At 43.6% G+C, this 72089-nt stretch overlaps 1 protein-coding gene across 1 annotated transcript; it reads left to right on the top strand.

Annotated features, from left to right (window-relative positions):
• Nucleotides 1–28443: 28443 nt before the first annotated feature.
• SORD (sorbitol dehydrogenase) lies at nucleotides 28444–63881 on the top strand. The gene is made up of 9 exons (XM_032624364.1): nucleotides 28444–28672; nucleotides 38921–38954; nucleotides 42813–42977; nucleotides 50167–50326; nucleotides 54799–54917; nucleotides 57722–57787; nucleotides 58759–58934; nucleotides 62546–62667; nucleotides 63586–63881. The coding sequence occupies exons 1-9, from the start codon at nucleotides 28610–28612 to the stop codon at nucleotides 63749–63751; spliced, it is 1071 nt and encodes a 356-aa protein (XP_032480255.1). The 5' UTR covers nucleotides 28444–28609; the 3' UTR covers nucleotides 63752–63881.
• The last annotated feature ends 8208 nt before the right edge of the window (nucleotides 63882–72089 follow it).

The raw sequence follows: 72089 nt of genomic DNA, 5'->3' as shown, positions 1-72089 counted from the left end.
GTGGCCATGGCTCACAGGCTCAGCCGCGCCGCGGCATGTGGGATCTTCCCAGACCGGGGCACGAACCCGTGTCCCCTGCATCGGCAGGCAGACTCTCCACCACTGCGCCACCAGGGAAGCCCCCAGCTTTTAGTTTTATTGATCTTTGTTATCGTTTTCTTCATTTCTTTTTATTTCATTTCTGATCTGATCTTTATGATTTGTTTCCTTCTGCTAACTTTGGGGTTTTTTGTTCTTCTTTCTCTAATTGCTTTAGGTGTAAGGTGAGGTTGTTTATTTGAGATGTTTCTTGAGGTAGGATTGTATTGCTATAAACTTCCCTCTTTGAACTGCTTTTGCTGCATCCCATAGGCTTTGGGCCATCGTGTTTTCATTGTCATTTGTTTCTAGGTATTTTTTGATTTCCTCTTTGATTTCTTCAGTGATCTCTTGGTTATTTAGTAGTGTATTGTTTAGCCTCCATGTGTTTGTATTTTTTACAGATTTTTTCCCTGTAATTGATATCTAGTCTCATAGCATTGTGGTTGGAAAAGATACTTGATATAATTTCAGTTTTCTTAAATTTACCAAGGCTTGATTTGTGACCCAAGATATGATCTATCCTGGAGAATGTTCCATGAGCACTTGAGAAGAAAACATATTCTGTTGTTTTTGGATGGAATGTCTTATAAATATCAATTAAGTCCATCTTGTTTAATGTGTCATTTAAAGCTTGTGGTTCCTTCTTTATTTTCATTTTGGGTGATCTGTCCATTGGTGAAAGTGGGGTGTTAAAGTCCCCTACTATGTTTGTGTTACTGTTGATTTCCCCTTTTATGCTGTTAGTATTTGCCTTATATATTGAGGTGCTCCTATGTTGGGTGCGTAAATATTTACAATTGTTATATCTTCTTCTTGGATCGATCCCTTGATCATTATGTAGTGTCCTTCTTTGTCTCTTCTAATAGTCTTTATTTTAAAGTCTATTTTGTCTGATATGAGAATTGCTACTCCAGCTTTCTTTTGGTTTCCATTTGCATGGAATATCTTTTTCCATCCCCTCACTTTCAGTCTGTATGTGTCTGTAGGTCTGAAGTGGGTCTCTTGTAGACAGCATATATATAGGTCTTGTTTTTATATCCATTCAGCCAGTCTGTCTTTTGGTGGGAGCATTTAATCCATTTACATTTAAGGTAATTATCGATAGGTATGTTCCTATTTCCATTTTCTTAATTGTTTTGGGTTTGTTATTGTAGGTCTTTTCCTTCTCTTGTGTTTCCTGCCTAGAGAAGTTCCTTTGGCATTTGTTGTAAAGCTGGTTTGATGGTGCTGAATTCTCTTAGCTTTTGCTTGTCTGTAAAGCTTTTGATTTCTCCGTTGAATCTGAATGAGATCCGTGCTGGGTAGAGTAATCTTGGTTGTAGGTTTTTCCCTTTCATCACTTTAAATATGTCCTGCCACTCCCTTCTGGCTTGCAGAGTTTCTGCTGAAAGATCAGCTGTTAACCTTTTGGGGATTCCCTTGTATGTTATTTGGTGCTTTTCCCTTGCTGCTTTCAATATTTTTTCTTTGTACTTAATTTTTGATAGTTTGATTAATATGTGTCTTAGCATGTTTCTCCTTGGATTTATCCTGTATGGGACTTTCTGCGCTTCCTGGAGTTGATTGACTATTTCCTTTCCCATATTAGGGAAGTTTTCAACTATAATCTCTTCAAATATTTTCTCAGTCCCTTTCTTTTTCTCTTCTTCTTCTGGGACCCCTATAATTCGAATGTTGGTGCATTTAACATTGTCCCAGAGATCTCTGAGACTGTCCTCAGTTCTTTTCATTCTTTTTTCTTTTTTCTGCTCTGCAGTGGTTATTTGCACTATTTTATCTTTCAGGTCACTTATCCATTCTTCTGCCTCAGTTATTATTCTGCTATTGATTCCTTCTAGAGAATTTTTAATTTCATTTATTTTGTTGTTCATCATTGTTTGTTTGCTCTTTAGTTCTTCTAGGTCCTTGTTAAGGGTTTCTTGTATTTTCTCCATTCTCTTTCCAAGATTTTGGATCATCTTTACTATCATTACTCTGAAATCTTTTTCAGGTAGACTGCCTATTTCCTCTTCATTTGTTTGGTCTGGTGGGTTTTTACCTTGCTCCTTTATCTGCTGTGTATTTCTCTGTCTTCTTATTTTGCTTAACTTACTGTGTTTGGGGTCTCCTTTTCGCAGGCTGCAGGTTCGTAGTTCCCATTGTTTTTGGTGTCTGCTCCCAATGGGTAAGGCTTGGTTCAGTATGTTGTGTAGGCTTCCTGGGGGAGGAGCTGGTGCCTATGTTCTGGTGGATGAGGCTGGATCTTGTCTTCCTGGTGCACAGGACTGCGTCCGGTGGTGTGTTTTGGTGTGTCTGTGAACTTAGTATGATTTTAGGTAGCCTCTGTGGTAATGGGTGGTGTTGTGTTCCTGTCTTGCTAGCTGTTTGGCATGAGGTGTCCAGCACTGGAGCTTGCTGGTTGTTGAGTGGAGCTTGTTCCTAGTGTTGAGACGGAGACCTTTGGGAGAGCTCTCGCCGATTGATACTATGTGGGGACAGGAGGTCTCTGGTGGTCCAATGTCCTGAACTTAGCTCTCCCACCTCAGAGGCTCAGGCCTGACACCTGGCCAGAGCACCAATACCCTGTCAGCCACACGGCCAGACAAGCAAAGTTGAGAGTCAAAGAAAAATTTCACTCTGTCATTTCATGGCATAGCAACATTGCTATCCTTGATTTTCACAACAGATCCAGAGGTCTTATGGTATGTTTACCTCTTAGAATAAGCCAATTTGAATCTTGTTTCATAAGAAGTTCTTATAAGATCCCCAGAGATGATTTCCCATAGTGTTGTGATAATTTCATAGCCACCTCTTGTTGCTATGGCATTTAGCTCGACTGTTGTGAGCATCAGCTTCAAACGCCAGAAACTGGTTTTTCACTTTCTTGATGGCACTGTTTGCAGCCCACAAGTTTTTAATTTTGATGAAATCCACTTTTTCTATTTTTATTTTGTTGGTTTTGCTGTTAGTTTTGTATCTATGAAGTCTTTGCCTAAACCAAGATCATGAAGTTTAGTCCTATGTTCTCTTCTAAGACTATTATAGTTTTAATTCTTACATTTAGGTCTGTGATTCATTTCAAGTTAATTTTTGTTCATGGTGTGAGGAAGGAGTACAAATTCGTTCTTCTGCATGTGGATATTCAGTTGTTCTAGTACCATTTGTTGAAAAGACTATTCTTTCTCCCATTTAATTGTCATAGCAGGACTAACTCTTTTATTTTTCTCATTATGTGTGGTGTGTTCCTATAAAAAATTAAATGGCATGTAAATAAATAATATAAAACGTAAAAGGCCCTTAGAATTCTACCTCCAAAGATAATAACTGTTAATACTATAAATGAGTGGTCTGGAATAATTGATCTCTAAGGGACCTTCCACATCTATGTGTATATAAAATTTAACTGGGTACAAATTATTCCCAGAAATACTATTTAGCATAACTTCCTATTTAACATGGGTGATTCCCTGAAGGACTCAAATGAAGGACCTAGTGGCCCAGTGATGTATCTATCATCTTGTTACTAGTCTATACCAGGAGAACCCACTTTAAGCTATTAATACTTTTATTAAAATATACAGATCTTTCCTGGAATACCCATCTGTTCTTTTTTATTTCCTACTTTGCATTCTTCATTATGCCAAGCAAACATGCTCCTAAATGATACTTGCAGTCATCTCTCTGCACTGGAGAGGGCATCACATCTCAATATCAATAAAAAGGAGTAGCTAAGAGCACAGAGTCAGACTGCCCTGTTTATTTTTTTATTTTTAAAAATTATTTATTTATTTATGGCTGCATTGGGTCTTTGTTGCTTCACGCGGGCTCTAGTTGTGGTGAGCAGGGTCTACTCTTCGTTGTGGTACACGGGCTTCTCATTGTGGTGGCTTTTCTTGTTGCAGAGCATGGGCTCTAGGCGCGTGGACTTCAGTAAGAATGATAAAAGATTGTGTTCACCAGGAAGATATACAACTCTAAATTTATACTAACCTAATAACTTAGCCTCAAATAAAACAAAGATTTATAGAACTAAAAGGAGAAATAGGCAAATACAGAATCATATTGAGAGTTTTTCAAAATACCTCTCTCAGTAATTTATGGAATGCAAACTGAATCATTAAGGATATATATTTGGATATACAAACCAGTGAACTTGGCTTAATTGACACATAGAACATCACACCTTGAAATTACAGTTCTTAATTCTTCTTAAATATGCACAGAACATTTAAACAAATTGACCATGTTCTGGATAACTATTGCTGCATTACAAATTATCATTAAATGTAGAACTCAAAATAACAATTTATTATTATTATTATTTTTGGCTACACTGCACAGCTTGTGGGATCTTAGTTCCCCGACCAGGGATCGAACCCAGGGCCCTCGGCAGTGAAAGTGCAGAGCCCTAACCGCTGAACCACCAGGGAATGCCCAGCAATTTATTATTATTATTATCTTTATTATTATTATCTTTCAAGGTTCTGTGGGTTGACTGGGCTCAGATGGGTGGTTTTCACTTGGCATCTCCTATGTGACTGCAGACAGATATCCAAGATGGCTCCTTTAGTCACATGTCCTGGCATCTTGGTGTTCCTTGCCTTCTCTTTCTCTTCTCAGTGTATCTCATCCTCCAGGTCTTTCCACATGGCTTGAGTCTTTCACAGCTTGGTGGTCTCAGGGTAGTCAACCTTCTTAACATGGTGCCCATCTTCCATGCTGGAAGCAAAATTTACCAGGACAGCTATTTTATCCTGGTTAGTTACAGGCCTTCCTAGATTAAAGGGGATGAAAACAGACTCGCCCCTTGATGAGCCAGTGGCAAAGTCACATAGCAAAAGGGTATGTGGCATTGGGATATTGTTGTGGCCATCTCTGGAAAATATAATCTTCTACAGACCATATGCTGGGCCATAAAGCTAGTCTCAACAAATTTCTTTTTTTTTTTTTTTTTGGCGGTATGCTGGCCTTTCACTGTTGTGGCCTCTCCCATTGCGGAGCACAGGCTCCGGACGCACAGGCCCAGCGGCCATGGCTCACAGGCCCAGTCGCTCCGCGTCATGTGGGATCTTCCCGTACCGGGGCACGAACCCGTGTCCCCAGCATCAGCAGGCGGACTCTCAACCACTGCGCCACCAGGGAAGCCCTCAACAAATTTCAAATAATTGAAATAGTCAAAGTATGTTCTCTAACCACAGTGCAATTAAGCAAGAAATCAATGAAAATAATAACTGGAAAACCCTCATATTTGAATAATAAGAGATATAAATACGTCTAAATGACCCATGCATCAAAAAAGAAATCACAGTGGAAATTAGAAAATATTTTAAACTAAATGATAATAAAATACAAAAGTCGTGGGATGCAGCAAGCAAAACATGTGGGATGTGTGCTTTAGGAAGTTGTATAGTCTTAAATACACACTTTAGACAAGAACAAAGGCTAAAAATTGATCTAATAAACATCCATCTCAAGAAACTAGAAAAAAAATCACCAAAAACCCCCAAGGAAAATAGAAGGAAGGGAATAATATGGTTAAGAGGAGAAATTAATGAAATAAGAAACAAACCTATAATAGAAGGAACCAGCAAATCAAGAAAATATTTCTTTGAAAAGACTAATTAAATTGATACATTTCTGGCAAGACTAGTTAAGAAAAAGAGAAAGAAGCATATAAAGCCAATAGCAGAAATGAAGAGGAATACATCTCAGGCCCAATAGACCTTAAAAAAATTTTGAGATAAATTTGACCAAATTTATGCCAGTAAGTTTGAAGATTTAAAAGAACTGTCTAGGGCTTCCCTGGTGGCGCAGTGGTTGAGAGTCCACCTGCCGATGCAGGGGACATGGGTTCGTGCCCCGGTCCAGGAAGATCCCACATGCTGCGGAGCGGCTGGGCCCGTGAGCCATGGCCACTGAGCCTGGGCGTCCGGAGCCTTGCTCCGCAACGGGAGAGGCCACAACAGTGAGAGGCCCACGTACCACAAAAAAAAAAGAACTGTCTAAATTCCTAGGAAATATATTTTACTAAAACTGACACACAGAAAAGAGGAAATCTGGTTAGTCTTTTTTTTTTTTCCTTTTTTTTTTTTTTTTTTGCGGTACGCGGGCCTCTCACTGTTGTGGCCTCTCCCATTGCGGAGCACAGACTCCGGACGTGCAGGCTCAACGGCCATGGCTCACGGGCCCAGCCGCTCTGCGGCATGTGGGATCTTCCCGGACCGGGGCACGAACCCGTGTCCCCTGCATCGGCAGGCAGACTCTCAACCACTGCGCCACCAGGGAAGCCCTGATTAGTCTTATAACTATAAAAAATATGAATTTATAAGATAAAAAACTTCCTACAGCCCCATGAGTTACTAGTGTTGTGATCTTGCCAAGCTATGTACCTGTTTCCCCATATGAGAAATGAAGATAATAACATAATGTCATAGGTAACACTGTGAGGATTAAATGAGATAATGCCTGTAAAAACACTTTGCCCATGGCGTAGTAGTTGCCACCTGCTCAGTGTAAGCTAGCCATTGAGTCTCCTTTACAGCTCTGGGTGTGTATCACTGAATGCAAAAACGTGCTCTGAAGGTGCCCTAGTATGCGTGTTCTGAAAGGTAAAAGGGCCTGGTCTCTCTTTTTCTGAAGTAAAAGTGGTTGGGGGCACTAGATGCATTTGAAATTTTAAAATAAAATTGAAAGTAAATCAGTTTTGTCCTTAAATCAGATTCTTTCTGCTTTCCTTTTGTACACCTGCCTCAGTGTACAATTTTTCCTGCCACTGTGGGTGCAACTTTTATCTGTGTGCAGAACTGCCTACACACCTCCAGGCATGAATCTCGACTTTAGTGGCTTGGAAAAGGCTGTCAGAACTTGTAATTTATACTCCAACCCAGTCAATGGCTGTTTCCATTCTTCTTCTGTCTCCCAGGCTGTTGTCTGATTCTTGTTCTTACTGCTCCTTGATCTCCGGGCATTCAGTACTTTCTAGCCGGAATATCACCCACGTCACATAAAGTTCTTTTTGCCTTATCTGATCTCTACTCATACTTTGTCACTCTGGGGCTTTGCTCAGATCTGGTTGTGTAACATTCTTTAGGAGATTTCCCTTTCCTTGGTCGGAGGGCTCTTCATACCTCTAGTCCCTGCCTCTGCCGCTCTGAGTTTGTGACACAGACTTACCTCACCACCTGGAATTCCCAGCTTTGCTCCCTCTCCAGGTGAGTTCTTCTTCGTAGCATTGCCTTCTTAAACAAGAGTTTAAGAAGGAGCTGTGTATATGTCAATCCCAATGTCGCAATTTATTCCTCCCTCTCACCGCACCGCCCCCCCCACCCGTAACCATAGGTTTGTTTTCTACATCTGTGACTCTATTTCTGTCTTGTAAATAACAGGATTGTAAATCAACTATATTCCAATAAAAATTTTTTTTAAAAAAAGAAGAAGGACCTATGGAGCCCTAACCCCTCTAATGGGTTTTTTTTCTCTGCCACCCTGTGATTTCTTCCACCCTGCTCTTTGGAGTCCATTTCATTTCCTTGTCTTAATTAGTCTCTTCATCATACCTCCTCTGCATTGTGCTTTTTCTCATCTGTCAAATTTTTAAAGCTGTTTCTTTCCCTCCCTCCATTCCAACTGTTCAAATCCTGTCCTACCTTCAAGTATCATCTCAAAGGATAAGTCTGAATGAAGCTTCTTTTGCAAGTGCCTCTTCTTACCCGCTCTCCCAACAGGACTGTTTATTCTACTTATAGCACTTAGTTTACTCAATCTAAAATTATAATTATTTGTGTATAATTATTGTATATAATTATTTGTGCCCTCTACTAGATACTTAGGGACTTGAGGGCAAGGATATTTTTTACTCATCTTTGCAGCTCCCAAAGCACCCAGCATGGTGCCTGGAACATGGGAGCTGTTCAGGGACTATTTGTTAAATTGAATTCATGAATATGAGACCCCAGAGGATAAAGGCAAGTGTTTCCCTCAGTTTTCAGGCTGAGACCAACAGTGCCCTGAGTGGCTTCATTGTTTAATCAGGAAATGGGTTGTATGAATCTGGAGGTCCCAGATGAAACAAAGGCTTCCATAAAGCATGTTCATCAATCTTGTAAGAATTGTCTCATTCATTCATCAACAAACACCTATTGAGACTAAGTGCTAAACCTAGTGAAGAGAGATTACAGGGAATAGGAAAAATGCCATTAAGGCATTAGTAATCTTGTTTAGGAGTTTGAAACATAAACATCTGACTGTAAGGCAAAGTGAAATAGGTACTATAATAAAGTATAGACCAAATTCTCTGAGAACATTAGTCCTTGATGTCAGGAGGGGGAAGGTAGGGGGACACTGGAATAGATGATGATGGCTCAGAAGACGAGCAGCGTTGTTTTTCCTACTGGACTCATAGCATCAGCGTGACAACAAGGCCCCTGAACTTTTCTGGCTCACCCCTCAAATCCCTGCACCGATGGGAATAGGAGGTAAGAATGGGAAGGAGGAAGCAAGTCAGGTTACTCTAGACCTGAGCTGTCTAATACAGTAGCCACCAGCCAGATGTTGCTACTACTGGATGCTTGAAATGTGGCTCGTCTGAATTGAGATGTACCTAAGTATAAAATATTCAGTGGACTTTGAAAATTTAGTACAAAGAATTAATTTTACATTGATTACATGTTGAAAATAATATTTTGAATATATTGGGTCAAATACAATATATTCTTAAAATTAATTTCACCTGTTTCTTTTTACCTCTTTTTTTTTTTTTTTTTTTGCTGTACATGGGCCTCTCGCTGTTGTGGTCTCTCCCGTCTTCCCGGACCGGGGCACGAACCCGTGTCCCCTGCATCGGCAGGTGGACTCTCAACCACTGCACCACCAGGGAAGCCCTCTTTTTACCTTTTTAATGTGACTACTTGACAATTTAAAATTAGATACAGCAGGACTTCCCTGGTGGCGCAGTGGTTAAGAATCCGCTTGCCAATGCAGGGGACACAGGTTTGAGCCCTGGTCTGGGAAGATCCCATATGCCGCGCAACTAAGCCCGTGGGCCACAGCTACTGAGCCTGCGCTCTAGAGCCTGTGAGCCACAACTACTGAGCCCATGAGCCACAACTACTGAAACCCGCGCGCCTAGAGCCAGTGCTCCGCAACAAAGAGAAGCCACCGCATTGAGAAGCCTGTGCACCACAATGAAGAGTTGCCCCTGCTTGCTGCAACTAGAGAAAGCCCGCGCACAGCAATGAAGACCCAATGCAGCCAAAAATAAAATTAATTAATTAATTAAAAAAAATAGATACAGGGTTTGCATTATACTTCTGTTGGGCAGCACTGTTCTGAAGTCTGTTCCCCAGGTTCAGGGAACCTAGAAAATTTGGAAAACACATAGACAGATTTTGATACTGAACCAGGACCCAGGCCCAGTGGTATTTACCATTCCTGACCTGGATCCAAACCCTCAGGGACTTCAGTCATCACTTGGGTCTGGGCTGGGGCAGAGTTAGGCCACAGATGGGAAAGTTGGTTCTCTCCCTACTGCATTTCCTTGTGACTAAGGTCACAGGGACAAACATGACAGGGAGTTGGTTTGTCTTCTGTGTTTCTTTCAAGCAGCTTCCTTGAAGTTTCTGAAAGGCAAAGTTAAGGGGCTGGTCTGATGGAGTCTTCCATAATAACAACAAGGCCTTTGATCATTAATCAGTTAGGTTGGTATACTGCTTGCCCAAGGTGGGGGTGGCACTTATATCAAATTGCTCACTGTTCTTTAAAGGTCTTTAAGATGATATACATTACTAAAATAAAACCCTGAGGGTGTGAGAACAACAAAGTCTTAGTGGAGGAGCTTCAGCCCTTGATAACACAGTAAAGCTACCCATCATGGGCGTCTAGGTTCCCAAGTGCCCTACCCTACCCTACTGCTTTTACCCTTTGGTTCTGATCTCCCGTAGCCCTCTGACTAATGCTTTCAGATTCTGCCCACCACCCTTAATATTCTCTCCAAGGTATTCCCTGTGCCAGGAATAGTTTCCTGTTTCCCTTAGGCCCCACTGTTTCATGCTCCATTTTTAAAAATGAGATGAAACTACCACATGGATTCTTTTTGTTTTAATTAAGCTCTTTTGTAAGAAATAAAGATTAATAGTCCAGCTCAAGTAATAGGAGTTTTTTTTTTTTTTTTTTGCGGTATGCGGGCCTCTCACTGTTGTGGCCTCCCGTTGCGGAGCACAGGCTCCGGACGCGCAGGCTCAGCAGCCATGGCTCACGGGCCCTGCGTCCGTTGCATCGGCAGGCGGACTCTCAACCACTGTGCCACCAGGGAAGCCCAGGAGTTTATTTTAAGATGGCATGTAGCAATAAGGAAGATAGGCAAACCATGGAAATCCAAGAACAGGGAATCTTCTGGATGCAAGATGGCTCTAGGAATCTCAGTGACAGGAGTTAATAGATCTTCACTGTACTGTTCTTCTGTTTGTGACTCATCTACTAAGACTTTGCTTATTAGGGGAGTTACCACCTCTCCTGACTTCATCAGCATCCATTCGATATCTCCTCTTGACCTCACTACTCTTGTATACTCATAGTTTCTGTTTCGTCATAACTTAGCCCTACTCAAGAACCACAACTTGCTTCTGGCCCCACAACTTCCTCCCTCCTTATGTCTTTTTAGCTTCAGTTCCTGCCCCTAATTTCTTGATTCTCTTCTTACTTCCCATTTCAGATTATAGAGAGCAGCCTGCTGCCACCTTACTTTTTAGGCAGAACTTTCTCCACTAAGCTACATCATTAGTATCTGATCAGCCTGTGGATCTAGCTGACTTTGGGGAATTGGGTGCCCACACATGGTCCAATCAACTGTGGACCAACAAGGCTGCCCAAGTTCTTTCTCAACAAGGGCTGTGAGTATACCAGTCACCATGATTGCCGTGTCCAAGATATTTTCACTTATGTCATCTCATTTTAATCCTTATAATAATCCTGACAATAGATACCATCCTATTTTCTATAGATGAAGAATCTAGGGAACAGAGAGATTAACTAAGGCAAAGTCAGCATGCAATCTCAAATCTGCCATCAGAAATCACCATACAGAAGCCTCAAGGAAGCATGTTAAGTGAATTCTCTTGAAACAAAATTACAAGGCAGAGAGATGTTAGAGGTTGGACAGCACTACTGCTGCCCTCTGTTCCTCCCACAACTGCATAAAGGACAGGTTTTCCTAGGAGAACTAACCCATGGTTAGTGTGTGTGTGGGAGGGGGTGCATCCTGTGCATTCAAACCCGGGATATTACTTAGAATAAAGCCTGATGGATAAAGTCTAAGACAGATCCGTCTTATACCATAATCCACCTTAAGGTAAATAGTAAATACAGATGTAATGTAAAAATCCAGATTTACAAAACAAGTCAATGAAAATATAATTTTTTTTTCCTGTTTCAAATTCTTTCCACCTTATTCTGGACCCTGGGTTATGGGATTTGTGTAGGAGTGGTTTGAGGGAAGCCCAAGGCCCTTCAGATTTCTCCCTGTCCCAGAATAAAAGTCAGGAAGATTCTGCACATGTGGGTACAGGGTGAGTGTAGTGGGACAAACTGAGGGTGGTAAATCAGTAAGTATCTACTTACTAATACACTTCTCCCTGACAGATGAGGAGATGGGAAAAGGTGAGAGTTGGGTGAAATAATATAAGGGAAGCCTTTAGAATAATGCCTGGCTGTATTAGTTTACTATGGCTGCTGTAATAAATTACCAGAAACTTACTCACTTAAAACAACACAGATTTGGGAGTGACATCACCAAGATGGAGTAGGAGATTCCTGCCTCCATTCCCCAACAAAGATCAACAATTAGACAGCTATCCATGAATAAACACAGCTCTGGAGAGCTCTGGAGTCCACTTAAGTCTACTGAACAAAACACTTGAGAATAACCACACGAAAAGGGAAGGAAGACAGCTTCATTTGTCTGCATGAACCCATCCCCCAAGCTAGCATTGCTCAGCACCAAGACAGAACTCTCCAGCTAGGACTCACCAGGAAAGGAAGAACAGGGTGAGCAACTAGCTTCTGCAGCCTTTTGGGGCATCACATGAAGGACCTGCTTCAGTTTCACCCCACTCAGAGACTGGCAAAGCTGAGGTGTATAAAGATGGCTAGGAATAGGGAAGAAAATTGGGGATTCCAGTAGCAGTCATGCAGTCAGAGCAGCCACAGTTCCCAGGTCACCCCTGCTCCACAGGTGACCCCAACAGCTTTCAACACTGAAGAAACCAACAGCCCCAACATCTGCTGGGGATCCCCTGCAGATTTCACTGGCTTTTGTTCACAGGTAGTTGCATTTGCTAATGCCAGCTTCCTGAGTCCCTCCCCTTGCCCGCTGGAGCCCGGGAAGTACCCTGGCAGCTGGTCCAGGCCTCTGCAGCGCATGAATGCAAGACGCCAAGCTAGACCTCTGCAGCTGACCCCTGCCACTGTGCATGCACTTGGGGATAGCCCCTCCATCTGTGTACTTGCATGCCACTGGCCTGACGCCTGTCACCAGACTCCACTATTTTATGGATGTCCATGAGGAGACTATGCAGCCAATGGACAGCACACCAATGACTTGGGACCATGCAGCTGCTTGTGGGCCTGGATCAGGCCCTGTCTTCTGTCACTGGCCTTCACCACAACACTCACCTGCAGCTAGCCCCTCCAACTGCGTACCTGTGTGCCCTTGGTCCAATCCCAGGTGGGCTCCACTGCCATGTGCCCATGGTGAGACCCAGCAGCCATGGTAGTGCACACAGACAGCCAGAGCCCCTGCAGGTGTCAGTGTGTACACAGTTGGCCCTGGCCCTTGCTGCCTGCCCTGGTCACAACAACTACATGTGTGTTCAATTACCCCCTGCCACTACAGGCACCAGCAGCTGGCCCCCACAGCTGACTGTGTGCATACTATCAGCTCCAGCCATCACTGCTGCTTGCCCTGGTCCATAGCTGCTGGATCTGGAGGCACTGCTGAGGACCCCAACAGCCCTTGCAGTCTCTGCAGACTCCCGACAGCCCTTGTCAAGGGCCATGCAGTTGTAGATGATGTGGACCCCAATGGCCTGAGTCAGTGAGTCACCATGACGCCCAGACCAGGTGCCACCAAAGGGAGTTCATCACCACTAGGCCTGCCTTATAAGAAATGCTGGAAGAAGTTCTTCAAGCTGAAATGAAAGGATGCTAACTAGTGTCAGGAAAATATATGAAAATAAACATCATACTGGTAAAGGCAAGCATATAGTCAGATTCAGAGTACTCTAATACTATAATATGGTGGTATGTTGACCACTTAACTCTAATATAAAGGTTGAAGGACAAAAGTATTAAAAATAGCTATAAGTACAATAATTTGTTAGTGGATACATGATATAAAAGATGTATAGGGCTTCCCTGGTGGCGCAGTGGCTGAGAATCTGCCTGCCAATGCAGGGGACACGGGTTCGAGCCCTGGTCTGGGAGGATCCCACATGCCGTGGAGCAACTGGGCCTGTGAGCCACAACTACTGAGCCTGCACATCTGGAGCCTGTGTTCCGCAACAAGAGAGGCCGCAATAGTGAGAGGCCTGCGCACTGCGATGAAGAGTGGCCCCCACTTGCCGCAACTAGAGAAAGCCCTCGCACAGAAACGAAGACCCAACACAGCCAAAAATAATTAATTAATTAAAAAAAAGAAAGATGTATAGTGTGACATCAAAAACCATAAAACATAAAATGGGAATAAAAGGGTATAGTTTTTGCATATGATTGAAGTTTAGTTATCATCAGCTTAAAATGGACTGTAATATTTATGTTTCAAGGAAGCCTCAGGGTAACCACAAAACAAAAACCTATAATAGTTACACACAAGATAAGGAGAAGGGAACCAAGTATACCACTATGGAAAATCATCAATTCACAAGGGAAGACAGCAAGAGAGGAAGAAAGGAACTTCATAACAGCCAGAAAACAATGAATAACATGGCAATAGTAAGTCCTTTCTTATCAATAATTACTTTAAATGGATTAAGTGCTGCAATAAAAAGGCATAGAGTGCATGGATGAAAAAACAAGATCTACCTATATGCTCCCTATAAGAGACTTGCTTCAGCTTCAAGGACACACATAGGCTCAAAGTGAAGGGATGGAAAAAGATATTCCATGCAAGTGGAAATGAGAACAGGGGTAGCTATACTTATATCAGACAAAAGAGAATTTAAGTCAAAAACTATAACAAGTGACAAAGAAGGTCATTATATAATATAAAGAGGTCAATTCATCAAGAGGATATAACAGTTGTAAATATATACATGCCCAATATTGGAGCACCTAAATATATTAAGCAAATACTAACACATCTGCAGGGAAGAATGGACAACAATACAGTAACAGTAAAGGACTTATATACCTCACTTTCAACAATGGATAGATCATTCAGGGGCTTCCCTGGTGGCACAGTGGTTAAGAATCTGCCTGCCAATGCAGGGGACACGGGTTCGCTCCCTGGTCCAGGAAGATCCCACATGCCGCAGAGCAACTAAGCCTGTGCGCCACAACTACTGAGCCTGCGCTCTAGAGCCCGTGAGCCACAAATACTGAGCCCACGTGCCGCAACTACTGAAGCCCGTGCACGCTGGGGCCTGCGTGCTGCAACTACTGAGACTGTGTGCTGCAACTACTGAAGCACATGCACCTAGAGCCCGTGCTCCACAACAAGAGAAGCCACCGCAATTAGAAGCCTGCGCACTGCAACAAAGAGTAGCCGCCACTTGCCGCAACTAGAGAAAGCCCGTGCACAGCAACGAAGACCCAACACAGCCAAAAATACATTAAAAAAGTTTTTTAAATAGATCATTCAGACAGGAAATCAATAAGGAAACATTGGACTTGAACTATATTTTAGACCAAGTGAACATAGAGGACAATCCATCCAATAGCAACAGAATGCACATTCATTTCAAGCACACTTGGAACATTCTCCAAGATCATACATTAGGTCACAGAACAAGTCTCATCAAACTAAAAAAGATTGAAACTATACCAACTATCTTTTCCAACCGCAATGGTATGAAACTAGAAATAATAGGAGGAAACTGGAAAATTCACAAATACATGGAAATTAAATAAGAGTCCTGAACAACCAGTGGGTCAAAGATAAAATCAAAAGGGAAATCAAAAGATAAATTGAAACAAACACAGAATGCCAAAACTTATGAGATGCAGCAAAAGCAGTGCAAAGAGGAAAGTTTATAGGCATAAATGCCTACATTAAGAAAAAAGATCTCAAATAAACAATCTAACTTTATACCTCAAGGAACTAGAAAAAGAAAAACAAACTAAACCCACAGTTAGCAAAAGGAAGGAGATAACAAAGATCAGAGCAGAAATAAGTGAAATAGAGAATAGAAAAACAATAGAAAAGATCAACAAAAATGAGTTGTTTTTTATTTTAAAAGATAAACATAACTGGGAATTCCCTGGCGGTCAACTGGTTAGGACTATGCACTTTCACTGCTGAGGGCACAGGTTTAACCCCTGGTCAGGGAATTAAGATCCCACAAGCCATGCAGTGCAGCAAAAAAAAAAAAAAAGGATAAACAAAACTGAGAAACCTTTAGCTAGATTTACCGAGAAAAAAGAGAGAGGACTCAAATAAATTGAATTATAAAAGGAAAATGAGACACTGCAACTGATACCACAGAAATACAAAGGATCATAAGAGACTACTATGAAAAATTATACACCAACAAATTGGATAACTTAGGAGAAATGGATAAATTCCTAGGAACATGCAATCTACCGAGTCTGAATCATGAAGAAATAGAAAATCTGAATAGACCAATAACAAGTAAGGGAACTGAATCAGTAGTCGAAACCTCCCAACAAAGAAAAGCCTAGGACCAGATGGCTTCACAGGTGAATTCTTCCAAACATTCAAAAAAGAATTAATAATCTTCTCAAAATCTTCCAAAAACTTGAAGAAGGGGGTACACTTCCAAACTCATTTTACAAGGCTTACATTACTGTGATGTCAAAACCAGATAAAGACATTACAGGAGGGAATTCCCTGGCGGTCCAGTGGTTAGGACTCTGGGCTTTCACTCCCAGGGCCCAGGTTCGATCCCTGGTTGGGGAACTAAGATCCCGCAAGCTGCACAGACAAATTAAAAAAAAAAAAAAAAAAAAGACATTACAGGATATGAAACCTATAGACCAATATCCCTACAGACCAGATGAATATAGATGCAAAACTTCTCAACAAGATACTAGCAAACCGAATTCAACAGCGTATTAAACATAATGCAAATCAAAATGAATAAGTTTTGGAGACCTTAATATACAGCTTGGTGACTACAGCAAGTAACTTGAAGTATACTTGAAAGTTGCTATGACAGTAGAGCTTTAATGTTCTCACTATAACAACAAAATGGTAATTATATGAGCTAAAGGATGAGCTAAAGCTGAATTAACCCTATTGTGGTAAACATCTCATAATATAAACATGTATCAAATCATCACATTGTACACCTTAAACTTACACAGTGTTATATGCCAATTACATCTCAATAAAGCTGGAAAAAAACACCAACACCAACACACATTTATTCTCTTACAGTTCTGAAGGTCAGTAGTATGAAATCAGTTTCTCTGGGCCAAAATCAAGGTATCTGCAATGCCATACTTCCTCCCGAGGCTCTATGGAAGAATCTATGCACTCATCTTTTCCAGGATCTAGAGCTGTATCTTTGGTGGCACCTTCCTCCATTCTGAAAGCCAGCAGTGTAGCATATTGCTTCAGTCCTCACACTGATGGTAAAATCTCCCTCGACTTCCCTCTCTTAAGGACACCTACAATTACATTTACTGTCTACCAGTTTAATCAGGATAATTTCCCCCATCTCAAAATCCTCAGTTTAATCACATCTGCAAAGTCTGTTTGCCATATGAAGTAACATCCACAGGTTCCAGGGATTAGCACCTGGATATATTTGGGGGCCATTATTCAGCCTGCCACATTGGCATAAAGTAAATGCTTAAGAAACATTAGCTATTATTATTACTGTGCTAAGCACTTCATAATGTATTATCTCATTTAATCCTCAGTACAACCCTATGAGGTAGAAACTATATTTATCCCTATCTTACAGAGAAGAGGTTTGAGAGCTTATATAGTTCCTAAAATCAAATGGTAAGTGGAATTCCAATGCAAGAGACTAACTCCAGAGCCCATGCTCTTGGCTTCTATCACAGGCTGGCTTTGAGGAGCATTTCTATTACTCCTCTTGCAAAAACAGTGAAGCTCCAGCCTACTTTTCTATTTGAGTCATTTGAGTTGATGCATATTTTCTTGGGGAAGGGAGATCCTTCCCCATGGACTGTCATCTTTTTCAGAACAAGGGAGTCTGTCATGCACCTTGTCTTGTGGTTGGTGCTCTGCATGTACTGAAAACAAATCAATGTTGATGTAACTGCTAAAGCTGGAGACCATGAAGATAATTAAGTGCAAACAATACTGATCAAACAGAACAAAATCTACATCCTTATTGTGCCACCCTTAGAAGCTGACATAGTGATGGAGGGAGTTGAAACTGAGAAGTTTATTTTCATCTTCTAAAGGTCAGCAGGTATATTGGTGTCTGGGACATGTAGAAATTAGAACAACCACTCTTCAGGAAAACATCTTCTCATTTTGTTCTATGAAGAATACATAGTGGTTTTGTAAAAAAATAAATTTATTTATTTATTTTTGGCTGCGTTGGGTCTTCATTGTTGCGACAGGCTTTCTGTACTTGCAGTGAGCGGGGGCTACTCTTCGTTGTGGTGTGCGGGCTTCTCATTGCAGTGGCTTCTCGTTGCAGAGCATGGGCTCTAGGCGCGTGGGCTTCAGTAGTTGTGGCGCATGGGCTTAGTTGTTCTGTGGCATGTGGGATCTTCCCGGACCAGGACCCGAACCCGTGTCCCCTTCATTGGCAGGCAGATTCTTAACCACTACACCACCAGGGAAGTCCTACATAGTGTTTTGTTAATGCAGCATGTTCTGGTCTCTCTGGCATGTTGGGACTGTGGTTAAACTCAGTATAGCATGGGGATGGGTAGGAGATGGACATCGTTCAACAGAAGACGGTCAAACCAGGAAATGAACTATGAAGAAAGAGGTATCCACAAGATGAACGTGATAAGTATTCTGAGTGACAGTGGGGAAAAGCACTGTGTGAAGGAGAAGAAAGGTAATGGAAGTATGTGATGTTGGAACTGCATTCCCAGGAGATAATGAAACATGAAGAAAGAGAAGAAAAGAGAGGCTTAGAACTAGGCAATGAGAAGGAAAAAGAGCTTGGTTAATACAAGATTTTTTTCTAAAACATTAAAGAAGGAACCAGCAGTGACCATATAAAAATTAATAATCCTGTTTTCCTTCAGAAGGGGTAAGGGCTAGTTAGTATTTGGTAACTGAAAAATCATCATCACAACCTTGTCTTTGATGAATCATGTAGCAGCCACCCCAGAAACCTGAATCACCAAAGCCTCCTCTTCCCTCCTTATTTTCACGTAACTTGAGTAGATTGGGGTGGGAGGAAAAGATGGAAACTACAAACAGTAACCAAGTATCCTCACCAGCAACTCCAAGGCACTAGGGGAAGTGAGGTGGACAAGGTCCTGGTCTAGGATGTTTAGATTTCCACCCATACAGCTCTAAGGGAGTTGATTGGATACACTGTTGGCTCACCAGTACCTCCCCTTCCTGTGGGCAAATCTGTGTGGAAGTCAAAACGTCACCAGAATATGGTTTCAGAAGCAGGAAACCAGGGAGTGGGGGAGGGAATGGTTCCAGTGGCTGATGCCAGCCTGCTTTGTGGCCTGGTGCCTCTACATCTGTCATGGGGATGTCCCATCTATAGAGACTGGCTCCTCATACTTTCAGGTCAGGAAACTATCTTTCTAGGGTGTTTTTGGAAACAAAGTACCCCTTCTGCTAGCACATTGTTTTTTCCTCTCACATTACTACGCAACTGATTTAGGTTTAAATTTAACCTAATCCAGTCCCATCCTATTTTTCTGAAATGACAATATACCCATGTCACTTTAATTTGATCTGGGTGAGACTCATCTATTACACATTCACAAATAATCCCTTTGTCTGTGTCGTTTCTCCTGGTGTCTGATCTCATCCCTTTTATCTGGATCTTATTGATTTTATCCTAAGTTCGAGGATACACTGGGGTGTCAACCCAACATACTGTCCATATAAGTACTGTCTCATTGATTCCACAAATGATCATTATGGAGTAGTGTTATTCTCATTTTAAAGCTGAAAAAACTGACTCTAAGACTTGTCCAAACGTGTCCAAAATAACATAACTGGTAAATTATAGAATTGTGGCTCCATTCCAGATAAGTCTGATTTCAAAGTTCAGCCTCTTCCTACATAATACTGAAGTGACTATGAAAAATGACTGAAAAGTCAAGCTTCCAAACTGACATTTCAATTGGAAATTTACTATTATGTTGCCTGGTGACAACATCTTATACCATGTAAACAGTGGTTCAAACCTGACTGCATGTCAACTCATGTTGAGCTTTTAAGAACCACACATGCTTTTAATGTATTATTGCAATTAAATTTGCTAATATTTTGTTCAGTATTTTTGCATCTATATTTATGAGAGAGATTGGCCTGTAATTTTCCTTTCTTGTAATGTCCTTGTCTGATTTGGGTATTAAGGTTATGCTGGCCTCATAAAACAAATTAGAAAGGGTTCCTTCTTTTTTTATTGCCTGTGTTTGGAAAATGTTATCTATACTATTTGTACCATTTGTACTTTACACAGATTTTCTTTTTGGTCTAATATATGGTCAGTTTTTGTGAATTATTCATAGATACTTAAAGGAAAGTGTATTTTCTTTTAGAAAATGTTATCTATGTTATTAATTATGCATTTTAGACCAAAGTCTTTAAGGCTCCTACTACTGTGTTTCTATTTTTCCTTGTATATCCTGTGGTTTTTTGATTTAATTAATATTCATGTTGATGCTATATTTTTTGGTACATATATTCATAACTTTGTAAACTTAATATGAATTGCATTCTTTATCATTATAAATGACTATTATTTGTCACCTTTAACACCTGTTGGTCCTGATGTTAACCTTGCCTGATGTTAAAATTACAACCTCTGCTTTCTTCTTGTTTGCAATTGCAAAGATTTCTAAATTATTTTGTTTTGGATCCCTTGTATACGGAATAAAATTGGATTTTGCTTTGATTCAGTAAATTTCTTTTATTTTAGTAAATTATTTTGGTCCATTTATATTTATCAAATTGACATATAGTTAGTCTTAGTTCTGTCACATTATTTGATATGACGCCTTCTATTCATAGATTCTTTAAAAACTCTGAAAATGTGGTATGTGTTTTTATTTTTTCTGAAAATTTGGAAGGCTTATATTTTTGTTTCAGTGGGTGTCTTTATAAATTATACACCTAATCTTCATTTCTTAGTCATTATTTTATCAATTCCCTAATTTGAACAAATAATAAAATTAGTATATTTTCTTTTTTTTAAATTAATTTTATTATTTATTTGGCTGCATCAGGTCTTAGTTGCAGCACATGCGATCTTCAGTGCAGCATGCAGGATCTTTTTTTGTTGTGGCATGTGGGCTGTTTGTTGTGGCACGTGGGCTTTGCTCTTGTTGTGGCATGTGGGGTCCAGAGAGCACAGGCTCAATAGTTGTGGCGCGCAGACTCTCTATTTGTGGCGTGTGGGCTTAGTTGCCCTGTGGCATGTGGGATCTTAGTTCCCTGACCAGGGATCAAACCCATGTCCCCTGCATTATAAGGCAGATTCTTAACCACTGGACCACCAGGGAAGTCCCTGAAATTAGTATATTTTCTTTTCTTCTCCTTCTCCTGCCCTCTATAGCCCTTTTCTTTTTGCCATAGTTTTCTCATTCATCACTCGGTTGGCTTAAGTTCATCTTCTAGTAGTTACTTCAAGAAAGGCTCATGGAAACAATATTTCTTGAGTTCTTGCATGTTCAAAAGTGTCTCACTATGGGGCTTCCCTGGTGGCGCAGTGGTTGAGAGTCTGCCTGCCAATGCAGGGGACATGGGTTCAAGCCCTGGTCTGGGAAGATCCCACGTGCCACGGAGCAGCTGGGCCCGTGAGCTACAAATACTGAGCTCTGCGCGTATGGAGCCTGTGCTCTGCAGCAAGAGAGGCCGCGACAGTGAGAGGCCCGCGCACCGCGATGAAGAGTGGCCCCCGCTTGCCACAACTAGAGAAAGCCCTCGCACAGAAACGAAGACCCAACACAGCCAAAAATAAATAAATGAATAAATAAATTTAAAAAAAAAAAAAAAAAAGTGTCTCACTATGCCTTTTTGGGTAAACCACAGTTGGCTGGGTATAAAATATATGGGCAACTCTTACTTTCCTTAAGGACTTCCTAGGCATTGCTTCTAGCAATGAATATTTCTATGGAAATGTCTAAGCTAAGCCTGAATTTTTCCCCCTTTTAAATGACTTGATTATTTGCCTAGGTGCAAAAGGATTCTTTATTTATCTGTGAGACCAAGTAACTGCTTCTCAGAGTTGACCTTTCCATGTTAACTTTAACTTGGATATGGTGTGATCTTTGTAGATTCAAATGTTCTTTTATTTTTGGAACATATTCTTGAATTATACATTGAAATGATTTTCTGTTCTGTTATTTTGGTTTTCTTTATCAGGGAATCCATTACGCAACTATTGGATCTCTTTTGCCTATCTTTCATATCATTTAAGCTTTAATCCCTTTAAACTTCTCATTTCCATTTCATTTTGCTTACTGTCCTCAATCCTGTCCTCTATGTCCTTTGCTGTGTTTTTGGCAGGGTCTTTCTCCTTTGTGATACTTCCAATTTTGCTTTCTTTCTTTTTTTTTTTTTAATTTATGTTCTTGTTTTATTCTACTTTCCTTCCTGAGGTCTTCCAGCTCACATTTCATTTCTTTCTAATATTTCAGGATTGCTTCCCTGAGCTTTTCATCTCTGCTTTATGCTGTTTTCTTATAAAGGCAAGTGCATTATTAAATTTCCCTTCATCTTTATTTTTAAATTTTTATTTCTGGAAAAGTTACAAGTACAATACAAAGTACTTTATTTCCTAACCCATGGAGTATAAATTGCCAACATGATGCCCCTCAAAATTAGGATATTAACATTGATATATAGTATTACTATCAGCTAACCCTCAGACCTCATTCAGATTTTACCAATTGTCCCAATAATGTCCTTTATAGCAAAAGGATCCAATTCAGAATCCTGTGTTGCATTTAAGTGTCATATCTTTTTAGTTTCCCTCAGTCTGAAACATTTCCTCAGGCTTTCTTTGACTTCCATGACATTGACATGTTTAAAGATTAAAGACCAGTTATTGTAGGATGTTGCTTAGTTTGGTCTTGTCTAATGCTTTCTCATTATTAGATTCATTTTATGCATTTTGGGTATAATATCTCAGTAGTAATGCTACTACTAATGTTTTCTTCTCATTGTGTCCTATCAAGTGGTACAGAATTGCAATTTGCCCCATTCCTTATGGTACCAACTTTGATCACATGATTAAGGTGATATATGCCAGTCTTCTCCATTATAAAGTTACTCTTTTCCCTGTATAATTAATTAACACTTTGTGGGTAAGTGCTTTGGATTATGTAACTACCCATTCTTTGTCAAACTTTCAAAGTGTTAATTAATTTTTATCATTATGGAGTTGTGGTTTCCTATTTTATTCAATGGGTTATGATCTGTTACTATTATTATTTATTTTTATGCTCAATTTTTCTCTAATTTGACCAGTAGAAGTGTCTTCAGGCTGGCTTCTGTGACCTTTAATATATTTCATCATTCTTGGAATACTTCCTTACTTTCTGCCACAACAAGTTCACAGGTTCATCCTGTATGTTCCTTTCTCAGCATACTTTTCCTTTCTCAGCCCTAGATTAAGTCATTTCTTCAAGGAGACCTAGTTTCTGTTAGTGGAGAATGGTATTTAGAAGCCAAGATTTGGTGTTACATGTGCTTTTTGCTGTTGAGTATCACTGTTCCCAAGCTCTTTCAGTAGACAGAACTATGGAGTGTGTGTGTACACATACATATATTTATTTATTTGTCTGTCTGTATTGAAAATCATAAGTTCACACTGATCTCTTCAATTTTATCCAACACCACACAGGGTTCATTCTGTTTTTCTCTCTTTCTGTATTTGTTTTTTTTGTTGTTTTTTTGGCCACGCCACGCGGCTTGCGGGATCTTAGCTCCACAACCATGGACTGAACCTGTGCCCTCAGCAGTGAAAGCCCAGAGTCCTAACCACTGGACCTCCAGGGAATTCCCTCTCTTTCCATACTTGTAACTTCCTTCTCTAACAGTGAAACCTTGCTCCCATCATCCTTGATATATTTACTTATTTGCCCCCTCACCAAAGCACATGCTGTCCCCAACTTACCCAGGCTCCCACACCCCACACTGGCTCCTCCTCATGGTCATCCTCTTCATCATACTCAGTCTCCCTCACCTCACCCTGAGCTGTGCTCCCCCCAGATGGACTCCTCCTCACCTTTCTAGGGCTTTGACACTCCATGTTACTACCACTCCCCTGTGAGGATGCCCTTCTCATCCCACTCAAGCTGCCACCCCCTCATTTACTCCCTCCTTACCTCCAGTGTGTAGTATGTCCACATTAGATGCCCTCAGTTTTATGACAAACTCTTCTATCACAAGTTTCATTTGCCCCCCAACAATATTTTTCTGGTGAATGTTCTTTTCATTTTTTCCCTTTCCTTTTTTCCTGTATGATGTTTGTATAGTTCCTATTATAATCCTTTATGGATAACTAATTTCTGAATGAAGTAAATTATTCCTGACCAGCTATTTGTAGACATGACATGAAGGAAGAGGACAAGGCTAACTAAGTTCTAGGCTAACAGGAATTTCCCCTATGACCCAGATTGTCTGTAAGAGCTCTTTTAGCTCCTACTTCTCCCAGCCACAAAGATAGGCAGCTGTTGAGATGTTTATAACAGAACCTACCAGTTCTTTCCCATTGCCTCCTTGTCAACAGGATTCCTTATTCAACCCGTCTTCTCTGATTCTCAGAACCAAACCAGTTCTGGAGCTTCCACCACTAAGCTATGCTCCCTGTTCTTGCTGCAAAATGGACTTTGTACCTTAAAGTGAACTCCTCACCTTAGAGAAGTATAATTTTCCAGCTTTTTCCCTGAGGTCTTCAGCCACAGACATTCTCACATTTCTTCTTGTACTTCTGCATTTTTAACAATGTGAAACACTGGAAGACCTATATATACCCCTGGGTTGGGTCCCCTTGCTCAGTGTGGCCCTCCCCCACTGCTGACATTTAATGATGGTCTCCTCCCCCTTGAGGATTCCATGTGTGTGGTTCCTTCAGCAGGGAATATACACTCTCTCCTTTGTCTCACTGCTGTGACTACCTAATTCTTTCAAGTACAGCTTATACATCACTGTCTTGGAGCAAAATTTCCTTGCTTTCAAGCTAGACAGAGTTTCCCTGTTACACACTTTTGTGGTATCCTTACCTTTTTCTTCATAGCTTTTACCATTATTATGGATGAGTCATTACTTTTGTGATTATCTATTTAATAGCTTCCCCTCCCTGAAGTGGGGATTGTGTTTGTCTTGTTCATTGTCTCCCGAACACCTTGTACCTGGCATGTCGTAGATATTTATTACATATTTGCTGAATGAATGGATGAATGATCCCAACCTATTATGGCTCCTATTCCCATCTTTGCACTAAAACCATTTTCCATGATCACCAATAACTTCCTTGTTGCTAAATCCATGAGATACTTTTTGGTTTCTACCTTGACTTCTCGTAAGTATTCAACAGTTGGCCACTTCCTTCTTAAAACACTGCCTTTTCCTATTAGGGCTTCACTAATTCTCAGGATCCTTTGCTGGTCCCTCTTTCTTTTCTTCATCCCTCAGTGTTGGATGCTCAGAGCTTAGACCTGAGCTGTCTCTTTTTTCATGCTACACCCTCTCACTATGTTATCTCGTTTCTCTTATTGCTTTAAATATAGTCTATATATCAGTGATTCCAAATTTAGACTTTTCAAGCCTAGACTTTCCCAGACCCTTATATTAAACATGCCCTTATATCACGTGGTCATTTCACCTGGATGTCTCATAGGCATCTCAGACTTGGCCTGTCCAAAATTACCTGCCTGATCTTTCTCCCAAACCTTCTCCTCCCTCAGTGCTGTCTGTATCAGATAATTATATCTCATCCCTCCAGTTAATCATGTCAGAAATCTGAGAGTAGACCTTTCCACTACATTCTCCTCAACTTCTATAAGCCAATCCCCTACCAAGTCCCATGGAACCTACCTCAAAAATAAATCTATCCTCTTCACTCCATCTCTACTTCTACCATTTGTCTAAGTCCAAGTTATCATCCTCAGCTGACATGTGGGAGTAACCTTTAACTCCATGTCCGCTTACTTGCACTCTTCTGTGCCAGCAGCACGGCCACCACTACCACCAAGCGCCTCTCTCCCCTGGATAGTTCTAGATTAAAATTCCTGCCCTCTTAGTTCTTTTTTCTAACCCTTCTTAATCCTTTCTTGAGATCTGCTAATGGCAGGTATATTACTAGTTCCTTGGGGAAGCCCTTTAATCTCATCCATTACATATGGATTTTACTAGTTTAACTCTCATTGGTAACCTTATTTCCAAGGTCTGCAGGAAACCTCATGGTTTCTTTTTGGGTTTTTTTTGTTGTTGTTGTTGTTTCTTTCTTTCTTTTGTTATAAATAGCCAGGTTTGAGTAATTGAATAGTTGATGACCAAATGGAGAAATCCGGAAATCAGAGTTTTATAACTGTTCTGATCTTTGGAACACTAAGGTGCCTCAGCACACTGATTTTTCTTGTTGGTATACTGTGTAAAATTCCAGATCTGAAGTAACCCTGTATCAGTGATAGGATGTTCCGTGGGCTAATGTGTCCCTTTTTCTGGATATGTGCCCCCAGAAGATGTGCATCCTGTGATTTAATTTTTAAATTCCAAATACGTTTTCACAGCAGAATTTTACTGACAAGTTGTTGAAGTTATATTCAGTGGAGAGAGTGCCTAAAAGTGCTGTACTGTTTGGGAAGGTTAGGCAGAAGCCCAGAGAAGCTGTGCTAAGCAGGCCACCAGCAAAGGCAAAGCCAGCATTTTATCCCTTATTCAGTAAAATGCCTAAAAAACCTGTTGCTCACCATTGTGGATGCTGGTCTCTGTTAGGAAATTATGTAGAAATATCACAACAAGTTTAAATACTATAATAACAACTTGCTTTTTTGTTTTAAAAATGTCAGTTTCTTAAGAATCCTTATCAAGTCACCATGTTAATTTTTCTATAAAGGGCCCTAGTCATAGAATATATTTTTAAAGGTATCTCCTGCCCTTCCAAATCTCTTGGTCCTCAGCCAACAACCTTCAAGAGAGTTTCAAGGAGCAAGTCCTATTGCTCAGGAGAAAACAAATACCACTCCAAGTGTGGCAGTTGTGTCATTATTTTAGTGACTCTTGCTTTGGTTCTGGTGTTCCGTTTTCTTAATTTAAAACTCAAGAAGTGTCTATTTCAAGTAGCCCTCAGCTCTTAAGCCATTCCTGGGGCTTTCTCCATCTTCAGCTTTCATTGGAAACACATTCTGGGAGACTGTGATGAAACTCCTCAAGACAAGGAGGGGAGGCTGAATTTTAAATTCAGGTGCATGAGCGAAGGCAGGCAACTCCTAGTCAGTCATCTCTCCGAGGCCTGCTCAGGAGCTGAGTGCAGGGACAACCTGGGGAACAAGCCAAGCACAGCCAAACCTTGTGGGAGGCGTCTCAAAGCAAAAACAGGACTGACTCTGCAAGTCCCCTGCAAAATCCATCCCACTGCCTGTTATACCTTGTAATACGCCCCCCGCTCCCCCCGCCACTTCCCTTTTTGTCGTTATTGGCATTCCAGAGCTTGATCCATGTTCATCATCCAAAAAACAATTTTGTTTTTGAGATCCTACACTGTACAGAACACTTTACCAGGTTCTGTTTAAGAAATGAGGCCTGGGACTTCCCTGGTGGTCCAGTGGCTAAGACTCTGTGCTTCCAGTGCAGGGGTCCCGGTTTTGATACCTGGTCAGGAAACTAGATCCCATATGCTGCAACTAAGAGTTCATATACCGTGACTAAAGATCCCACATGCTGAAACTAAGACCTGGGGCAGCCAAATAAATAAATAAATAAAATATTAAAAAAAAAGAAAAGAAAGAAAGAAATGAGGCCTTAGCCTCAGTGGTCTTCCAGTGCATCTTCGGAAGGGATGATTACTGGTGAAAATACAGGCTGTGTCCCATATGTGAGGCCTGCAGTAGGTGCCACACTGAGACATCTTCAAGGAATGAGGTGCTGGGGAAAGTGTCCAGGAGGAGGTCAGAGGATTTGGTAGAGTGTCTGGAGGAGGAGGAAAGGCTGTAGGGAATGAAATCCCTACACTGTCTTCAAAGTCTGAAAAGGAGGGTGGGGCCTTTGCAGACTTAGACCTTTCCAGAGGGCAGCTCACTCCCCTTAGAGTAAAACTTCACTATTTGTTGAAGGGGAGAGAGGCTTCAAGGAAAAATTTGGGCAGAAATCCTGCTTCTAATATAAGAAGCAGAGCTGGTTAAGAGAAAGTGGCTCACAGATTTCATTTCACAGCTCCTTTACACTGATGTGTCAGGCCTGTGGGATGACGCATCAACTCGTTCATTCACTTCTGGTGCCAGGCACTTTGTGGATGCTGGGGACATGGAGCCAACATGGACACTGCATCAGTGCAGGGCCTGTTCCCACTTGTAGACTGTGCCCCACCTGCAGCCTCAGCATTATCAATGCTAATAATACTGACCCTCAGGCCTCAGCTGCGACTAGACTTTACTGCATCAAAATCTCAGTGCTGGTCCTGAGAAACTGCCCCACATTGCCAATCTCCCTTATTCTGCAGCTAAAGTTTCAGAACTCTGGTCTGGGGAGGGTTGCCTCTGCAGACTACTTTCAGGGCAGATTGGTCCCCTTGGATGTGAGACAGACAAACAGTGCAGGTGGATCTGGGTTGGCCTTTGCCACCCCTCCCTACCCCTCCCCACCCACTCCCTACTCCCTCCCTACACTCTCTACCCCTCCTTACCCCCTCCTCCCCAGCCCCCGGGCCCCCTCTCCCAATCCCCTACCCCCAATCCCCCACCCCACGCCCTTCCCTGGCTTGCCATGGGGAGGGAGTAGGGCAGTCCCGGCCGCCCCGCCCCTCCACGCCCCGCCCCGCCCCTCCACGCCCCGCCCCGCCCCTCCACGCTAGCCCCGCCCCGGCTGTCAGGGACTAGGAAACCCCGCCCCGGGCCGGGCACGCGCTCCCAGGCAAAGCCCAGCCTACCGCCCCTTATCCCCAGCTCTGCACGGGGCCGCCAACCGAACCACCTCAAGAGCTGCGGATTGCAGCCTCGGCGGACCCAAGAGGTAGAGAGCGACATGGCGGCGGCCAAGCCCGAGAACCTCTCCCTGGTGGTACACGGACCCGGAGACCTGCGCTTGGTAAAACTGGAATGGGAGTGGGAAGTCTTGCCCGTTCCTGCCCTATTCACTTCCAAGCGCAGCCGCGGTCTGAGCTGGCCAATTCCAGCGCGGTGCGGGCCCCACGCTGCGCGCCCAGGCCGCCCAGATAGGAGCTGGTTACCATGTTGGGGGGAGGGGCACGGTAGGCGGTTAGTTTTAAGGTGCTAAGAGCAGGGTTCTTGTCGTGTGCCTTCTGGAACCGAGCCCAGTGGCCGGCACGTGGCCAGAACCCAGGAAGGTTGCAAAATGATTGAAGCCTTCTCCCTCCTTTGCCAGCTGCAGATTCATAGTCCAGCCTCTTGTCATTGCACTTTGCAGAAGAGATACCAGAGAGGCTGCCTGGTTTAGAGGACGCGTGCTGAACTTCTTCTCTGAGTAGACAGTGCAGGGCAGAATGGGGGGCCATAGGGACATTTAAAAGCTGTGGAACTCGTATTTAATCTTTCATGCTTGGGGCTGATAAAACCTCCTTTGCAGGATTATTATGATCAGCGGAGTACCTAGCACTTAATAGATACTCAGAAAGTGCGAGCTCCTTCCACTTTCCTGCCAGCACAGGCCTCCATCTCCAAGACTCTTGGTGTTCGCCATGCTTGTTCCAGATTTCTGGATCTTGATAGTCTTCATGTTCTAAAGCTCCTTTCCTCCTTACCTCCCGTAGTCCACATCTGATTCATGTTCCAGCCATTTTCCTTCCTGATGCTGCTCCCCTGTCCCTTTAAGAGCATTACGTGTGTGTCTTCTCCACTCCAGATCCTGCCTCTGCTCAGTGGCTCATGGGGCCAAACTTCTGGGAGCTGCAGAGTCAGCCCTGTGGTTGTGCCAGGGCTCCCTTGACAGAGCCCTTCGCAGGCGGGCCTGGGCAGTGGGTATGTGGGACCAGTGCCGGCCATCTCTGCTGTTCCCTAGTACTTCCTTCCCCCTCACAGAGAACATGCGCCAGGGTCTAGATTGGAGAGACTCAGAAAAGTATCCAGATTAGCAGTTCTTGACTGTTTGAGAATCTGTGGTCTCTCTCCCCACAGAATGCAAACAGATGGAGTTTGGCAGCAGTTTCAGAGAGTTCATGGACTTCCTTTAAGCCTCTCCTTCATAGACCCTCTAGAGGTCTGTGAACCCCAGACTAAGAACTCCTGCCCAGAGCCAACTCATCATTTCCTCAGCTGAGGAAAGTGCCATCTCCAAGGTGACAGGCTTCATTAGTTAACAGAGCCCAGAAAAGAACCCAGAAGTTCAGACTCCCATTCCAGTGTTCTTTCTACTCCCCTTGGAGCTTCCACCCAAGGTCCTGAATTAAAGTGACACTATTAGTTTTTATTGCTGCAAATGCCAGATGGTATTATGAAGAAAGGAAAGTGGTACAGCTCTACACAGCTTACAGAGTGATTTCAAGCTCAGTCCTGCATTCTACAAACATTTACTAGATGAGCGGGTGCCTGCCATGTGCCAAGCACTGGGCTGGGGGTCCAGAGAGGAGGAGGAGGACACAGCCCCTACCCGCAAGCTGCTCTAGGGAGTCAGACAGATGCTGTAAACAATAAAACTGTGTGAGGGCTTTGATGGAGCATAGAGAGTAAAGGCCTCACAGGGTGCCCTTGGCCCAGGGTAGAGGCTCTGGAAGAGATGGATGATACTTAGCTGTTTCTTGGACGGAAACTGGGGGTCATTCATGTAAGTGGAAGAGCAAGTGCAAACTAAGTGAAGTACAAAATCGCAAGTCTTGTTTACCGGTCCTGTAAATAGTGTGATGCACTGAATGCACCGGTGGTGAAGCTGGAGAGGTAGATAGGCCCTGCCTCTCCATCTGCTCAGGGGCTGCCTGAAAGTCATGTACCTAATAATAAGCAGAACTGTAATTACAACCCCAGTATCTGCTTTACCTTAATTCCTAAGCTCAGGCTCTCCCACTGCTCAGCCACTGTTTATGTGGCTCAGTAGAACAAAGCCTCGAATAAAGAAGAGGGAGGGTGGGGAGGCTCACCTACAGTTGGTCTTATCAGTTGTGCCTTAGAATCCCCTCCTGACTGAATTAGGGGCTGGGTTGGGGTGAGTGTATCCTAGAGAGATGAGAATGTGATAGGCTGGAGAATGTAGCTTATGGTTGTGGGATGTGTACGCTAACTGGGTGAAAGGGTTCATTCAGGGTGGATTCAGGAGGACCCCAGCTCTGTTGGAGGTGATGGGGTTCATTTACTAGACAAAGGAGAGTAGATTAAAATGATGAGATCAGGCTTGAATTTAAGATGTCTCTGGGACAGGACATTTTGGGGTCTCTGAGAAATTACCTTGGTTCTAGGGATCTGGAGACACTTGCAACCCAACACAGACTCTTCTGGCCCTCACCACTCCTTCCTGAGCATGGTCGTCCCCCAGCGCCTCCATAGGGAACCCCCTGGTAGGGTATCTCTGCCCTTGTACCCCCTTCCTTAAAGCAAATAGGCTAAGTGGTTTGGGGTTGAAATGGGGTTAGACCTGGGCCACTTGAAACTTGTCCCCTACCTACCAGGAAGGAAACCTGACACCCAGCCTTCCTCCTACCTGCCTGTGGAGAAGGCAGAATTCCCTTTTCTTTCTCCAAGCTGTGGCTGCAGGGAAGGAAAAATTAAACTCCTTCACTACTAGGTAGCTAGTGATCACCACAGTCCCAGCAAGGGCGGAGGCAGTGCCCCGTGGCCTGGGGACTTGGGCCAGCACAGTGGTTTGGGCTTTGGGGCATTTATAAGTTGGGTGGTAAATCAGAGAGGGTGGGAGTGTATATACACATGTATATACTGAGAGACTGTCGGTTTCTTTATATCATTCCGTATCATGAGGACTTAGGACTCCTATATCCCCTCTTCCCCCCACACACACCATTTTAAATAGAGAACGTGTGGACTTTTAAGAAGCAGTGGAAGAGGTGACCAAGCTGATGCATAGAGACGAACAGCCTATCAGCAAACAGTGTCAGCTGGCTGAGATCTCTTCAAATGGAAACAGTAACGAGGTCACAAGCCAGGTTGGGGCCAGAGTGGAGTTTAGCCCCAGCTCTACTGCTTCTGGTTGTATGACTTGCCAAATTACTTTCTGCTTCAGTTTTCTGTCTGTATAATGGGGATGATAGTAGTACTCACCTCTGGGTTGTGTGAGGATTAGATAGTATCGGGGAGTAAGAAATTTTCCTCTACCCTTCTAGGTTCTTCTGGCAGGTCTAAGAATTAAATTGACATGAGACAGGGGAAAAACAAAATTTTATTAACATGTATACATGGGAGAGGCCCAGGAAAACTGAGAAAGTTGCCAAAATGTCCAAAGCCCTCACCCTAAATACCATCCTCAGCTAAAGAGAAAAGAGGATGTTGAGGGCAGGGAGAGTCACTTATGGGAGGTTGCCAGGAAAAGCACAGAAAACAAGGGTAAGGTTGTTATACAGTTTTAAGTCATTGCCTTCTCCACTGATGAGTTTCTAGAGATTAGGTCATACTCCTCTTTTTGGTACTTTGAGGGAGACACCCTTATAAGTGGTGATTTCAGTTACAAATGTGTCACTTGGGTTTTCCGAGCTTTTCCCAAATCTGCTGTTTCTTAAAAAAAATAGCCAGCTTAAAATAATTAATATGCCCTAGAGACATATTTTGGGATGGCAAATTCTGCTCCCCTACAGAATTCTCTCTCTGAATTACTAGTTCATAGAGTTGGGATATCAAATAGTCAAATTAGTTTTTCTTTGAAGAAGCTGTTTGATGGGATAGTTTGTGCTTCACAAAGTATCAGAGATGAAGGACCAATTTTATTTTTATTTCCAGTTGGCCATGGACCAATATGTTTGTACCAACATTTGGATGTTGCAGCAATGTCAGAATGCTGTAAACATTTCTAAATGCTCCTATCAATTTCTGTGCATATTGCATCACCTATCAGGGCCAGTCCATGGAGCATACTGAGTACACGTTATCTCCCTTATTCTTGATGGCCAACTCTCTCCGATTCCAGGCATCTGGACAGGGAGAACAGGAGCAGCGAGGTGGACACCATGCAGGGGATGTAGTCACATTTTTGTTTTATGATTAGCTGCATGAGAAGAGAACAAGTTAAAGGGAAAAGAATCATTTCAGAATGATGGTTAATGTTGTTTAATTACAAAGGGCAGAGAAAATAGTGTGTCAGCATCAAGTTTAAACATTAATCAGAGTACCATGAAGATATTTCTTAGAGGTTTTGCTCTGTGAGGAAATGTATTATGCCAGATGTCAAAAGAATTGCTTTGAATCTGTAATGATATTTCAAAAAGTAAGATAATTCTGTATCTGTAATACAGCACATTCAAGGCATCCCCTCCTTGCATATACACATTGCTGTTAAGATTTGGAGTGAGGAGGAGGGGATTGTAGAAAGAGGAATGGTCCTAAATGTCAGGTCTCTCCCTGGTTTTGCTACTAGTAGACAGAGCTGCTTGCTTCTATAGAATCAAATTAAAGGGCCCTGAAAGGCTTCAAGGAAAAGCTGGGTTAAACTGGGAGATTACTGTGAGTGAGGAAATGCAGGCCACTTAACCCTTTAATACCTGAGCTAGACTTATAAGTCAGAGGCAGTTGAGGCTGAAAACAGAATCTAAAACTCCTTCAGAAAAAGAGAAAACTAGGTAGTAGCAAATAGCCTAAAGAAATGCCTCCTTTCACTTTCATCTTAATTATGTTTTAACAATAAAACAAAACTCAACCAGATAAACAATAGGCAGTTAAATCCAGCAAATACTGCCATCTCTGCCAACTCTTATGGAAGGGTAGTGCCTTTGTCTGCAAAAGGCCAAGAAGTAGAAAGCTAACATTTTCCCCTAAAAGCAGGAGGAACAGTAAACAATACCACAAATAGGATTTTAACATTTTATGTAATAAGTCCTAGCACTACTAAGAGACCTGGTAAAAGTAACCCTGTTCTGTGGGGAAAACTAGAATTATGGATGGATGTGGGGAAAATTTCTTTTAAAATTGCATGATAGAGAAATTACGGAGGGAAAATACGTACTCTTGTATACCGTATTGGCGTCCACTTGTTAAGTCTTTTGGTGTGGCTGTTAAAGCTGGCAGTTTTCCCCAAACCAGATTTACAAGAAGAACATTAATTGTTGGAGAAAATATGGTTGGATTTTGTGAAGTGATATTCAGCTCAATAATGTTTTAGAAATGTAAATGTTCAGTTACATAGACCTGAACACAATGAGCACTTAATCAGTGATACTAATAGGCTAGAGCATCCAACCAAGCTCAGAGTCTTCATATTTTTGCTTTAAATAAAGAAGCATCTAATAGGTTCATGTATAGTTATGTTCATACATTTTGAATTAGGAGGAATTTTTTTATAGTTTATTTATCACAGCTGAGAAATAATCCTTTAACCATCCCATATGGATTCAATTGTAGGTGCTGGGGAAACTCAGGAGAGGAAGGATGGTGAGGATAGGGAAGGCTTTTTTCAGGAAGTCATTGTTTCTCTCCATGTTCATGATTCATGTTCATGAGTCTCTGTCCCTGACCCATGCCTGATCCCCAGTCCCAGGAGTACAACGACCTATTGGACAACCCCACCTGGATGTCCCCCGACACCACAGTCCCAACACACCCAAACCTAAAATCTCCCTGAGTTCCCACAGGAATTAGAAAGTCATTCTAGATGTCTCCCTTCCCCTCACTTCCCACCTCCTGTGGGATCTCAGTGAAGAAGGAGGGGAATTGGCCAGTGGAGAAATGGCCCCCTTGAGGTGAGGGAGTGAGTGTGCGGTGGTTTCGGAATTGCAGGAGGTTTGCAAGGAGGCAGGTAGCCCGCAAAATGAGGGGTTTAGGATTTTGCAGGGCCACTGGGCACTTTAAATGAATTTGCATTTTAGAAAGATTGTTATCAGCAGGAGGCTGGTTGGAGCCCAGAGAGCCTGGGCTGGAGGCTGGAGACTGGCTCAGTGAACTTTGGGAGAGTGTCTGACCCTTCTACTTTGACCCCGAGTTTGCCAGGACAGGACCAATGCGGCTAGAACAAAGCCTTTTAGGATAAAGTGGCCAAATGGGAAACCTTTGGATTTTCCTCCCACCCTCAAAACACCCTTCAAGCCCTGAAGGGAGGGGGAAAGTTGAGGAGGGAGGGAAGCAAAAGTAAGATTGTCTGCTCTGCTCTCCTTAAGGGTGTAGGGCAGCCAGCCAACAGGTTGACAGGAGACCTGGCAGGCAGAGCAGGTGGCAAAGGTGGGCTACAAGGACCTAGGGCAAAACTGGCCGCTTTCTCATAGCCATGCCTGTTGTCCCTTACTCTAAGGCAGGGAGTACGGCTTTTACACTCAACTGATAGAATCAAGCCTAAAAACACTGCTGGAATCCTACTTGACTTTCTTCTGAATTCCAGCCTTTTAAGGAGCAGTCAAGTTCTCTTAATATTGACGTGAAAACAAGAGAAATACAGCTTTTCCCCAAAACAATTTTTAAAAACTACCCTTTTCAAGAGGAAACGGACAGGGTTGTCCAGAGCTGGTTCAACCGTATTGTGAGCTGATTATACAGAAAGGATTTTGATTTTATTTCTTTTGTAATAAGAGCTAATTTATTTACTGTGAGTCTGGCACTGTTTTTGTTTTGTTTTGGCCGTGCTGCATGGCTTGTGGGATCTTAGTTCCCCGACCAGGTATTGAACCCTGGCCCTTGGCAGTGAGAGCGAGGAATCCTAACCAGTGGACTGGTGGGGAATTCCCAAGGGCACTCTATTTTATGATTATCTTCATTATACAGGGGAGGAAATTGAAGGCACAAAGAGGTTATGTAACTGCCCCGAGGTCACACAGCTCCTGGAGGGGAGCCTGGGTTTCAGCACAGACAGCGATTCCAGAGTCTGAGTTCTTCACCACTGTACCAGCTATGTTGTCTGGAGGAGGGAAAGGGCATCTTCTAATTTCTCCTCATGTTGAGGTCATTGCTGCAATCCAGGCAAGATGTACCGAGGGTGTGAACTCAGATGTGCAGCTGGAAGTTGAGGAAAGGGGGCCAATAGTGTATATTCAGGAAATATATATTTAAGCTAATTTGAGAAAATATATTTAGGAAAGGCAAGATAACATTTAGGATGTGAGAGGCACTTGAGATGATTCTGTGTTCCCACAGAGAGTTCTTCCTGAAGTATTTCCGTGATTTATTTGTGGTGGTGGTGCCAGTGGTGGGGAGACCTGAAGGTCATGGAAAGGAGAATATGTAAGTTAAGTATTTCAGTGAAAAATGCTGTAAAACTTACATAACTCAGTAAAGAACGGTTACTCAACTCCTCTTTATCCCCTTGTCACTATCACTCACAGAAAGATAAGAAATCCTGTTCAGGAAACTATGAATATGCCTGATTTCAAAACCTTTGGGAATGAAGAAAGGGGGCAGGGGGTTAAAAGTGAAAGTTCCCGATCTCAGAGGAGCTAAGAAATTTTGACACATGAAAAATAGGATAAATGAAAGAATATCACCACCGTAATCTGCGACAGAAAAGGAGATTAAGTAAACAGGATTTAGCCAACATCATACCAAGGAACCATAAATGAAAAGCAGGGTTTTTTTAGTAACCATGCTGTAATAACTTTTGAAGACCTTGTGAGCCCTGCAGCCACGCTTAGGATAATATTTACAAACTTAGAGACTGGTCTTAACATGGTCTAGTGCTTAGGTGGCATGTCTCCTGCAGAGAAGGGAGACAGGAGCCAAGCTGAGCTGTAAGGGTGATTAGAATCAACAAGAAAGAGAAAAAAAAGAAAGTTGGTTTTCAGGGAGAGGTATTTAAGTTCTCCATAATGTGTGTTCTGCTACTAAGGAAAATCCAGGTTATCGGCACAGCACCCTCTGGTGTCCAGGAGAGATGCTGCAGCTTTGCCCAGGTGGTAAGGGCAAAGTTGGTCAGCTCCGTTAATTCCAACAGACATTTACAGTAGTAATCTCTAGTGACCCAAGGGCAACTTGGTGTCCCCAACTGTGGCTTTGAGTTTGGCTCTTACCACCTTTCCACCCCAAATGGGGTGTTTGGGCCTGGCCTGGTTGGAGCCAAGGATGTGAAGAGTATGCTGTGGAATTCCCAGTGCCCGGGAAGCTGCCTACTAGTGTCTTTAGGGGACTATGAGGGTGGGAGAGTACAGTTCCATGTTTGAAACAAAAGGCCTTACTTACTCTTTAGTTTCAATTTAACCTGCAATTTAAAATTTTACTCTGTGTAACAGAAGCAGAACTTTACACAGCAGTCCCTGATACTGTGTAATGCCAGATGTGGAACCAGCAATTTTGAGAAAGGTTTTGGTGACAGCCAGCTATCCAGAGTTGCCGGTCCTAGATGGATTCCCTCCTTCCCTCCCTCCTTTCCTTCCTTCCTTCTTTCCTCTCTGCCTTCCAGATTTATTAAGAGATGAAAAAGCTGCCTCTTGACCCCACGTGATGCTGCTTTGGATGCAGCTCCATCATTTACTACCTTAGTGTTACTATAGACAAATTGCTAAATCTCCCCATTCCTCAGCCTCATCATACAAAAAATGGGGTAATAATAAAGGCACTACATAGGATTGTCCTAGGGATGAGCTGAGGTGATGCATACACAGCACTTAGCACAGGACCTGACAAAAGGAAGTTGGTCAGTGTTAGCTAATCAGCATTGGCATTATCCCTTTGACCTTTGTTTCACTGGAGACAGGGAGTTCAGATAAGCATTGAGCTGTCACAACAGAAAGGGCTGGTAATCTCCAATGAGCAAGAACCTCAGACTTCTGTGGAAATACTGTTATGGAGGGTGATTATTTAACCAGTGCAAGCCCCCCAGGTTTGGAGCAGGGCACTGTACCTGGTGCCAGAGATGGAAGGCATAGTCTTTGGCAACTAGGTACTTATCTTGCTAGCAAAATAGCCCTAGGATTATTATTATTTTTTTATATTGGAGTATAGCCGATTGACATGTTGTGATAGTTTCAGGTGCACAGCAGAGCGACTCAGCCATACCTATAGATGTATCCATTCTCCCCCAGACTCCCCTCCCATCCAGGCTGCCACATAACACGGAGCAGAGTTCCCTGTGCTATACAGTTGGTTAACCATTTTAGTGTACATGTCGATCTCAAACTCCCTAACTATCCCTTCCCAGCCCTAGGATTATTTATTGCTACCCATAAAAGTATCTGGGGGAGGCCTTCTGAAGGAGGCAAGGTTTGAGCAGTGCTTCCTCCCAGAGCACTGTGCATTATGCCCAGTTCCAAAATACTCATCCCCTGATTGACTTTCCTTACATCACCACTGAAGGAGAAAAGGCAGATTCTACCTTGGAGGTGCAGTGGGATGCAGTGAGGCAGACTTGGGAGTCATACACATCTGGGATTAGACCTGGTTTATCCACTCTGGCCATATGACCTTGACCAAGTTATTTAACTTCCTAGCCTCAGGTTTCTCATCTACAAATGGTGGCCATGTGCCATGATGTATGTAAAGCCCAGTAGACTGTCTGGCACAGTATGTACAGTGAACACTTTTTTACATCCCTTCTCCCTCTTCTTGCTTGGCTGCCTTCAAAGAATTAATAAAATGAACACTTGGATTTGGCTACTCACTGCCCCTCCTCCCTGTCACCAGGAATTTCCTAGCCAGTTGGCAGTGGGAAAAAAGCTTGGTAAATTATCATCATCCTCATCATAAATAGCTGTGAACACCAGATTGCTTTTTAACTCGGTGAGAGTGGGCAAAATGCAGGTCCTATGTGTTCCCAAGGGGCCTCTAAAACACCACATGGGAGGTTTTGGAAGAGAGTAACAACTATTGGTCTGTGCACTGACGTGAATGAGCGGAGCACACGCACTTTCTCCAACCTGTCTAGAGACAAAAACCCTCCTATGCAACTGCCAGAAACACCTCATCCTTGCCCTGTATGAGTTTGCCAGACCAAACAAATCTGTATCTAAGGATGTATTTTCCACATTCCATATTAGAGACCCAGAAGCATCCTTTCTCCCAAGGTGTGCAAGTAGTATACTTTTTCTTGGTCCACAGCAAATTGCACCAGTGGGTGGGATGAGGTCAGAAGTTAGAGTCAGCAGTATTCAGGGTAGCCCCTCAGGCATCTACCCAGCAGCAGTATGGTCTGAGTCTGTGTTAATTATAAGAAGAATTATTTGAAGGAAACTTTAATTTAAAAAAAAGATTGAAAATGTTCATAAGGTAAAGTTATTATGCATACTAAATGGTTTTTCTATTTTGTTTCCTTTAGGAGAACTATCCTATCCCTGAACCAGGCCCAAATGGTAGGTCCTGGGAATACTTGCCTTATATTTTATTGTTTCTTATTGTTTACCCTGGAGACACATGTGCATTGCTCATTTAGCCCTCTTTTCCTACTGTTTATTACTTAAAAGCCTCCATTTAAAACTATGCTTTTGGGCTTCCCTGGTGATGCAGTGGTTGAGAGTCCGTCTGCCGATGCAGGGGACACAGGTTCGTGCCCCGGTTGGGGAAGATCCCACATGCCGCGGAGCGGCTGGGCCCATGAACCATGGCTGCTGAGCCTGCGTGTCTGGAGCCTGTGCTCCGCAACAGGAGAGGCCACAACAGTGAGAGGCCCGTGTACTGCAAAAAACAAAAACAAAAAAAAAACTATGCTTTTGTTAGGCATTCAACGTAGTCCATTGTCCCCAGCATGACTGGATAGATTCAATCTGGCTGCTACATGAAATAAAAGAAACAGTGGTAGAACCAAGAGAGTTACCATATCAAACTGCTGACTTCTCCCAAAGAGTTTTTGACATAAAATTCTTCAATTTATGGACCAAAGGCAGAATTGTTCCTGTTTTGAACTAATGACAGAGTTACTCGGTCCTCTTTAAGCCAGAGGTTGGCTTATATTTGTGTGGCTTATATTTGGGTGGCTGAATCATGTCCTAACCCTAATCCAAACTTTGAAATGGAGTGAGTCTATAGATCTTAATCTTTTAATTACAAAAGGGAACACCCAGGAAGGTCCAGGAAGACCAGGACCTTCTGTCCGGTGGGGATGGGAGGGGCTCCATGCAGCCCTACCCTACTACCCTAATCAACCAGGAGCAGAAATCGGGTGAGCACACTGGGGCAGGGTTCCCTTCACCTTTGCTCCACTCCTTCTGGCCGAACCTGCTGAGCTGAGCTGACATGCACGTTTCCTGTACTTTTGGAGGTCATGCCACCCTCTTAGCTATGGCAGATCACAACTGACAGTTCTCTAATTCCTTCCATCTCTGGAGTCCCACAGCAGGAAGTGAGGCTGGTGGTAAGGGGCAAAGTGTCTATAGATAGCTCATCCCACACCCAGCCACTCGGTTCTCTTTCTGTCCTTGATGAGTTGGGGGTGTGCTTCCCCACCTTGTCCCACCTTACCCCAGAACTGTGGCTTCTGTGTGAACATCAGATTGAAGACAGCTTTCGTAGAGCCTCTAGAGCTTTGCTACTCAAAGGCCAGTTCGGTTACTGATCTATAGCAATAAGAATACAGACAATAGCTGTTTCTATCAGTGTTTACCAAGTAATGTATATTTAAGGCTCAGTGTTTTTACTGAGATATTACGTTCAGAGAAGTGAAAGAGACACTTCATTGTGTTCTGAAAAGTTAGTGTGGATTCCAGAGGTGGCTGTTTTGGATCCAAAGGATCCTTTACTGTTTCTCTCTCTGGAGCAGCATTCTTCTCTCTTTCTTGCCGCCCTTGAATTGGAAGGGGAAATGATGGTAAATTTCAGCTAGAGTTCTAGCAACTCAAATTTAATCTCTTATTATAAATTGGTAACTTCACAAGAGGAAACTCTGAGATAATTTTCCTAACTCGGATGACTTTTCCCTACCTTTGATCTCAGGATCCACCCTGCCACTTCTTACTCTGTTCACCAAAGCCAAGGATGAAGGGAGTTCTACAGAGCCACACCTGTTGGATCTCCCATGGTTTGTGGCAAGGGCAGTGTGTAAGACATCTGAGTGCAGAGCAGAGCTTTGGGTCTCTTTGTCTTTCTAAGGCAGAACTTTTTCTCAGGGAGATATTTTGTAATGTGGTTAACTCAGTCAGACTAGACCAATAATCCTTTGGGATTTAATTCAGCAAAGGGGCTCAGTAGCATCATTATTGTAAACTTGGAAAACTGACAAAAACAATATCACCAAATCTCACTATATTCAGACCTGTGAAGGAGAAATGCCAGTTGAAATCTTTGGATGGTTTAAATTAAAGGTGCACTTTTGAACAAAATAACAGGCATGAAGAACTCAGCCTGATAGTGCACAAAGTATTGGCAAGCCTAGATTGTGCCAGCCTCTCTCATGAATGGTTAAGAATCAAGCATAGCATATTAATTGTCTGGAAACAGTTATCTCCTAGAAAACAGTTTTTTTCTCTTAGGTAGTTGACACACTTCTTCCTACTAATAATATCTTTCATTCGGTACTAATCAGAGTTCTCCAGAGAAACAGAACTGAGAGAAAAGTTATTATTTATATTTATTTATATATAGATTTACTTTGATATAGAGAGAGACAGGGTGGGGGAAGCTGCCTAGTCTGAAATTTGTAGAGATAACCAGCAGGTTGAAACTTCAGGTAAGTCTTGTGGAGAATTCCATCTCCTTCAGGAAACCTCAGAATTCTTTTAAGCCCTTCAACTGATTGGAGGAGGCTTATTCACAGTGTGGAGGGTAATCTGCTTTACTCAAAATCTACTGGTTTAAATGTTTGTTTTATTGAGGTATAAGTGACATATAACGTTATATTAGCTTTAGGTGCACAACATAATGATTTGATATCTGTATATATTGTGAAGTGATCACCACAATGGCTAGTTAACATTTGTCATCACAAATAGTTACAAATTTCTTTACCTGTGATGAGGACTTTTTTTTTTTTTTTGGCTGCATTGTGCGGCATGTGGGATTTTAGTTCCCCGACCAGGGTTGAACCCGTGCCCCCTGCACTGGGAGTGCAGAGTCTTAACCATTGGACCGCCAGGGAAGTCCTGACGAGAACTTTTAAGATCTATTCTCTTAGCAACTCTCAAATATGCAACACAGTATTATTAACTATAGTCACTATGCTGTATATTACTTCCCTATGACTGATTTATTTTATAACTGGAAGTTTGTTCCCTTTGACCTCGTTCACCCATTTCACCCACCCTCCACTCCCTGCCTCTGGCAACCACCGTTTTCTGTGTTTGTGGAGCTTGGTACGTTTTTGTTTTGTTTTGTTTTCGGTTTTGGTTTTAGATTCCGCATATAAGTGAGATCATAAGATATTTGTCTTTCTCTGACTTATTCACTTAGCATAATGCTCTCAAGGTCCATCCATGTTGTTGCTTTTTTTTTTTCCTTTTTTTAAAAAAATTTATTTATTTTTGGCTGCATTGGGTCTTAGTTGCTGTGCATGGGCTTTCTCTAGTTGCAGCAAGCAGAGGCTACTCTTCGTTGCGGTGCGCGGGCTTCTCATTGTGGTAGCTTCTCTTGTTGAGGAGCATGGGCTCTAGGTGCGTGGGCTTCAGTAGTTGTGGCTCACGGACTGTAGAGTGCAGGCTCAGTAGTTGTGGCACACAGGCTTAGTTGCTCCGCAGCATGTGGGATCTTCCCAGACCAGCACTCGAACCCGTGTCCCCTGCATTGGCAGGTGGATTCTTAACCACTGCACCACTGGGGAAGTCCCAAGATTTCCTTTTCTTATGACTAATAGTCCACTGTGTATATATGCCACATTTACTTTGTCCATTCATCCATCGGTGGACCCTTAGATTGTTTCCATATCTTGACTATTGTAAAGCTGCAATGAACATGGATGTGCTTCAATGTTAATCACATCTAAAAAACACCTTCACAGCAACATCTAGCATTTGACCAAACAACTGGGCACCATATCCAAGCCGAGCTGATGCATAGAAGTAGCCCTCACATGCAATTATTTTGCTCTGTGGAAGCTTTCTTGCCTTACAAGACTTAATCAAGGTTGCTGTTTAGCTTGTTTTTCTCTGTCATCTAAATCTTGTACCTGGCCTTTGAAACCAAGCCCTCTCCTTCATCCAGAGGAAAAACTCCAGGGTGCCTCAGAGGGGCAGAGAGGTCCTTCCCTCCCTCACTTGTTTTTTCCTTCTCCTTTATCTTATCAGAGGTGCTGCTGAAGATGCATTCTGTTGGAATCTGCGGCTCAGATGTCCACTACTGGCAGCATGGTCGAATTGGAGATTTTGTTGTGAAAAAGCCAATGGTGCTGGGGCATGAAGCCTCAGGAACAGTTGTAAAAGTGGGATCATTGGTCAAACGCCTAAAACCAGGTCAGCAAAGCCCTTCAGCCAATGGATTTGTTTATTCATTCAACACAAATATCTGTACGTGATTTCTCAGGGTCAGGCCCTCTGTTAAACACTGGGGATACAGCAATGAACAAGACAGTCTCAGTTCCTACACACATGGATCTTATGTTCCGCAGGAGAAGGCAGCTGGGACAGACAGTAAATTAATCAAAATTGTGTTGAGGGAAGCAGAGGAGAATACAGGGTGCAATCAGTGTATACTACCCTCCAGACCCCTGGCTTGTCTGAGGAAGGACAATTAGTTCAACACCTGAAGGCAAGTAAGAAATAAGCCAAGTAAAGGGGAGGGGAAAAACGTTCCAGCCACAGGAACAACAGAATGCCTCTACATGCTAAGAACCAGGGCCTTCTATGCAGCATTGATCTTATTGGATGACTGGGAAACCACCAATGTTTTTCTAGATTTGCTTAATTCAGGGAGGAATTCTCAGCTGTGGCAGATTGTGATGTTCCCCAACTCAGTGAATTAAATCCAAGCTGTCTTAGAATAGCCAGCTGTTGGCTTTAACCTTCCTTTCCTGATGAGGCCACTTAATAGCCTGGGGATGATGGATTATTTGGGGGAAGGAGGGAGTTCTCAGGAGGTGCCGTCCTGTGTTATAAGGCTCTCTGAGCCTGGCTGCATAGCGAGGGATCCACTAGCTCTGAAGAAGCTAGACATGTGTCTCATTTGGGAATGTTAAGTCAGGCCCTCCATTTGTCATCAGTGAAGTCGAGAAAGCCACTGAAGTTTTGCAGGGTTATCCCAAAATGGAAGGTTCATAGCTTCCAACAGCCACTGATTGGTTCTTACCTGTGGGACAAGGTCTCTAAATATAAGTCATAATAGGAAGTGGGCTTCTCTAAATTTAAGTTATAACAAGCGCTTAATCAGCATCTACAGTGGGTCCAGCCTTGTGCCCAGTGCTTTGGAGGATATAGAATATTGAGAAGGTATGATCCCTGGATGCTTCAGTATAGTTGAGGAGACCAGATATCAGGATATACATAAATACTTATATACATAAAAACCTATATATATATACATGTGATTATTTTAAGTTGCTGATCTCTTAAGTTTAAATGCATTTTAACAATCCTTCATTTTTACTCCCCCAGTCCAATGTTCAATGTTTTTGACATCATATTTTACATATTTTTGTTTTGTGTATCCCTTAACTTCTCATTATGGATATAGATGACTTTACTACTTTTGTCTTTTAACCTTCCTCCTGTCTTTATGAGTGATTGATCTACTATCTTTACTGTATATTTGCCTTTAACAATAACATTTTTCCTTTCATAATTTTCAAATTTCTAGTTGTGGTTTTATTTTCCACTTAATGAAGTCCCTTTAACATTTCTTGTAAAGCCATTTTAGTAGTGCTGAACTCTTTTAGCTTTTGCTTGCTTAGAAGACTCTTGATCTCTGTTTCAAATCTGAATGATAGTCTTGCCAGGTAGAATATTCTTATTCCTGGTTGTAGATTTTTCCCTTTCATTACTTTTAATATATCATGTCACTCCTCTCTGGTCTGCAGAGTTTCTGCTGAAAAGTCAGCTAGCTGACAGTTTCATAGGAGTTCCCTTGTATGTCACTAGTTCCTTTTCTCTTTAAGTTTTGCTTTGGGTTGATCTTGTTTGAGAGTCTGTACTTTCTGGACCTGCATATCTGTTTCCTTTCCCATGTTAGGGAAGTTTTCAGCTATCATTTATTCAAATAAGTTCTCTGCCTTTTTCTCTCTCTCTTCTTTTTCTAGGACCTTTATAATGTGAATGTTAGTATGTTTGATGTTCCAGAGATCTCTTAAACTATCCTTGTTTTTTTAAAATAAATAAATAAATAAATAAATTTATTTATTTATTTTGGGCTGCATTGGGTCTTCATTGATGCACAGGGGCTTTCTCTAGTTGTGGCGAGTGGGGGCTACTCTTTGTTGTGGTGCGTGGGCTTCTCACTGCAGTGGTTTCTCTTGTCGCGGAGCACGGGCTCTAGGCATGCAGGCTCAATAGTTGTGGCTCGTGGGCTCTAGAGCGCAGGCTCAGTAGCTGTGGTGCACGGGCTTTGTTGCTCCACAGCATGTGGGATCTTCCCGGACCAGGGCTCGAACCTGTGTCCCCTGCATTGGCAGGCAGATTCTTAACCACTGTGCCACCTGGAAAGTCCCAAACTATCCTTGTTTTAAAGAATTTTTTTTTCTTCTACTACTCTGTCTTCCAGCTCACTGATCCATTCCTCTGTATCATCTAATCTGTTGATTACTTCTAGTGTTTTTTTGTTTTGTTTTGTTTTAGGTGGAAAGGAAAGCTTGCTTTATTTTGGATGCAGGCAACCAAGGTGCAGGGAGGGGGGGGAGAGCGGACGCCTGTCCAAAGGCCGACTCCTCCCTCTGACAATCAGTTGGCTACAGCTTTTATAGACAGAGGGAGGGGGCTACATGCAAAAACAACACAGTCGGCTCTGACAGTCATCTTGAAACTAATCAGGAGGTGGTCTGATCAGGGTCATCTTGATTTAAGTACATTTAGGCTTCAGTTCCAGGGTCGGTTTGTTCCCATTTCCTTGAAGCCAGTTCTCGGAGTTGTGGCAGCTTATGTCATGGCTTCAGTCTGGTCGTCATGTAGTTAATACTTTCCACCTGGAAGGGGGTTTCAGTATCTATAAGACAGCTCACAGGATATGGCTCAGAATATTACCTATAGCCCTTGAGAAGGAACTAAAGTTCCTTGAGTATGCTTAATGACTAAATTATTATTATTTGTTCTCCCTTGACTGTTTTCCTTTGTTTCTGCATTTTCTCACTTCTCTCGTTAAACTTATTCTTTGGCTGAAGTTTTTCCACAGACAAAAGGCAGGCTGAGGACATGGGGAGAAGGACCATAGTAGGGTCCTGCTCTGTTTCAACATTGTCAGATCATATTAAAAAATGTTGTCTATAGGGAACCCCTTTTAAAATATAAATATTTAAATAGATTACAAATAAAAATATATAAAACGTTAGCATGCACACACTACTCAAGAGAAAGCCAGTGACTATATTAATATCATAAAACTTGTAATTCAGAGCAAAGAATATTACAAGGGATAAAGAGAAGTATTACAAAAATTCACCAGAAAGACATAATAATTCTATATTGATGTACCTAACAGTAAAACTTCAAAATATACCAAGGAAAGACTTACAGAATGAAAGGAGAAATAGACACGTCTATATTTATAGTTGGAGACTTCAGTATTCCTCTCTAAAAAAACTGATAAAACAGGAAGATGGAAAAATCAGAAAGGATACGGAACACCTGAATAATACTAAAGTCAACTTGACCTAATTGCCATTTTTAGAACATACCACCTAAAAGCAACAGAATGCACATTTTTTTTCAAGTACACGTAGAACATTCACCATGATAGAACATGTTTTGGGAAATAAAACCTCAACAAATTTAGAAGAATTTAAGTCATACAAAATACATTTTCTGATCATAATGGAATTAAACTAGAAATCAATAACAGAAGGATATCTGGAAAACTCCCAAATATGTGGAAGTTAAATGACACTCATCTAAATAAACCACATGTCTAAGAAGAAGTCACTAAGTAAACTAAAAGAAATTTTTTTGAAATTAAAGGTAATAAAAAAAACAATGACAGTTGTGGGATGTGACTAAAGTAGTGTCTGGGGGAAGTTTATAGCATTCGATTCTTATATTAAAAATAAGAAAAGTCCCAACTCAGTGATGTATACTTCCACCTCGTATCCTACGTGAAAATAAAAGTCAGATGGAGTAGTAAATAACTTTATTCAGAAAGGCAAATCTTCTAAAACTATTATAAGGAAATTTGGGAGGGAGCTCAAGGGAAGATTGTAGGGGTACAGCGCAGTTTTTGATTTTCCATATTACCCTGCTAGTGTTGGAGAGTCTCCTGCAGAGGCAGGGGGCGGCTGTGGCTCACCGCGGGGACAAGGACACTGGCAGCAGAAGTTCTGGAAAGTACTCCTTGGCGTGAGCCCTCCCAGAGTCCGCCATTAGCCCCACCAGAGTCTCTAGTGTATTTATTTTTAATTTCAGTTATTGTATTCTTCAGCTCTGTTTGGTTCTTCTTTATATTTTCTAACTCTTCATTAAACTTCTCACTGTGTTCATCCATTCGTCTCCCAAGTTCATTGAGCAACTTTATGATCATTACCTTGAACTAACTCTTTATTGGGTAGATGCTTATCTCCACTTCACTTAGTTCTTCTGAGGTTTTATCTTGTTCTTTTGTTTAGAACATAATCTTCTACCGCCTCATTTTGCCCAATTCTGTTTTTATTCCTATACATTAGTTAGATCAGTTTCATTTCCCAATCTTAGAGAATTAGACTGATGTAGGAGATATACTGTGGGGCCAGCAGCACGCTCCCTCTGGTCACCAGAGGGGTGTCACCTATGTGGGCAGCATGGGGCCTTCTGTTGTGGCATGCTGACTACTGTGGGTTGGTGGGTCTGGTTCCTGGCCTAGTTGGCGGCCATGCCCTGCTTTGTGCCGAGGCTGCCAGCCACTGGTAGCTGAGGCTGAGTCCTGGCATGGCTGGCTGTGCAGCCTGTGGGGTCCGGGGACTGGTTCTGACTGGTTGGTGGGCACGTAAGCCCTTTGCACTAATAGGCAAGAGGGAGAACTCCAAAATGGCACTTGTTAGCACCAGTGTTCTTGTGGTAGAACAGGCTCCCCCAAATTGCTGCTGCCACCATCTATGTTCCCAGAAGGAGTCCCATTTACCTCCTGCCTCTCTGGGAAGCTCTCCAAGATTAGCAAGTGGTTACTGCCTCTGGGCTTCCCTGGTGGCGCAGTGGTTGAGAGTCCGCCTGCCGATGCAGGGGACATGGGTTCGTGCCCCGGTCCGGGAAGATCCCACATGCCACGGAGCGGCTGTGCCCATGCGCCATGGCTGCTGAGCCTGCGCATCCGGAGCCTGTGCTCCACAACGGGAGAGGCCACAGCAGTGAGAGGCCAGCGTACCACAAAAAAAAAAAAAAATTACTGCTTCTGTGCTGGGTCTCAGTGTGTGAGATTTTGTGAGTGCCCTTTAATAGTGAAGTCTCTGTTTCCTACAGCCCCCTCTGGCTGTCTTGTACAAAAGTCTTGTTGGCCTTCAAAGTAGATGTTTTGGGGATTCGTCTTCCCAGTGTAGGACCCCTGAGCTGGGGAGCCCGATGTGGGGCTCTGACCTTGGATTCTCTTGGAGGAGAACCTCTGCATTTGTAATTATTCTCCTGTTTGTGGGTTGCCTACCCAGAGGTGTGGGTCTTGACTATACTGTATCTCTGCCCCTCATACCCATCTGTTGTAGTTCCTTCTTCATATCTTTAGTTGTGGAAAATCTTTTCTGCTAGTTCTCATTGATAGTTACTCTGTAAATGTAATTTTGGTGTGCCTATGGGAGAAGGTGAGCTTAGGTTCTTTTTACTCTGCCATCTTGGTCACATCCTCCTGCCTTTTTATCTTATTGTTTGAATTTCCTCTGTGATAGTACCACCTCAGATAATTATAACAATGATAAATTCAATAAAGATTGTTATTAATGCTACTATATGTTACTACTACTACAATCACCATCACTACTGGTACTTTTAATGTGTACTTACTACATACCAGGACTACACTATCCAGTAAGTCCTTTGAACACAAAAGACTTATAAAAATAGCTTAACATGTCTCTGCTTGGTGAAGGGCAGACCTCTCACAGGTTCTTCTCAGGCTCCTAACACAGTCCTCAGGCACAGGTGGGCCCTAACTCTGTTAGTACGCCCTCTGGGGGTGGGGTGGGGATTGGCTGGGAAGGGACTTGAAGGAATGAAATTTCTGAGGTAGTGTTAATGTTCTTTGTCTTGATGGGAGTTTACATTACACAAGTGAATGCCTTTATCAGCTTCATCTAATGATCTACTTAATATTTGTGCATTTTGTCAGCATCTAAACTTTACCTTAATAAGGAACCATAAACAAGTTCTGAAGTCTAATGATATGCAAGCTGAAGTATAATGATAGGAAGCTGAGTGATGTGTACCCATGTGTGCAACCTACTTTGAAATGCATTAGAAAAGAAGATGAATTGATGGATGGAAGAGAGATGGATAGATGGGATGGATATGTGATAAAGTGAATGTAGTTAATTTTTTTTTTTTTTAAGTACCAAGGATCTTTATTCTCAGGGCTGATATTGAATCTGTGGTTGCAGGTAATATGTCACTATTTTGAGAATAAAATTTCTCGTTATCTTCATTCTTTGCAAGTCTCCAGCCACAAAGTTACACACTATTCTCATAACAAGATAAGTGAATCAGGCTAGAAGGGGATTAAGGAGGTACACTGATGATAAAAGCAAAGGGGAGCAAACACTTCTACAAGCATATTGTCCCAGTTACCTTGAAGGTTAAGTTTCAGATTAATTTGTAGCTAAATGTTAATTGAAGAAACCAAGTTGAGAACATCTGTGTGCTCACCATACAGTTCTTTCAACTTTGCTGTACATTTGAAAATTTTCATACTAAGAAGATGCAAGAGCCAATTCTAAAGCTGGGTTTCCAAGTGGGCATAGTGAGACACAGAATAGAAGTACAATAGAGCTGGCCATTCACAAGCCTGAAAGTTACTCTGCTGTACCCGAGTCTGAGGCCTCTGTGGGTCATTTGCCTTAGTGGTTCTGCTAACCAGGAATCAGTTATTGTCTAGGAGACTGAACATAAAACATGCCATCATTATGACTCCCTTCAGCATATTATCAAAACAGGTGAAGCAAAAAATGCCTGCAAATTCCACACACTAGCCACCTCTTTCACAGCAGTTTGAAATGGGAACTAAACCTGGCTTGATGGGACTGGTTGTGTGTTTCCCAAGCTGGGAGGTGGCTGTGGAGCTGGAGGGGCAAGTTGGCTTGCTCCATGAGCCAATAAAAGAGCAGGCAGGCCAAACTAGCCTGTGAAGAGGCGGACTGGTCATTTTCTTCCAGAGTGTATGTGCTGCATTTGGTATTTCCTTTGCAGGCACTAATGAGCTGGGCTTGCCTGGCGTACCCTGGGTCCCCAGTGGGGAGGGAGGCTCATTCGGCCAGATTCCCCTGCTGGCATCTGTCCATGAGCACGTGTCTCTTCACAGCATCTCTGCCCCGCCTGTGTGTTTTTTTCCCCCCAGGTGATCGTGTTGCCATCGAGCCTGGTGCTCCCCGAGAAGCTGATGAATTCTGCAAGATTGGCCGATACAATCTGTCACCAACCATTTTCTTCTGTGCCACGCCCCCTGATGACGGGAACCTCTGCCGGTTCTACAAGCACAATGCTAACTTCTGCTACAAGTTAGTGCCCATGGCCCAGCTGTGCCACCTGGGACCTCTTCTCCAATGTTTGTTTGGTGCTCTTTCTTCTAGTTTCCTATAGTGATTTCTTCATTCTTTTTAGCTCATAATTCTAGACATGAGGCATCCCTTGGCAGGCCTGCCCTTCTTGGAGGCATTGAGGGAGGGTAGCCTGACTACGGCTAAGACTGACTCACAGTGCTTGCTTTTTAGTCTTTCACTCTAACTTTCCCTCACATAGAGCCATAATAGAAAACCATTGCTGAAATCACTCACTCCTCTCCAGCCATCTTGGAGATAATTTATTGTAGTTGTCCTCCATTATTGGTTTCCACTGCAGCGATGAGAAAGAGATCTTGTAACAGTAGAAACCTTGGCAACAACTAGGATTTACTGTGGTGTGGAGCCAGGGCAATTTGAGCTTTGGGACCCTGGATCCACTGCCTCCTAGTGAGTGACTTTGAGGAAATGACTTAACCTTCTTCTGCTTCAGTCTCTTTTTTTTTTTTTGCGGTATGCGGGCCTCTCAATGTTGTGGCCTCTCCCGTTGCAGAGCACAGGCTCAGCGGCCATGGCTCACAGGCCCAGCCACTCCGCGGCATGTGGGATCTTCCTGGACTGGGGCATGAACCTGTGTCCCCTGCATCGGCAGGTGGACTCTCAACCACTGTGCCACCAGGGAAGCCCTGCTTCAGTCTCCTTTAATCTCTTGAATAAGGAAATGCACATAAAGTCACAATTATTGTTTGTTTTTTTGTTTATTTTTGGTTGCGTTGGGTCTTTGTTGCTGTGCGTGGGCTTTCTCTAGTTGTGTTGAGCGGGAACCACTCTTCGTTGCAGTGCATGGGCTTCTCATTGTGGTGGCTTCTCCTGTTGTGGAGCACTGGCTCTAGGCGCATGGGCTTCAGTAGTTGTGGCACGCAGGCTCAGTAGTTGTGGCGCACGGGCTTAGTTGTTCTGCGGCATGTGGGATCTTCCCGGACCAGGGCTCGAACCCTTGTCCCCTGCATTGGCAGATGGATTCCTAACCACTGTGCCACCAGGGATGTCCCCACAATTATTGTTATTACGTGCCTGGCCTTGTGCTAATAAGTGCTTTGCATGCCTTATTTAACTTTCATAACTGTAATGGCGAGGTGGGCACCAGTATTGCAGTATTGTGTGAGAGTCAGCAGAGGCAGGAGAAGGCTAACTGGCTAATTGGCTTGAACACAGAACACAACCAGGAGTCAAGCTGGGGTGGCTGTGATTCTCAAGCTCCTGCCCTGTGCTCAGTACCCTACCTCAACTCTCAAAGTGATTTGGGGAAGTTGTGTCTGGCAGAAGCAGAGGGCTATACCTTCTGCATGGGCCCCAGCCCATGGAGCTCTGGGATGCTGCTTTCCTTCTGAACCGACCAGGCACATTTTCCTCCTACCCCAGCCTGGCCCCGGCAGTCACTCTTTTGGCTAGGATGGGGCTTGTCTTTTGAAGTCCAGGTGCCAGTCACAGGGGCGGTCTGACAGATCTGAGTTTTCTAGTGTCTACTGGAAGCCTTGAGAGGAGTCACAGGCCAGGGACCTCGTGATGAGTTTAAGTCAGCACTCTAGGAGAGAGCAGTTTACCTGCGCAGAGTCCACCTTTGAGCAAGTGGTTCTTGAATCTTCCCACTTTTTCTGGGTCCTTTCCAAGTCAAAGTGGCAAACAGGTGTTTCGTGGAAGGCAGAAGAGCATGGCGGTAAAGCTTGAGACTAACCACTGGTCTTTCCCATTTGCCAGCTGTGTGACCTTGAGCAAGATACTTAAACTTTGTAACCTCAGTCTCCTGTGCAATGGAAATAATAGCATCGCCATGATGAAATGCATAGAATTAGTGATGGGATTCAGTGGGAAAAGCATATTGAGTACTCAGCACGAGGCCTGGCACTGAAGAGGAGCTCAGTAAACAGTGCCATGATGTGTCATAGCTATGGCCTTGTATCTGGTGGATGTTACAGGGATAGGCCTGAAAAGGAGGCTTGCACTGGGAATCGGGGTCGGGGGTTGGGGGTGCAAGTGGTTTGCAGGGAATGGTGTGGGAGGAAGTGTTCTGGTTGGCAATGGCAAGGGGAGGGCTGTGGAGGGCCTCTAGGGGACATGCAACCCCTACCTTTCCTCTTCTCCTGGGGTACTTTGTATCTATGTCCTCAGCCCAGCCCTGGATCTACACCCTTCTCTCTGGTTTCTCTTTGTGCAGATTTGTACACTGCCACACCTTCTTTATTTTCCGACCCACCTTATTTTCTTTCTGTCTTCCTGCTTCCCCCTTGGCTTCTTGATCATTCTTTTTTTTTTTTTTTTTTTTTTTTTTGCGGTACGCAGGCCTCTCACTGTTGCGGCCTCTCCCGTTGCAGAGCACAGGCTCCGGACGCACAGGCTCAGCGGCCATGGCTCACAGGCCCAGCCGCTTCATGACATGTGGGATCTTCCCGGACCGGGGCACGAACCCATGTCCCCTGCATCAGCAGGCGGACTCTCAACCACTGCGCCACCAGGGAAGCCCTTGATCATTCTTTAACCCTTTTTCCTATTTCCTGGATCCCATTGTGAAAACCACCAAGTTGCTTTGTCATTTTCTGGTGTTTATAAAATCATGAACAATTAGGGCCGGGAAGAAACTCATCCCCTTTCCCTCAACCTCCACTGAACAAGGTTGGGGAAGGAGGACCCAGTAACTCTCCCCAGGTCAGTGGCAAAAGGGCTGGACCCCAGGACTCTGGCAACGGCTGCATGTGTGATAAGGCAGCATCTGCCTAATCAGTGGAATAATCTCCCACGTAACAATCCTCTCTCATCACCATCCCCAATCCCATTTCTCCCTGGTATTCTTATTCCAAAGGGAAGTCAGAGCAGAAGATGAGAGGAGCACACAGTTCCTGACCACAGGCCACCCTCTGTTTAGCCCCAGCACCAGCTTTGGGGGAGGCCCAAATGTGAAGAGGCAGGACTGTTGGAGAGAGTGTGTGTGACTGAGGGTCCTTGAGAGAGTTTGGGAATCTTCATTATTTCACTTCAAACTCTTCCCCCTTATTTGGAATTGATGGGGTAGGTTTGGTGGGTAGAAGGGATGATGACAGTCAGAGCAAGAGAGTGGATTGGCATGTGGGAAATGATATGAGAGAAGCAGAGGGGAGGGGAGATAAAAGGGGTGGTGGGCACCAGTCAGGCCGAATGCAGGCCTTGTTATTTATTCTGTGGAGGATCAGGAACAGAAGGATCATGGGGATCAGCACATGGTTTGGCTGCCACTTTTTTCTCTTTTTGGAACTTGAGGGTTTTCACGTTCTTGCGTGTGGAGGTTGTGGATGTGCTGAATAAATACTGGGCAGTGGGGAGCTAGCAGAAGTTAGATATTAACTACGGAGCTGCTTGTACCGAGAGGCAGCCGATGCGGGACAGGCAGAGGATATGGAATCAGGAGATCTGGGTTTAAGTCTTGCTCTTCTGCTCACTAGCCTTGTAACCTTGGGCAGGTCTCTCAATGTCTTCAGCTTCAGTTCTGCTTCTGTAGAATAAAGTTTAAAACAAAGCCTGTCCGTGAATTCCCTGGTAGTCCAGTGGTTAGGACTCTGGGCTTTCACTGCCAAGGGCCTGGGTTCAATCCCTGGTCTGGGAGCGACGATTCTGCAAGCCTTATGGCCAAAAAAAAACACCACCAACAACAACAAAGCCTGCCCTTACTGCCTGACAAGTTCATGGTGAGGATTAAATGAGACATGGAGGAGAAAGCTCTCTAAATCTGTAAAGCATTATGCAAATATTTGCTGTCTTCATCAGTGGGATGGTTAAGAGGGTCAAGGTGCCAGTGGACAGGGAAGTGAAAATCAAGAACCCAGTGGCAAAGGTAACACAGCACTTAATCTGCTTAACCAATCCAGGGACAGCCAAGCAGCTGCTGCTATCAGATGTGGTTCTTCTGAAGTGTGTAATATGGGAGACAATGTACAGAGTGAAGTCAGCTTCTAATCACTGTTTCGCAAAGCTGCTGATAGTCTGGATTGTTTGCTTAAACGAAACCAGAAAGGTTATAAATTTGAGAAGCAGATGAAATGCTGGAATGGTGTTAAGTTAAACCCTTGTGAATGAACTTTTCATCTATGAATGACAGCCACACCACACTTTATCTTGGATAGCATTTTCAGAGGGGAGCAGTATGATATGGGCTCTGGAATCAGACATATCTGGCTTCCAGTTCAAACCCTTTAAGCCTCTCAGTACTCACTGGTTTTGAATTTTTGGAGCAAGTCATTTAATCCTCCAAGGCTTGGTTTCCTCATCTGTAAAATGGGAATAATAATATCTACCACAGAACTATTCTGAGGATTTACATGAGTGAATGTATGTAAATTGCTTAGCACATTGCCCAGCACATAAATTAAAGCTCAATAAATATTAGCTATTGTTATTGCTGTTAACCCGGAGGGACTAACTAAGTGTGTTGAATGACTCCTTAGACTTCCTGACAATGTCACCTTTGAGGAAGGGGCCCTGATTGAGCCACTGTCTGTGGGGATCCATGCCTGCCGGCGAGCTGGAGTCACCCTGGGGCACAAGGTCTTTGTGTGCGGAGCTGGTAAGAAACAGATGACACCCTGGTTGTGAGTTCATTAAAGGGGAATGTGGGGATCCCTCTGCCCATTTCATTCCCCCTCCAAGGGATGAAATTGGTCCTAGAATCTTTCCGGGTTAGGGAGGATCACAGTGTCCCATTCCTTCAATGACACGCACTTTGCTAGATAAATATCTGCAGGCATGGTAGTAACCAATGTTATTTCCTAGGCAACATAACCCTTTTGTTCACTTAAAGAATGCAATTTGGGATTATTTTTCAACCCTTGACAGGAAACTAGGGAGATATTTTTGGTAGTAAAGGGAAGGGCAACTTTTGGAACTTTCAAATCATCCTAGAGAACTGGTCTCCTGGTCCTTCCAGAATGAGGCAGCCCATGCTTATGACCAGCAGAAGGAGTGGGGTCCAGCCCACTGTGAGTCAGCACTCTGCCCACATTGGCTTGCAGCTAGCTGCCTTCTTCCTCCCCTGCTTCCAGTTGCTTGAACAAGCCTAGCAGCCTCAGACTGAATCATCTAGGCTTCTAACTGCTTCTGGTGACCCAAAGAACATGCTTCACTCCTTGTGGGTGTGATCTTGTATTCCTCATACACTTTTATTTTCTTATGGAGGTATAACTGACATATAACATTATATTAGTTTCAGGTGTACAACATAATGATTTGATATTTGTATATATTGCAAAATGATCACCACAGTAAGTCTAGTTAACATGTCATCACACAGTTATAATTTTTTTTTTCTTATGATAAGAACTTTTAAGATCTATTCTCTTAGCAACTTTCATATATGCAATACAGTATTAACTATAATCACCATGCTGTACATTAGATAACCAGGACTTATTTATTTTATAACTGGAAGTTTGTACCTTTTGACCCTCTTCATCCATTTCACTGCTGCCACCACCACCTCTGGCAATCAATCTATTCTCCATATCTATGAGCTCAGCTTCATATCTATGGAATATTTTGTACACACACACACACACACACAAACACACACACCACATTTTCTCTGCCTATTCATCCATTGGTGAACACTTAGGTGGCTTCCATGTCTGGGCTATTGTAAATAATGCTGCAGTGAATATGGGGGTGGAGATAACATTTTGAGTAAGTTTTTATTTTCTTTGGATAAAATTCCACTTCTGAGTAGAAGTAGAATTGCTGGATCATTTTTGAGGAAGCTCCACACTGTTTTCTGTAGTGTCTGTACCAATTTACATTCCCACCAACAGTGCATAGGGGTTTCCTTTTCTCTGCATCCTCACCAATAATTGTTACTTGTTGTCTTTTTGATAATAGCCATGCTAACAGGTGTACAGTGATATCTCTTTGTGGTATTGATTTACATTTCTCTGATTAGTGGTGTCAAGCATCCTTTCATGTTTATTTTGGCAATCTGTATGTATTCTTTGGAAAAATGTCTAGTCATATCCTCTGCTCATTTTTCAATCAGATTGCTTTTTGCTATTGAGTTGTGCAAGTTCTTATATATATTTTGGATATTAACCCATATCAAATATATGATTTGCAAATATTTTTCTCCTACTCAACGTGTTGCCTTTTTCATTTTGTTGATGTTTCCTTTGCTGTGCAGAAGCTTTTTAGTTTGATACAGTCCCACTTGTTTATTTTTGCTTTTATTGCCTTTGCTTTTGGTGTCAAATCCAAAAACTCAAGACTGATGTCAAGGAGCTTACTGCCTATGTTTTCTTCTAGGAGTTTTATGGTTTCAGGTCTTATATTCAAGTCATTAATCCATTTTGAGTTAATCCTCATACACTTTGTGACTGATTTTCTTTGGCAGGGCCAAATAAGTGACTACAGGGCTTCCTAAGCAGGGTGATGGGTGTAGAAGATTTGCCTCAATGAGCCAGCAGACTGTAGGATTCACATGACAGATTTTTTTTTAAAAACTCTGCATAAGTAATACTTTTTTGCCATAGAAAAAGAAGTTAAATCATACATACCACATACATACCACACCTGCACACATGTGCACACACACCCATCAGCCTGAGAGAACCACTGTTAACATTTTGGTGTAGAATATTTCAGTTTGGTTTTTGGTTTTGTTTGTTTAATTCATGAGATCATCCTGAATATGCTTCATTTTACCTACTCTTTTAAAAAATTAATATACTGTGAACATTTTTCTATGTCATTAGATAAAAGAGTTAGACACATAATTTTTAATAGCTGTTTAGTATCCTTCTGTAGTTTACTTAACTAATCACCCCTTTGTTGGTTATTTCAGGTATTTCTCAGTGTTTTGCTTTCTGGGCGAACTCACTAAATTATTCTCAAGGGGAGTGTCGGAAAAGCAAGTCCTCAAAGATATTCTGCATAGCCTTATTTGTGGTCTGGTTTTTGCGTTAAAACCATCTAGTGTGCCTATAAAGTGGGGAAGCAGGTGGTCTTTGGGCTGATTCTCAGGCACCTGGACATCCTGGAGCTGCCTGAGCAGCTGGGTCAACCTAGGACACCCTCCAAGGTGGTCCTCAGAGGGCACCTGAAAGGACACGTCTCACCTTGGGGAGGCATGTTGGGTTCTAAGAAGGTAGGGGGTCAAAGAGAGAACAGGAGCCCAGCACTGGGAGCAGATTCCAGGTAGAGGACAATCCCTCATGCACTCATTTAGTCATGCATTCAACAAACAGTTGTTAAGGTCTCACTATATGTTAGGCACTGGGATAGATGCTAGAGGTACTCAAAAGATACAGTTCCTGTCCATGGCCTAGACAAGGGGGAGAGCTGGTGTTTGATATTTCACAAATGTCTCCTATTTCTTGCTTTATTTAGGGCCAATTGGACTGGTCAGTTTGCTCGTGGCCAAAGCAATGGGTGCATCTCAAGTGGTGGTGACTGGTAAGGTTTTCCTCTTTTTAAGACTCCTTGGGATGGAAGCAGCTGGGCCTACAGTTTTGGAGCAGGGACATGAGACCTGTTCCCTTCCTGGAGTAGTGGGTTTCTAACGAGGCTCCTGCTCTTTTCTTCTGGGTTCCAGGGTTGAAAAGCCCACCCAGGAGATGACCAAGTCAGGGCTGAGGAGGAGACTCTTTTGAAGCTCCTGGGAGAGGGTGGCTGCTTCAGAGAAGAGGACCTGGTGCTTTATGTGTGGACCTCAGATGCTTATACTGCCCACTTGGTCCTAAGAAGAGTTTCAGCCCTTGGGTTGTTTGACCAAGCTCAGAGGGGGTGTGTGCGTGTGTGTGTGTGATGTGGTGTTAGTGGGGTATGTGATGTGTTTATAAGAGGATGTTTATGTGTGAGGTATGTGGTATGAGACACTCGTGTGTGTGAGGAGAGGTTCTCTGACAGGACATGTGGGTATGTGTGTGTGGAGCAGCATGGTATGATGGAAGCGTGTGGGGTATAGAAGGGTGTGTGTGTGTGGAGAAGGTATCTGTGAGAGAGAATGTGTGTGTGTATAATGTATCTGAGAGTGTTTGTATGTATGAGGAGAGGTTATATGTGAGAGTGTGTGAGTGAGCATGTAGAGTTGTGTGGCATATGGGGTGTTGGGGATATATGAGGGGAGTGGGGATGCAGAAGGGTGTCATTGCGTGTTTTGTGTGAGAAGGTGAGAGAGTATGTGTGTAGCTGTGTAGAGCTGTGTGGTATGTATGGGGGTGTATGGGGATGTAGAAGGATGTGGATGTTTGAGAAGTTATCTAAGAGATTATGTGTGAGGGTGTGTTTAGAGAGTGTGTGTGTTGGGCTCAGCGACACCATCGCTACACCAGAGCTTCCTTGCCACTGGAATCTGCACCTTCATTTTTTCTCCCTAATCCACCATCCAGTTTCTCAGTTTGAAAGAAACTTTTGTTCAACTTTAGATCTGTCAGCCTCTCGGTTGTCTAAAGCCAAGGAAGTTGGAGCTGATTTCCTCCTCCAGATCTCCAACGAGAGCCCGCAGGAAATTGCCAATAAAGTGGAAGGCCTGCTGGGGTGCAAGCCAGAAGTTACCATCGAGTGCACAGGGGTGGAGACCTCCATCCAGGCGGGCATATACGTGAGTGGAATAAGGGTAGCTAAGCTGGTAGGCAGCTTCAGGGAATCAGCGCAGGGTAGTGAACCAAGTAGGATTCCTAGGATCAAGCTTCTCCACTGATTTGCTATGTTGACCACCCCTCCCCCCACCAGGTAGTTCCTTGTTAACTGCTTTCTTATCTCTCTTGTGGAGGTAGTGACATTTCCCTAGCACCTTCATTGGGTTATTGTGAACTTCGAACTAGGTAACAGATATACATGGGCCTTGACAGATGTTAAGTGACCCATACCTTTAGGATGGGATTGCTGTTATGATCACATCTGTGGTCATGAAAATAGCGCTCTTGGTAAAAAAAAAAATCAACAGAAGGAACAAGGAAGCATGCCTTAGCTGAGTGTGGGAAATCCCTATCTTGCTTTATTGAGGAAAACTGTAGTCTTTGAGTCATTGATACAAACTAACAGTCGTTAATTCAGTTAGTCACAAAGGTGAGGTGATATTTCAGTGTCACAGTTGTCTACTACTGTCCTTTCCCAGAATTAGGAACAGATAAGCTGCCAATACCTGAGTTACCCATCAGCAACCCACCAGTAATTTATGGGATGTTGAAGGGGGAGGGGCAGGGAGGAGTGAAACTGAGAAATCAAAGTATGAGGAAAAGAAGGAAGAAAAGAATAAGAACTAGATTCCAAGCTCTACCGTGGGCCATGTCTTCTGCTGTGTGCTTTATAAACATGATGCCTAATCTGTATAATAGCCCTGAAAATGAGTTCTCGTTTTCCACATTTTACAAGGAGAGCGGCCCAGTGACTCGCCTTGAGCGCACTGCTCCAGTGCCTGGGCTTTCCTTACTCCATCTGGCTCCTCTGGAGAGGAAGGGATAGAGGGGACAAGGAACCAGTGCTAGGGTGGGAGGGGCTGGGCTGGGGAGAGCATCGGTAGCTGCCACTGCTGGGCACTCCTGCCCTGTCTCCCAAACTGCTTTCCCACAGCAGCACATGCTTCTTCCTTCCTTCTGAGTCACAGCCAGTCACACACAAGGGCACTGTCCACCGTGCAAGACATTCTGGGAAAACCTGATCCCTCGAGCTGTGTGGCACGGCCCTCAAGCCTGGCACACCCAGGCAGAGCTGCCTTCCCCTCCTCCTACCAAGATGCATATGGCACCGGGGGCCAAGGAAGCAGCGGGAGAGGCAGGAGCAGGTGCCACTTTTGCCCTAACCTTGTTCCAGCTGGAATCAACCAGCTCTCTGCTCCACTGTCCGAGACAGTCAGTGGTCACCATGTGGGAAGGGGCAAAGAGAAACCAAAACCCAGAGGGCGATGGGTCTGTGTGTGATCAGTGGAGCTATGTTCAACCCATGGCAGGTCTTGGGTTCCTGCCTCATGCCTGGCTTTGTGCCAGACGCCTTGAGGGCTTGACCAGTAAGGTGTGTCTACTGTTTTCAAGATGTCAGCAGGTCAGTGACCCCCACTCAAGAGAGAGGCAGTAAAAGACATGGCTTCCTAGTACAAGTCCTTCCTTCCTCTTGTGCCCTGCCTGGAGAACATCTGAGAACAGGTTGATATCTCCAACTATTGATGGTGGGGGCCCAGTTGCCAGGCTACCTGAGGTGGGCGTGGAGGTAAATGTGACACAAGGGCCTTCACCAGCCTGAAGTCAGTGCCTGTCCTGAGTGGGGAGTGGAGCATCATGCATGACAGGTGCTGTAGAATGCTACAGGTCACTCTGCCAAGGGGCAGGTTAGGCAGAGGCACCTTATGGACATACCTGAGAGTCACCTTTCTGCCATGTGATGTCTAGATAATGTTCGTGAGGAGACATAGCAAATGCTTAGGGTAGAATTGATGTCATCTCCTTGGTGTGGAAGTCACAACAACAAAACAGTGGTCTGAGATTTCCTTTGCCTGTGGTCAATAAGCTACTGGCCTCCTGACAGCCTGGGATGACCAGTTTGGAAGAGGTTCCTCTTCCTCCTCACCAGGTGGAGAGGAAGTGCTGAATGGGCAACAGTTTTCCTGGAAAATTTCTTAGTGTATTCTGTGGCTCCCTCACGATTCTGAACACCTCCCCCAACACTTTTCCAATGAGGACAGCAATGTTTTTCAGTTGTGAGATACCCTCCCCCTTACTGACAGTGTTTATATGTCACAGGTGATTTGTAAGTGACTGTGCTTCAATAAAAACAGAAAACATGCCAAACATTGAGCCCATCCTAGTGCCAGCCACTGTGACTGTCACTGCTAAGAGCCCTGCTGAGGGGGAGGCATCGTCCTATTCTCACACATGAGGAACCCATGGCTGAGAGAGCACCGTCTAGGGTCCCAGAGCTCAAAAGTACAAATGCTGGGAGTCACCTCCACACTACAGCCCTCTCTCCAGGGTGTATCCTTCCCCTCGGAGGTAGAAGCTGTGATGTTTGCTGTCTTACTGCTCCATTGCTCAGCACTTAGAATGGTCCCAGTAAGTGCTTTCTGCTGTTAACTGTAATGAAAACTTAGCATGAATGAATTGCCCATTTTTCTGTCCCTCACATCATCAAGCACAATGACCCCCCAAAATCTCTGGAGCAGGCCTAGCACTCATGTGAAGTTATGTAGAGATTGTTGGGGAAAATTTTGCTCTCTGCCCACTCAAAGAGGAAACTGATGAATCCATTATGACTGATACCATTGGGAGAATGTCTCTGGAACAAAAATTTCTACTTGCCAGCCTGCACATATAAGGCAGTTTTTAAACCACAGAAGTCCTATAGCCCTCCCCATTGGTATAGTGCTTGGTAGTTGTTTTTTTTTAACCAAGAAGGTGGTCCGTTAGAGGTTTGAAACTCTGTCTTGTGGGGAGAACTCTGGAGGAGGAAGTGGCTGACACCAACATCTGGTACTGAATTAGTAAAGCTTTTTTTTTTTTCTTAATTATTATTTATTTTATTTTATTTATTTTATTTTTGCCGTGTTGCGTCTTTGTTGTCTCATGCGCGCTTCTCTCTCGTTGCGGCAAGACGGGGCTACTTTTCGTTGCGGTGTGCGGGCTTCTCATTGCAGTGGCTTCTCTTGTTGTGGAGTACGGGCTCTAGGCACGTGGGCTTCAGTTGTTGTGGCACTTGGGCTCAGTAGTTGTGGCTCACAGGCTCTAGATCACAGGCTCAGTAGTTGTGGCGCACGGGCTTAGTTGCTCCGCGGCATGTGGGATCTTCCCGGACCAGGGCTCGAACCCGTGTCCCCTGCGTTGGCAGGCAGATTCTTAACCAGTGTGCCACCAGAGATGCCCCCTGAATTAGTAAACATTTGAAAGATGCTCAGTGGCTGCTGAAGGGTCAGCGATGGTTGTAGGGGAGATTCTCATTGCTCTCTGGAGAACCTTTGCTGTTTCCTGGGATGTTGTGGACAGCAGAAGATGCTCCCACTGTGCCTCCACTGGTAAGTGTATTATTTCAGGATCTTTAAAGGAGACATTGTCTACTCTGCTGCTCTGTTGAGTTTGGTTAACATGCTGAAGAGTCCAGCAGTATAGAAAGAGTCATACTCTGAAATTTTTGGATACTTACCTGTTTGTATGGCAACAGTGCTACTGTGAGTGGGGTCTGCATTTTCTCATCTTCTTGGTTTTCTTGTTCTTACCTCTTCTTCAGGCCACTCAATCTGGTGGGACGCTGGTGCTTGTGGGGCTGGGCTCTGAGATGACCAGTGTGCCCCTAGTGCACGCAGCTACCAGGGAGGTGGACATCAAGGGTGTGTTTCGATACTGCAACACGTGAGTATGTTGTGGGTGAGCCAGGGTGGCGAGTGGCCAGCAAGTCCAGGGAAGGCCCTAGGTGGCCTCTGGGACCAAGAGTCTCTGCCTGTTTATTCATGTGGGGCACTCCCTGGCCACACTGACATCCGTGTGTTATGATAAGGATCCAAAGATAGAGCATTCACTTGTGGTTAAAGAATGGGAGGGCAGAGCTGACAGGGCTGTAGGGAAAGAGGGAGGGAGCGGGATTTTGAAACATGCTCTTCTTGGGTGTCTGCCACTCATTGTCTAGGCCCTCTCTTTTCCATTTCTTTAAGTGGCCAGATCTCCATTTTCCCCCTTTAAAGGGAAGAAGGAGAGAAACAGGACAACCGCAAGAACTCAAGTTCCTTGGTTCTCACTCCAGATCCCCAGGTCCCACCCTGGGAAGTGAGAGGGTCTTGATAAATCCCACCTCATGTTCTGTGGGTCCATCCTCTCCCCTGCTGGGGCACTCTGTCCAGGACCACCTTCCCCACCAGTGGCCCTTTCTCCCATCTTTAGAGTCTGTAACCATTCCCTCAGCAGAGTGCTAGTTTTCCAATAAACTCTGCCAAGCCAAGCTGCTAAAGGGTATGATTGGATCACCCTGGGTTTCCCCACTGGAGGCTTATCTGCCTTTTCACAGTGGCTTCCATATGCCTTATGCCTTCATGCCAAAGGAATTCTAGGCTTCATGGCAGACATTGCAGACAGACAGGGCACATTTGGGAACAGACTCTGTACTCCTGAATTATAAGTCATAAGATCCTTTCCCCATTGTTGGCCTGTAGAAGTGACCTTGCAGAACCACAGAGCTACAAACAAATGTGGCCAAACTTACCTTGTGCTGGGTAGTTTTGGGGACCTCCCTCTTTCCTCCTGAAGGTTGAGTGTGATGCTTGTGATTTTTTCCAGGTGGCCGATGGCGATTTCAATGCTTGCATCCAAGTCTGTGAATGTAAAGCCCTTGGTAACCCATCGGTTTCCTCTGGAGAAAGCTCTGGAGGCCTTTGAAACATCCAAAAAGGGATTGGGGTTGAAAGTCATGATCAAGTGCGACCCCAAGGACCAGAATCCATGATATGAATTGGGCTCTGCCCTTGTCCCCACGCTCAGCATCTTGGGGGTTGAGTGGTTGGCTGGGCAGTGGTGGAAGTTTCTTTTGAGTAGTAAGAATAATTAAAATAATTCATTATAAAAAGAGAGGCTTACACAGAGGAGTTGGTGTGCCTTAAAAACACAAGTAGGGGGACTTCCCTGGTGGCGCACTAGTTAAGAATCTGCCTGCCAGTGCAGGGGACAGGGGTTCAAGCCCTGGTTCGGGAAGATCCCACATGCTGCGGAGCAACAAAGCCTGTGTGCCACAACTACTGAGCCTGCGCTCTAGAGCCCACGAGCCACAACTATTGAGCCCACATGCCACAACTACTGAAGCCCACGCACCTAGTGCCTGTGCTCCACAACGAGAGAAGCCACTGCAATGAGAAGCCCGCACACCACAACGAAGAGTAGCCCCCACTCTCCGCAACTAGAGAAAGCCTGCACACAGCAGCGAAGACCCAACGCAGCCAAAAATAAATAAAAACAAAACAAAACAAAAAACCCACAAGTAGGGAGGGACTTCCCTGGCAGCGCAGTGGTTAAGAATCCGCCTGCCAGTGTAGGGGACATGGGTTCAATCCCTGGTCTGGGAAGATCCCACATGCTGCAGAGCAACTAAGCCCGTGCACCGCAACTACTGAGCCTGCGCTCTAGAGCCCACAAACTACAACTACTGAGCTCATGTGCTGCAACTACTGAAGCCCATGTGTCTAGAGCCCGTGCTCCACAACAAGAGAAGCCACTGCAATGAGAAGCCCGTGCACTGCAACAAAGAGTAGCCGCCACTCACCGCAACTAGAGAAAAGCCCGTGTGCAGCAACAGAGACCCAGTGCAGCCAAAATAAATAAATAAATAATTATTTTAAAAAAGAAACACACAGGTAGGGAGAATTTGGGAGAACTTGTAGCCAGAATGACCTGTTCGTGCTGATCAAAGTTCGGCAAGTAGAGCAGAGCTTGGCAGGTAGGTGCCAGGACTCCCCTTCTTCCTGGAGTGCCCGGAAGTTGTGTAAGGAGAGAAATCTGCCCATTGGGTTCCTGGTTCTACTGTGACTGTGGCCAGATGGGGGATGAGGGTTCAGTTATGAAGAGACCATTTGCAACTTTATCAAGACTTAACTGGCCCAGAACCTGATTTTCACAAAAATCTGCAGCTCAGGGTTGGGGATGAAAGGTTGTGAACAGTTTTACTTTAGGATACAGTGCTTCTAGACATAAGTGCTATTTGGTATGATGATAAAAGAATAAGGGACTCTAGGATAATTTAAAAACCAAGCAAATAAAACTGAAACCCCATGTGAGATACAGCTAGCTTGCATCCCTCAAATGTAGAAGTAGACAAGGAACTTTTCAGCTCTGCTTGAAGAATTGCCTCTTCAACTCTTGAGAATTCTGTGTAACTTATTTTGCAAGGTGAAGAATTGCCTTCCCAATGCGCCACACCCCCACTCTTCTGCACATTCAGAGGCAGCCACTGCAGGCTCCTTTGTCACTAGGCAACCAGGAGGCGCCTACGTAAGGACAGCCACAGGAAGTCCTCATGGGAGACCTTAAATCACGCTTCTGACTAGCCCAGGAGGTTTTGGTCAGTATATCTGTCTTACCCACCCCACAGGGTTAGCATGCCCTCCTAGGCTCAAAGCTCACTGATGATTATTAGACAATCTGTTTAGTTCTGGCCATTATGAGCGAAAAACCTTTTCCCTTCTCAGAGCCAGTTAAGGGTCTTTGTACCTTTCTGTCCATTTGAATGATAGTTCCAACCTTATCTATTTTAATCATGGGGTTTTCCTGGGTGAGATTTGGATCCAAATCACATCATGCCATTTGTGACTTTGAGATTACTAGTCAAGAATGAGGATATAGTAGCTGTGACATGACTTGGGCTACAGTCTAATCCCTCACTTCTGCCGGGGGTGGAGGATGAGTTTGAAGAGGTTCTTGTTTTCTTGTGACCAGGGAAGGCTGTAACCAGTGCCTGGGATTCCTCAAACTGGTTTGGGTAACAAATTCTGCTTGTAGTACTCGACTGCTGCCACCATTTGTGGCCCTGTTTAGGGAGGAATCGACTTAGGTTACCCATTTCACAAAAGGAAGCATCTGGGATTTTTGAGAGTGATGCATTTTCTGCATCAAGTACAATTTTCACTGACTGTTGAAATTTTACTTTAATGATCTCTAATCCTCACAGCAAGCCAAATATAATTATTTTACAACTAAGGAAATAGAGAAATCAAGTAACTTGCTCAAGGTCACACACTGCTTTTCTTTTCTCATGTTATCTTTGGAGGAGGGTGGGATCCTGAGTCCACACACAACACAAATACACACTCAGGAGCCACACTGCTTCCTTCTCTGAGTCCTGTTTAGGTAGGGCCAAACTTGCCAGCTCCCTTTTCTTGAAACTCTTTCCAGCTCAGTGATGCCCAAAGTTCCTTGAATGTGGAATGAGAAAGACTCTTCCCTTTCTAGATTGTAAGTTTTCCAATAGAAATGCCCCTGAAGGAGGTGGACTCACTATGTTAAATTCACAAGTAGCCACTCTCCCTCTGATTGTGATTTGGTGGAGCGAGGAAGCCACTGAGCCTGAAAAAGAGGAGTTGCAGTGGGAACTCCTGGAAAGGTAGGGCTATCAAGGACAAAAAACATGTGACACATTTCACAATGGTGATTGGATCTTCTAAGTCAGTGTCTTGGAGCTTCCACTCCCTGGCCTGTTAAATGGGCTTCATGATACCTCCATGAGGGCAATTACAAAGAGTGAATGGGCTGATTGAAAACAGCAGTTCAGGGAACACTCCATTTCCAAATCCCTCCATGCTCTCAACCTACTGTGATGTTTCACAGCTTCCCAAGCACGGGCAGAGAGCATGGTTGGTGAGAGAGGGAGTGGTGTGGGTGAGCTGCCAGCAAGTCCTCCAGGTGGCGAGAGGGCCCAAGTCTGTGGCACTGAGCCGGCCCTGGGGCTCCCCCACCTCTGCATCCGTGTTGAAGTGTTCCCTCCACTGTTTGGAAGGGGCTGCAGGAAGCCCAGTAATTCAGTTCTCTCGCTACCTCCACTGAGTGTTCAGTGAGTGTTGATTCGGTGAATCAGTTCCAGAAACAAGAATATGAATTCGCCACGAGCTCTCCAAGCTTGGCCGGCTTTGCCGGCCTTTGTGTGCTCTGTCACTCATGTGTGGCAGCAGTCAGTACTGAGGACTCCACCCAGCCAGCACTCTCAGCTTGGGTGGAGAGCTGGGAAGAAGAATCCTGCAGGCAGAGGGGAGGCTGCCCCACAGATGTCAAAGGAGAGAGGGGACACAGCTCCAGCCACTTCCTCTTGCCATCCACATTTGGCTACAGTGGATGTTGATATGAAGTCACTTCTGGATCCCCAGTCCCTGGTCCTCAGGCCATCCCAGTCTCATTTCTGTGTAGCACAGTCCTACCTCTTCCTTCCTGGTTCCTATTTTGCTCCCATTGGGAGAGCAAAGGAGGCCCATGGGAACTTGGTTGGGCCAGAGGTTAGGAGTGGGGGAGACAGATAGGATTTATTGGATATTTGCCTTTTCCCAGAACTGTCCTCTGCACATGATCTAAGTCTGAGTTTGGAGTACAGAAGCCAAAATAGAGGACCCACATCCCTGGGTAGTAGGCAGGTCTCCAACTTCGCTGTCTGCCTCCACACACTGAGGTCCTTGAGGGCTCAGGGAGGGCAGCAGTGAAGTGGTTTGGCCAGGAGCTCATCACCCAAGGGAAGTGCCTCGAAGGCAGCAGATGTACTCTGGTGCAGCCACTGCTGTAGTGAAGCAGCATATCAATACTCCGACAGCCTCCACTTCTCACTCCTGGCTTTCCTCTCTTAAAGCCTTGGCTGAGTCAGATACTGAGTTCCTTCCTTGGGCACCTGAAAGTGGTACAGGATGTGTGCAAGGTGTTCCTGCCAAGAGGTTTCTTAGTGGATCTCACCATCCGTGGGAGCTTCTTGGGGGTGATGGGTTGGAGAGAAGCCTCTGTCCTCTGGGCTCTTAGGTATGATCATCAGGGGGTTTGCACGCCCAGAGCTGGGCCTGGGGAAGTCTGGCCCCATCAGTGACTTCCCTGTGTGTGATCACCAGTTGGCCTTTCTGTGGTACATGTAGGACTGCAGGCAGAGGCACAGCCTGGCTGCGGGTGGGGGAGCCCAGCAGTTCATCCATAGTGAGGAGGGAGCTGTGGGAAGAAGGTGGGCCTGGGCCAAAGGTGGGCCTATTCTGGGTCTAGCACCACTGAGGCACAGTGGCGGAGTAGCTCCCTTGGGGCCAGCTCCAGGCTTCAGGTGGGTGATGCTGAACTCCCGTGGGTCCTGCCCTGACCTCACAATTCTGTATGCACTGGGCTGCCAGCTACAGGCACCCTTGGGTTCTCCAGTCCAGGGCACCTCTCACAGACCCTGTCTCAGCTCCTCCTCCCTGGCAGGAGCCCCAAGAGGCTCCTTGGGTCAGCTGTTTGCAGTGCCCTAGTCACTAGGAGATGACGGTGACTGAACTTTCCCTTATCACACAAGGTTGTACATTGATAAGAAAATAAAGTCAGATAAGTAAAAAAAAAAGAAAACCAGCCATATGTGTTCTCCAAGGATGCTAATAAGTTGGAGTACTTCCTTCTAACTCCCCACCCCATGCATTTCTATACAAATAAAACATGTATATGTATTTATAATCAGAAATGGGAATATATTTTACTTACTTTTTTTTCCATTTTCACCCATAACAGATAAGGACTTTTTTAACCATCACAATTCTCATTAATGAAATTAACAATTTCTTCAAATCATCTAACACCCAATAAATCGAAGTGCAACTTTCCCTAGTTATTTAAAAAAAAAAAAAAAAAAAGACCTTTTCCACTTGGTTTGCCTGAGTCAGGATCCAGACACATTGCATGTGGTTGATATGTCTTTTTTTTTTTTTTTTAGTGAGTTGGTCTCTTTTTTTTTTTTTTTTTTTTTTTTTTTGGCTGCACTGGGTCTTCGTTGCTGTGTGCGGGCTTTCTCTAGTTGCGGCGAGCGGGGGCTACTCTTCGTTGCGGTGTGCAGGCTTCTCACTGTGGTGGCTTCTCTTGTTGTGGATCACAAGCTCTAGGCACGCGGGCTTCAGTAGTTGTGGCACGCAGGCTCAGTAGTTGTGGCTTGTGGGATCTAGAGAGCAGGCTCAGTAGTTGTGGTGCACGGGCTTAGTCGCTCTGCGGCACGTGGGACCTTCCTGGACGGGGGATTGAACCCATGTCCCCTGCACTGGCAGGTGGATTCTTAACCACTGCACCACCAGGGAAGTCCAACCATTATTTTTACTGAGGTATAGTTAATCTGCAATTGTTGTGTTAGTTCCAGGTGTACAGCAAAGTGATTCAGTTTTATATAAATTCTTTTTCAGATTGTTTTCCATTATAGGTTATTACAAGATATTGAGGGACTTCCCTGGAGGTGCAGTGGTTAAGACTCTGTGCTTCCAATGCAGGGGGCCCGGGTTTGATCCCTGGTCAGGGAACTAGATCCCACATGCATGCCGCAAATAAGAGTCAGCATTCCACACTAAGGAGCCCATGAGCCACAACTAAGGAGCCTGCCTGCCGTAACAAAGACCCAGCATAACCAAATAAATAAATAAAATAAATATTTAAAAAACTATTTTTAAAGGTTTAAAATTTTTTATTTATTTTAATTTATTTTTGGCTGCTTTGGGTCTTCGTTGCTGCGTGTGGGCTTTCTCTAGTTGCAGCAAACGGGGGCTACTCTTCGTTGGGTGCGTGGGCTTCTCATTGCAGTGGCTTCTCTTGTTGCAGAGCACGGGGTCTAGGTGCATGGGTTTCAGTAGTTGTGGCACAAGGGCTCAGTAGTTGTGGCTTACAGGCTCTAGAGCACAGGTTCAGTAGTTGTGGCGCACAGGCTTAGCTACTCCGTGGCTTGTGGGGTCTTCCCGGACCAGGGCTCGAACCCGTATCCCCTGCATTGGCAGGCAGATTCTTAACCACTGTGACACCAGGGAAGTCCCAAAAAAACTACTAAAAAAAAGAGATATTGAATATAGTTCCCTGTGCCATACAGTACGTCCCTGCTGTCCATCTACTCCATATACAGTGGTGTGTTTATGTCAGTCTCAAGCTCCCAATTTCTCTCTCCTCCCCACACCCTGCCATCCCCACTGGTAACCATAAGTTTGCTTTCCATGTCTTTGAGTCTATTTCTGTTTTGTAGATATGTCTTGTAAGTCTCTCTTAATCTCTTATAGTTCCCCCTCCATTTATGTTTAAATGCCATTGTTTTTTCTTTTTTTGGCCACACCATGTGGCTTGCAGGACCTAATTTCCCCTACCAGGGTCAAACCTGGGGCCCAAGCAATGAGAGGACCGAGTCCTAACCACTGGACCACTAGGGAATTCCCTAAATACCATCCATTATTATGTTGACAAAAGTGGGTCATTTGTCCTCCATACTGTTTTGCATTTGTTTTCATTTAATCAATTTTTTTCACTTAATAAATTATTAAATTCCTTCTATGTCAGTAATTATACACATCATCATTTTAATTTTTTTCTTTTTTTCTTTTTTTCTTCCAGTTTTATTGAGATATAATTGACATACAGCACCATATAAGTTTAAGGTGTACAGCATAATGATTTGACTTACGTAGCTCATAAAATGGTTACCAGAATAAGTTTAGTGAACATCCATCATCGCATATAGATAAAAAAGGAATGGAAAAAAATTTTTTCTATTCCTTTTTACTTTTTTTTTTAACATCTTTATTGGAGTAGAAGAAATTATTTTGTCCTTGTGATGAGAACTCAAAATTTACTCTCTTAACAACTTTCATATATAATATACAGCAGTGTTAATTATATTTATCATGTTGTACCTTACATCCCAAGGTACTTATTTATCTTATAACTGGAAGTTTGTACCTTTTGACTGCCTTTATCTTATCCAACTCCCTCTCCCCCAAACACCTGCCTCTGGTAACCACAAATCTGATCTCTTTTTCTATGAGTTTGTTTTTGAAGTATAATTGATCTACAACACTATTTTAGTTCCCGTTACACAGCATAGTGTTTCGATATTTCTATACATTTCAAAATAATCACCATGATGTCTAGGTATGATCTATCACCATACAAAGATATTATGTAATTATTGACTATATTGATAGTTGCTGTACATTTCGTACCGTGACGCATTTATTTTTTCAACTGAAAGTGTATACCTCTTAATCTCCCTCAACTATTTCTCTTCATCCCCCACCACCCTCCATTCTGGCAGCCACATGTTTGTTCTCTGTATCTGTGACTCTGTTCCCGTTTTGTTATGTTTGTTCATTTGTTTTGTTTTTTTAGATTCCACAGATAAGTGAAATCATACAGTATTTGTCTTTCTCTGTCTGACTTATTTCACTTAGCATAATACCCTCTAGTTCCATCCATTTTGTTGCAAATGGCAAGATTTCATTCTTTTTATGGCCAAGTAATATTCCATTGTATGTACATTCCACAACTTCTTTATCCATTTAACTATGGACAGGCACTTAGGTTGCTTCCATATCTTGGATATTGAAAACAATGCTGCATTGAACATAAGGGTGCATATATCTTTTCGAATTAGTTTTTGTTTGTTTGTTTTCTTGGAATAAGTACCCAGGAGTGGAATTGTTGGATTGCATGGTAGTTCTATTTTTAATTTTGGGGAGAATCTTCATACTGTTTTGCATAGTTGCTGTATCAATTTACATTCCCATCAACAGTTCACAGAGGTTCCCCTTTCTCCACATCCTCCCCAGCACTTGTTATTTGTTGCCTTTTTGTTAATACCCATTCTGACAAATATGAGGTAATATCTCATGGTGGATTTCATTTGCATTTCCCTGATGATTAGTGATATTGAGTATTTTTTCATATGTCTATTAGCCGTCTATATGTCTTCTTTGGGAAAAATGTCTATTCAGATCCTCTGCCCATTTTAAATCAGGTTGTTTCTTTTTTTGATCATGAATTGTATGTGTTCTTTATATATTTTGGATATTAGATCCTTATCAGATATATTGTTTGCAAATATCTTCTCCCATTCAGTAGGTGGCTTTTTCATTTTGTTGATGGTTTCCTTTGCTGTCCAAAAGCTTTTTAGTTTGATGCAGCCCCATTTGTTTATTTTTGCTTTTGCTTCCCTTGCCTGATGAGCTGTATCCATAAAAAGAATATTACTAAGATTGATGTCAAAGAGCATACTGCCTATATTTTCTTCTATAAGTTTTATGGTTTCATTTTTACATTTAAGTCTTTAATCCATTTTGAATTTATTTTTGTGA

The sequence above is a fragment of the Phocoena sinus genome, chromosome 2 (genome assembly GCF_008692025.1).
Source record: "Phocoena sinus isolate mPhoSin1 chromosome 2, mPhoSin1.pri, whole genome shotgun sequence".
Classification (NCBI taxonomy): Eukaryota; Metazoa; Chordata; class Mammalia; order Artiodactyla; family Phocoenidae; genus Phocoena; species Phocoena sinus.
This window is presented reverse-complemented; position numbering and strand designations above follow the sequence as displayed.

Bases quoted from the DNA above. Each gene is read 5' to 3' on its own strand.
- SORD (XM_032624364.1), top strand. From the start codon at position 28,610: ATGGCGGCGGCCAAGCCCGAGAACCTCTCCCTGGTGGTACACGGACCC. The intron at 57,788-58,758 runs GTAAGGTTTTCC...GTTCAACTTTAG, and splicing joins ATCTCAAGTGGTGGTGACTG to ATCTGTCAGCCTCTCGGTTG. The intron at 58,935-62,545 runs GTGAGTGGAATA...CCTCTTCTTCAG, and splicing joins CCATCCAGGCGGGCATATAC to GCCACTCAATCTGGTGGGAC.